The following is a 70,972-nucleotide window of genomic DNA, read 5'->3' as shown; positions in this document are numbered from 1 at the left end:
CTGCGTGGACTTCTGGGGATCCACTTTATCTGGCTTTGCCCCCAGGCCGAGGAGGAGCCAAAGCAGGGGTACTCTAGATCGAGGAGCAAGTGGACCCGGTCAGGCCGGCGGGTGGTGTGGCCAGAGCCCTGGGGAGGGCCCTGGGGCAGCAGGGGATTGCAGAGGATAAAATGTTAAGAGTCAGGGAGTAGCCTGTTGGCTCAAATAAGAGATTCAGCTCTGTCCTGAGGGCAATGGGGTCCTGTTAAAAGGTTCTGAGCAGGAGAGTGGCTGGGCCATCCCTGACTTAGTTTTTGACAGAACAGAGAGCTCTCCCAGAGCAAACCCGAGACCCAAGCAGAGGGACTCCCGCTGTGCTTCCCATGCTTTGGCAGACCCTGGCCTGGCCCTCCAGCCATGCTGCTCTGCATAGCCCAGGAGTCCCTGGGCCAGGAGGATGTGCCCCCCTGGAGACCACCACCAGACCCTCTCCCAGGACACACCTTATGGGGCTGGGGCCTGACTCTAGGATTGTGCAGGACCTGCTCCAGCTCCAGCCCCCGCTTTGGGCAGGGGGCCATGCTGACGGTGTGTGCGTGGCTAGGCCCAAAGAGAGCCGTTTTGGGGGTGTGGAGAGGGAGCTGGCAGGAGCCTGATGGAGGGCAGCAGGCAGCTGGAGCTGCTGCAGGGTAGGGGAGGACATGCCTCTGTGGTCTCTCTTCATTGCCTTCGTTCCCTCTACAGAGGCCGAGGAGCACCTGTGTTGTGCTGTGTGCTAGGCTTGCCAGGACCGGCCCGGTAATTTCCTGAGCCAGATGTGCTCTGCAGGCCTGCATGCAGCCAGCAGGAGGTGCCAGGAATGGGTCCGTGTGGGAATCCAGAGGCCGGTGGCCACACACAGGCATGAGTGTGTCCTTCGAAGAGCCAGGCTGAGGACAAATGCCAGGGCCCCAAGCAGGGCCAATGTGTGTCTGATGTAGTGATATGCGGGGGAGGGAAGGGCAAGAGAGAGGCCCGAGGCCCAATGCTAATGTGAGGGACCCTTGGTTCCTATTTCCTGGCTCTTGTTGTGTAGCTCTAGAGTAGGTCATGTGGCTAAGAGTCCAGGACTGGGCAGAAACACAAGGGGAGAGGCCACTGGTGGGGCTACGGAGCCTTATCTGGGAGTTGGGAGCAAATGGGGGCCTATCTCTGGCAGTCTGGTCTTTGGAACACAGGTCAGACTTCCTGTTCCCTCCAGAACAGAATTCCCACCATGTCTGCAGCCCCCAGGAGGCAGCAGGAGGCTCCCCAAAGGCAGGGAGGAGGCGCTAGTCTGGCCCAGCCTGGTAATTAGACCTTTCAATTGCAATTACTTTTGCAATTAGCTCAGCTGGTATTTGGAACGGGAGGTGGTAATTTCTGTCCTTCATGGCAGCTCCCTCTGAATTGAGCTTTGCTCGTCTGTCCAGGGTGCAGGGTAGAGCTCTGGGGGAGCACTGGGCTCTTGGATGGGAGCAGTGTGCGCACAGCCTGGGGTTGGCTCAAAGTGAAGCATTTGGGTTCTACCTGACTGCTGGGGTGGAACATTCAGGGGACAGCAAGCGGGGGCTTGGTGCTTTGCCCTTGGGCTGGCCTAGTGACTTGCTTCTAACTAGTAGAATATGACAAAGGTGATGGGTGTGGCTTTTACGATAGGTTACAAAAGACTGTGATTTCTGGTTTGCTGGCAGACTTTCTTTACTCCCTCTGGCTGGCTTGCTTCGAGGAAGTCAGCTGCTGTGTGGGGGAGGCCAATGCAAGAAGGAACTGGATGTTGTCAGCAACCAGTGAGTGAACCTAGCAGTCAGTCCTTCCCTAGCTGAGCCTCCGGGCGAGACCATAGACCCTGGCCTGCCACAAGACCCTGGGCTGGATCACAAGCTCTTGAGAGACCGTGAAACGGAAAACCTAGCGAAGCAGATCCTGCGTTCCTGACCCTAGAAACTGTGAGGCAATCAGTGTGTGCTGTCTTAAGCTGCTAATTTTGGTCTAAATTGTTATTTGGCACGTGTATATGGTACATGGACAAACTATTAAATCAAATATGTTCTATCCTTTGAACTTGACAAAGCGTACTTTAAAAACTACCTGAGAGGTCAGGTTCAAATCTAGAATCTTTGGACTCCTTGGCTTTCTGCACCAGAACATGGTGGAAGCGGGGGAGGTGGACCGTGGTATGAGGCCACCCCCCGTTTTGCTCCATCCCATACACCCCAGGGTTTGTACACGTGTGAGGGTTAAAACTCCATACACCAGCCCCTCCTAACAATTAGCCAATTCTGGCCCCGCCGTGCTCACATTATTGGCATAGTCTGCCTCAAGAGGTTGGTTCTAGGGGCGCCTGGGTGGCTCAGTTGTTAAGCATCTGACTTCGGCTCAGGTCCTGATCCCAGGGTCTTGGGATCCAGTCCCACATCAGGCTCCTTGCTCGGCAGGAAGCCTGCCTCTCCTTCTCCCACTCCTCCTGTCTGTGTTCCATCTCTCACTCTGTCTCTCTCTGTCAAATAAATAAATAAATAAATAAATCTTTAAAAAAAGAGGTTGGCTCTAGGGAAGAGGCCCATGCAGGTGCTAGAGTTAGGCTTTAGTGGTATTTAGCCGAGGAAATCCAGGCTCTCAAGTGTGGTTTCAAAGGGAGGGTTGAGGTCCTGGAGGACACATCCTCTTGGCCCCACAGACTCCTGACTCTGTGAGATACAACTGGAGGTCCTGAGAGGTCCTGGGCAGGACTCTCTGAAGCTCCTGGACCACAGTGGGGGCCCTTCTGGCTGGAGTCTGAGGGTCACCTTGGGAGGGCCCCTTGTTTCAACCTTCTCAGGCAGGAGTGAGGCACTCCCAGGGACATGGCAGAACAAAAATGACTCTGGAGAGACAGAAACGGGTGGGGGGATTAAATAATACCAGTTCCGTGCTCACCGGGGGCCCACTCTGTGCCAAGCACTTTCCAGGCTCTAGCAACCGAGGATCTGACGGACCCAGCCTCTGCCTTTGCAGTTAGTAGGGGAGCGCGCACCTCAAACCAGACCCAGTCCTTCTCCCCCAAGCATACCGGTTCTTGAAAACCAATACCTAGGAGAGGTTTTTTTTGTCTAACAGGCCTTCATTCAATTAGAATGGATCGAGTAACTACTACATGCCAGGAGCTGGGTATTAAGCAGGACGGCTTTATTAGTTAGGGCTTATTGGGAGGCGTAGAGATCCTTGGCAGAACTGGCAGCCCTCTGAAGCCGGTCCTGCCCACCGGCCTGATGCGCCGGTGCCTGAGCCCATCGCTCTCTGCAGTGAGCTTATTTTTCCATCGAAGGTGCTTGTTGCCTTTGATCGGGAAATTCCAAGTCACATGTCTGTACCGGAAGGCCGATGGAGGCTGGAAATGCAGATGTTTGCGTTCTATATCCGGCGGGAGGAATTCACAGGAGAGGAAACCCTGGACGAGTGGGCTGGCGCTCACACGCGTGGGCAGCTGTGATTGACAGCTGCCTGCCTGGCAACGAGCCGAGTGCCCTGGTTGGAGGAAGAAGAAGGGATCTGATCTTGCCAAATACAGGATTTTCAATCCCTTGCAATTTTTTTTTTTTTTTTTTTTTTTTTGCAAGTCACATTCTATTTCGATTTGGGGTCAATATTTAAACAACCCTGCGAATGAACACTCGCTATGGCAGTGGTTGCAGTTTTTAACCTCCAGCTTGGGACTCCCTCCCTCTTCTCGCGAGGTTGTCACCATCTGCCCCCCCCCGCCCCGCCCTGACCTTTAGCTGTTGCGTGCATAGTGCCAAAAAGAAAAAAAAAAAGTTGATTTCCGGATATAAAAATAAAAAAATAAGACTGCAAAATCAAAACCAATCAATGTTTATATTTAAACATATTCAGCAAGCGGTAATATTATGCCAGCTGGTGAATTGCAGCTGAATTCAACACTAATAGAGCCCTTTAAAGTGGGGTCTGAAAACATTTTAATGTGTTAAGATATGGGGTAAATCCTCCCAGATTAGTATATCTATACAGGAAGGACCTTCATCAAATTTCAAACTACATGGATTTTTTTTTTTTTAAACTTGGAACCTTAACTATCTTCATCTGGTGACATGTGAAACATTTATTTTAAAATTGTGGGGCGTTTAAAGCAAATATTTACTAAGTATCGAGTGGGTGCTGGGCACTTGTATACATTATCTCATTCAATCCTGATTTGATCCTTCTACTCATGGTCACTTCCATTTTACAGATGGGGAAACCAAGGTACAAATGAATGAGCACCAGGCTTCTTTAGAACTTGGACTGCAGCCAGAATTCAGATCTCAGGGTTCTGGGATCAAGAGAGGAATGATGGTCCTTAGGAAAGGTCTCAAAACCTTGAGACCCACAGTGTGCCTATTTGCTTTCTCCTCTTATCTTAGGTCAAAATAGAACCTGTTGTGGTGGGTCTGACCACAGTTTCAGAGAAGTGACAACAGTAGCTCAATCCCCACCCCATGGCTGTTAAGAGTGAGTTTCTTGAGCTCGAAACAGCTAGTAATGCCATTTTGTAGCCTCCCTTGCTGTCCCTGGTGGACCAAAATCAATACTGTTAGATCATCAAAATCAAAATTAGGATAGTTAAAAAGATCATTTGTATCTTGTGGACATGGTGACATGAAATCCCTGTTGAGACCTCTTCTTTGCCTGGAGGGGTTACCATGGATACAAACCGGTGAACTGATTACCGGAAAGACAGCTCAAACCAGAACATTCTTAGCATTTCTTAGTGCCAGGTCCTTGTAGCCTGCAGCAAGGAGTCCATGAAACCATAGTGTGTTACCAGGTGGGAGAAGGACATCCCTATTAGTGTGTCTTCCCATGAAGTTTGGTGGATTGTGCAGAAGGAGTGATTGGTCTCTGGTTGGCCAGATCAATAGCTGACTTGCATCAAGGCCCAAGCCCAGTCTACTGTCCTAAAGCATGACAAGGGATCACAGAGGCATAGAGTCTTGGGACTACAGGGCCAGAATTTTGCCCACACTTTACACCAGATCCTAGGGAGCCCACACGGGCTTGGCAGGTGGATCTGGGTTTCTGTAACAGAGAATTGATCCCATCTCAGAAATAGGGCAGGCAGGAAAGGCTGCCCCTCCAAGAGAATGTCCCCAGGTACATAACTGTTTTTATTTTCATTTTACACTTGGTGAAACCGACACATAGAATATACCTTCCTGGGGCCCCTGGGTGGCTCAGTGGGTTAAGCCTCTGCCTTTGGCTCAGTTTGTGATCTCAGGATCCTGGGATCGATCCCCGCCTCCGGCTCTCTGCTCAGCAGGGAACCTGCTCCCCGCCCCCCCCCCCCCCGGCCGCCCCCCCCCCCCCCCCCCCCCGCCTCTCTGCCTACTTGTGATCTCTCTCTCTGTCAAATGAATTAAAAAAAAAAAAGAATATACCTTTTTCTTTTCTTGAGGGATTCTAAAATGCTGTATTTTATAGTTATGTAACCAAGCATTTACTAAATTTTTTAAAGCTTGCTTTTTCTTATATTTTGGAAGCTCGGGAGGTCTATGAAAAAGCGTGTAGTTTAGTGTCTAATAGATAGAGTAACCCTGCCAGCAGGGGGCACCCCTGCCCACTGCCGTGGTTAGAAAAACAAGATTTTTATCAAAGTGTGATTTTCAAAAGATTAAAAACATAACTTGTACAAAGGTACAGTCAACAGGTGGTGAAGTTTAAGTGAACCTGTTCATAGGGGAACAAGAAAGATGGTAGAGCTGGCTCAAGGAAGGATCTGGAGGCAGCTATATATCTGGAAAGGAAGAATCTTGAAATGAGACTGCCAAGAAATAAAACTGGTCAGTGTCCTACAGGACAATAAACTGTAACCTTTGATGATATCTTTTCTGCTGAACAGAAAACATTAGCATTTCTACTGAACCATAAGAAAATCATCTGCAACTTATCAATCTTGTACAAATTAACATGTCATTGCAGCGTCTGGTCCCCGATCTGTTTATTATTATAGATAGTCAACTAAAGAGAGTACTTTCCTCTAGAGAACCTTAACACTGGTCGGGCCTGCTGGCTATACTCCCATGTGACGCTCAGAGAACATGCCATCACCTTAGCCCTATTTCCAAGTCTTGGATAAATTTACTTAAGAACAGACAAGGGTTTTCTGGGGGCAAGTCCTTGCTGGGGTCAAGGCTGGATGTAGATGTGTGGGTCCCTGAGCAGATAAACAGTTTGGCAGCCCTCCAGGTCTCTGTCTCTCAATTTCTGTTCAACGCTTACTCAGTAGAACCAAGGGAAAACTGATTTTTCTGTAACAAAAACTAGATACAGAAAGAAAGTCACGCATTCACGTCTCTGGCCCCAGCGATTCAGTTCTGAAAATACTCACAAAACATTTTCTGTGGTTTTTTGGGTGGTTATTTTTCCTTTCTTAGGCTGCCTTTGGGAGGATCCAAATCAAATAACTAGTGGGAGGCATAGTAAAAAGTTTTAATTTTAGATAATACTTTTTTTTTTTTTAAATTGGTAAGCAGCAGGAACGACTGGGTTTTGGAATTTCAGCAGCTGTCGCCGTGGACGACAAGCTTGTCTGAAGGCATGTGTATAGACCAAAATGTCCAGAATAGGCAAATCCATAGAGACAGAAAGTAGATTGGTTGTTATCGGGGGCCGGGGGAGTGATTGCCGATGGGTATGAAGTTTCTTTCTGGGATGATGGAAATGTTCTGGAATCAGACAGTGGTGATGGTTGCGTGACCAGGTGGATATACTAAAAATTGTGTACTTTAAAGGATGACTTGATGGTCTGTGAATTATACCTTAATAAAAAAAAAAAACATCCAGAGAAGGATCAGCGCAGCAATGTATTTTTCAAAATTCCACAACGGAGAGTCATTTACTTTGTTGGAAGTTTGGGGTCAATGCACAATTTGCCAGCTATGATCGAAGAATGGCTGTGGAAACTTGAGTTAACATATTTGTGGTTACCTTCATGCTGTTTCAGGGCTCCTGCTCTGGCTGGCTGGCTCAAACCACAGTTCATCTTGGGCTGGGTCTATCTGTAGTGTCATGTTTCAAGGGAGACGTAAGCTCCGAGAATGGAGAAGATATACCTCCTCCTCTTCTCATTTGTGATATGAGTCGAAACTGTTTCAGACTGTTGGAAACACCTGCTTAGACCCACCCAGTGTTTAGCATTTTATGCCGTGTGAGATGTGATCTTCACATTGGAAAAACCTATCAGGTTGTGTGACGCATTTGTGAGAGGGCCATTTTCTGAGGATGTAACCATGAGGAAAATTCACTCAAATAATTGTTGTCTCTATGTATTCATCAGATGCCTTTTTTGATCATGTCCCTTAATCCTTAAACCTTAATCCTTAATCTTAAACCTCAACCTGTAAGGTAGATTTTGTTACTGCTGTATAACCAAAATGACACCTGGGGTGTCCTGATCCCTTGAGATCTGGACAAGTTTGGTTTGATCTCCAATTCATTGGAGGAATAGATTTACTCGCTCTACCCATGACTTGGCTGTGGGACTTGCTTTGGCTAATGTGCTTGTGGGCAAGATGCTTAGGAACTTGAAATGCACTTGTACTGCTGGGCTTACAGTCTTGTGTGTCCTTGCCATTTCCATGACAAGAACGTGCCTAGGTAGGCCTACTGGTCCCAAGAGATGACAGAAAATGGGAGGCATGTGGAACAAAGCTACGCCACCTTGCAGAGCCCATCCTGGGTTAGCCAGCCTGCAGATTCATGAGCTAAATAAATGTTTACTATCATTTTCTGAGAGAGTTTGGCCATGCTTGTTATGCACCATTACTGTGGCCATCATGATCAAATCCAGTCTCTCACCAGCTGTGTGACTTGGACAGGTTGGCTTCTTCCATGGAGACCCACAGGAGGAAGGCAAGGCTTCGTAGAGCTCATGGAAAGCCTGGGGTGAACCCAAGGAACGTTCTGAGAATTTCTTCTAGTTAAAAATCCTGTCCTGTACTCACTGGAAGTAAGACATCTCTAGGGGAGAATATTCTAACTTCTAGGGGAAGAAAGAAGCCACAGCACATGATAGAAAAGACACAGGAGGGATGGTGGGGCTGTAGGGAGCCAGGCCCTCCACCTCCAGGGTTGTTGCTGAGAGCCTGGAGGATCTGTGCCTCTCTGCAAGGCTACTGGGCAACATGTACACTCCATTTCCAGAATTACACTTGTTGGTATGCTAAACACATTCACACGCCACCGCGACCAAAACCCACTTGCATATGTGCACAAGGAAGTATTGTCAGACGATCAACGTAGTCTTGTTTAAACAGCAAAAATTAGAAATGGCTCAAATGTTCCTGGCTCGGGGGACACCATGGCACATCCTCTCATGGTTAGCAATAATGAAGGAGCCCTTTATGGGCTACTGGGCTTGAACCTTGAAGACACATTGCTGAGTTCAGTACATAGAGTATAACATTTGTGTTGAGAAGCAAACAAAACTGACTTGAACACCACACAGCCAACTGGGTAGCAGTGGTGGCCTCAGGGGGAATTGCTAGGGGAAAGGCTGGGAAGGGGTGGTCAGAAGGACTCCAGCTTTCTCTGTAATGTCACAATTTTGAAGAGAAGCGGGTCTGGATCGGAACCTCAGCTGTGTCACATACTTAGGCTTTTAACTCTGGGCACTTTGTGACCCTCTTCAGGCCCCAGTTGGTGGGGATGTGAACCCTCTACCTGCCAGGGCTGACTGGTGGAAGAAATGAGCTCATGTCTATGGAGGGGCTGACATCATGTCTGGGCACAGGAAGGGGCTCATATAAATGTCAGCTGAAAGCAAAGGATAGGGTCAACTGGGAGGCACGTAGCCTAGGCTGCAGGTCCCTCTGGGGCTGTATTTCCTTGGGCATCCTGCCAGGACTACTGAGCACCTAGATAGAGTCCTGGCAAGGCCCCAACAAGTGAGGGCTGTGGTCCAGCTGGGCCAGTGCTTGGCCTAGCCCAGTGACATCTCAGGACATGAGAGAAGCCATGTTGTGTTCTGTGACCCCGAGTGGGGTGATCGGGAACATGGCACCAACATCTGCAAAGATCTCCAAAAAACAACAAATTATGAATGCCTTGTTGCTGCTGGCTGGGTGTGGGAGACTTTCTCCCAGTCACCCTCTAGGCTGTTAGTGACCATTTAAGTCTCCTGAATTGTCACTGGAATGCTTGGAATCCTGAGAGGTCTGTGTCCTTGGCTGTCAGTTCCTGCTTGGGTGGCCTGGAAAGAGATCCCTCAACTGGACAGTGAAGATGATAAATTGGCCCTCAAAGCTCCAGATGGAGTTGGGTCAGCGAAGTGAATTGCTGGCTGCTAGGCTAGATGGGATTCCAAATAGATTCCCTCGGTCCGGGCAACTGAGTGCTCCCGCCCACCCTCCAAACTTCTGAGTTTCAGCACGGCCCCAGCATGCCCCAGAGACGTATCCCTTCAGAAGGTCATGGCTGCCATGGCCACATCCTCCCACACTCGGCACCCTGCACCTTCTGTCAGGCCTCGGCCACCCCAGTGCTGGCCCCCATGTCCCATTCTTTCCATGATTCCCTGGTAGTTTCAGGTACAGGCCAGAATCTCTTGAGGGTGGGTGGGTGGGGGTCCGCTCCTCTGGGTTCCCAGCATGGAGCCCAGGGTCTGCTGTAGAGCCTGAGATAGATCCTAATAAAATCCTACAGCCCACCCTCCCCAGAAGTGGGGCTGCTCCCTCACCTGGAGAATGAATGACCATTCTGTAACAGACCTTCTCATTCCTGAATTTTCCAAACTAGAATCTGAATGAACTTTCCATAACACAGACCTCATCACGTTAGGCCCTCCTCATGAAGACTCTTCCATGCTCCCAAGGCAGCTGCCTTGGGGGCCTGCTCTCACTCTCTGAGGTAAACCCTTCTGGACTCCCTGGTCTCCTTTCCCTCCTCCCCCATTTGTCTAGTTAGCAATAATGGCTTTGCTCCTCTTCAGCTTCCTACTGGTGGAATCTACACCTGTTGGAATAGGATTTTAGAAATTGTGATTCCCAGGCTCCAGCCCTGGCTGGTTGCCTATATAGCACCCCACTATTCATCACCCCCCATTGCTATAGTTCAGGGGACACTGAATAAAGACTATCATTTTCTCCCATCCACACAGAACTGCTTAATACCATCTATAGACTCCATCAGCTACTCTCAACTTTCCCCCTTAACACAGCTTTGTTCTTTCTTCCCAGAAAAAAAACATATCACTTTGAGGGGCCCCTGGGTGGCTCAGTCGGTTAAGCATCTGCCTTCGGCTCAGGTCATGATGTCAGGGTCTTAGGGTCGAGTCCCGCATTGGGTTCCGTGATCCACGGGAACCTGCTTCTCCCTCTGCCCTTCACCCTGCTCATCTTCTCTCTCTCTCTAAATAAATAAATAAAGTCTTTAAAAAAAAATCCACTTTGAGCCAGTCAGTTCCTATAAGCTTTGACTGAGATGACTCATAATCACTTCTCTGTCATCGGGGTATGCCTTTTTATATTTGCTGCAAGGCCCAAAGTTCAGGACTCTGCAGCCTCCTCTGGTCTCCTCCCTTCCCTCCGAGGGAAGATCTGGAATCTGGCCAGCTCCCTCTCTTCATCTTTCCAACGGTTTCATTGGTGACTTTGGGATTCCTTCCTGGCCCCAAATCCATGAACCTCTTCTTGTCTGGTGGCCTCTTACTTGCTCCTCATCCACCTACCCTCAACCAGCAGATTCCCTCAACCAGCAAGTTTTCCATTTGAAAGCTAACTTTTTCTCTTCCCTAACACAGGCATCTGTGCAGCTGATGACTGCGGAAGCATGGCCTTCCGAAACCCTCACCGAGAGTCCACTGTGTACCTGGCCCGCGGGGCCAGCGGGACACGGGTCTGATCCTTCTGACAACCCGTCCTTCATTGCCAGTGTGGGGTTTCTCCAGTCCCTTTGAGAGCTCCTTGACTTTTTAAGGCAACTGCCGAGTTGGCCTTTACTCCAGTCTTTCACCATAACTCCATTTCTAAATCAAGACACACCGTGTGATGAAGTTTGGGGAGTGTTCCTCACCAGGAAGTGAAAAAATAAAACTGCAAGGCAGCATCTGTTTTGATCGCTTTATTGGAACATGATGGTAACGCAGAACATGGGTTTGGGGGCCCACAGCAGAAGCTGCCCTCCTCTAGACAGCATGTACCCCACTTCTGCAGCCAGCAGAGGCTCCACAGAACCTCCAGAAGGGTGGGGGCAGCTCAGCCCAGACCCAAAGGAGGCCCCTGCCATGCCGGGGGCAGGGTGCGTGGGCACACGCTGGGCCGGAACCCCCACCAGCTGAGGCTGCCACCAGCCAGACCACATCTTATGCCTCCAATTCCTTGGCCGTGACTTAGAGACCCACCTGCCTCAGGGAAGGGATTCTGGGGCTTCTAGAAGGAACCCAGCCAAGAGATTGAGCACCTCTGAGGGTCATCGGGGCAAATCATGCCTTCAGGTGTTTTGGAAGATAAACCGCTTAAAGCCCTTGCTACATGCCAAACACCCTTCTAGGGGCTGGATATACAAAGATCAGCAGATGTAGGCAGGGCCCATGGCCTCCTGAGTGGGGGAGACAGACAAAGGGGAGGGAACCACACAGATAACTGTAAATCACAAACACGCAGTGGCTTCTGAGGCCCGTTGTGGTGTGTGTGTGGGAGGCCTGACCTAATGGGGTGGGTCAAGGAAGACTTTCTCAAGAAGTGGTATTTCAGTCAAGCTCTCATGGCCAGATGGGTGGGAACAGCATTCCACGTCATGGAAACAGCTCTGTGCATGGCCCTACATTGGGTAGGAGCAGGAGGATAAATAAACAGAAAGGAGAAGCTAGGAGGATCAGGGCAGAGAGACAGAGGGCAGTGTGGCTGGAGGCCGGAGGGCCATGTCAGGCCTGAGCACGCAGAGCCGGTGGCCCAGGAGAAAGGTGGTCACCTGCATGCCACATGTGCCCACAGCAGCATTTTGCTTAGCCTGCTGTGGCTGTTGGGTGGGGGTGGGGGGTGGGCTGGGCAGAGGCCAGTGGGGAACGCAGAGAGCTGTCAGGAAGCTATCTCAGTTGTTCTGCCCAAGGGATGGCAGTGGGGCTGAGTGTGGACAGGGCAGGAAGAGAGAATCAAGCAGACAGTTGGGACCTGTGCAGCTGGGACGCGAGAAAATGGACCATGAGGAGCTGACCCTCGGGCTGCAAAGCCGGCGGAAGACTTCTGTGTGAGACAGGGAAGCTGGCAGAGGAACAAGTGCAGGGAGAAGGTCACAAGTGTGGTTGCGGACAGGCTAGAAGAGAGGCACCTTTGAAACACCAGGCGGAGGGGTCGGGCATGCGGCTGGGAGTGGAAAGCTCCCAGGGGAGGCCTGGGCTCCGGACACAAACCTGTGAGTAATTTCGTCACAGGTAAATCTCCTGGTGACTTCGGTTACAAGGGTACACACGAGGCCACAGTGGGACAGAAGTGAGTGAGAAGAGTGAGAAGAGAAGGCTTGTGGGACAGGCACACCGGACAGCGGGAGAGAGGAGAGCCGCCAGCTGGCCCAGAAGGCCTGGGTGCGCACTAAGGGGGACACCACCGGGGGTTCGTGGAACCAAGGGAGGAGTGGGCTCGGGGAGGGGCCGTGGTTAGCGGGGAGAGTCCAAGCACACCCCGTTCTCTGAGTGGCACCATACCCACCGCCTTGGGTCTCTTCAACAACCCTGTGAATAGCAAAGGGGATCTTACCCTCTTGGGTGGGAGTCAAGAGGTGCTCAGAGAGATCACTACTGCTCCACCCAAGGTCACACATCCAGCAGAGGACGCTGTGGGGTCAACTCCCCACCCCCTAATGCCAGCTCTCCCTCACTCTGGCTCACTACCCACCCTGCTCCCCCACCTGCCTCCGCTGTTGGCTCTGCTCCACACCCCTTCTTGTTGATGGAAAGCACCAAAGAGGGCCAGTGCTGCAGCATGAAGGGACCCCTCAGGCCCCAGGTCGGAGCCCCACTAAGAGAAGGGTGGGCTGAGTCAAGCCAACACCTTGCTCTCTCCTCAGCAGCAGTGCAATGTCAGGTCAAGGAAGTGGGCTCGAGGCCTGGCTTTTTGCCCACGCTCCCGTTCCTTCGTTCCTTCAACTATCTTTTGAGGGCCTCCGAGGAGCCAGGCATGCGTGCTAGCTGAGCTCGACCTGGGGCGGACCCCAGTCTTCCTGGACACTCAGTTTCTACCTCTGTAAAGTAGGTTGGTGAGTCTTGCCGCAGGTTCAAAGGATTACGTGAGCTCCTCCAGTTGAAGTGCTTAGCACAAGGCAGGTGCTCAGTGAAGGTGAATTTCCTTTCTTTTTTCCCCTTCCCTTCCCTTGCCTTTCCTTTATCCCATAGAACCTGTGAGGGAGTGACAGGCTAACTCTTTATGGTGACACCCCTGCTGCGCTCAGAGGACCTGCGTGTTCCTGCGTGGCCAAATCCACGCACACACCCGTGCACACATCCCCCCCATTCCAGCCATCTCGGCTCGAGACTTGGGGCCAGCCCCAACGTGAGCTTTGAACCCATGGGATTCAGCGGACCCATGCCCAGGAGAGTTCTGAACATCTGCTGGGAATGCTGAGCACCAGCCGGGCTGCTCTGCATAGACCCGAGGACCCCAGCACCCCACTGTGTGCTTCAGGAGTCCCTAGACTCAGGCTAGGGTGCCTCCTTGGTGGCTCTGGGGGCTTCTGGGTCCTTAATGGCTCCAGGAGTCCAATCTTGGTGACCAGAAGCAGTATCTTGTGTGTCCTGGGCTGGGTCTACACAGCCTCGGAGGGCAGAGTCCTCCCCGCTTCCTGGGGTGGTGTCCTCAGTGGCTCTTTGGACAGCGTCTCTCCTGGCTGCTCCTCTGAGGGGCCTCTCATGTGTCTCTGGAGGAACCTACGCCCCCACAGACTCTTGCAGCAGCTTAGAAGGTTGCCGGAGCACAGCGTACTGGAGAGCGCGGGCTTCCTGAGGAGACACAAGCATAGGTCAGGGCTGACAGGACCATGGAGCAAGGCCAGCGGGCCCAGGGCCCACCCTCTGTCCTTTGCTTCCTCTAAGCCAGCCCGGGGAAGGGTGGGGTGGGGTGGGGGAACCCCTCCTTGGCCACCATGGCAGCCCACGTGCCGCAAGGATGTCGAGGGATGCATTCAGGAGACCTGCTCTCAGATCTCACACCTGCTTCCAACATGCCGTGCGCCCCTTAACTCCTCCGAATCCTAGGTGGGGGAAAAAACAGCCACCTTTCCAATTCTTGGAAGGACTAAGTGTTATAAGATATGTACAAAAGTATGCCACACCTTGCCTGGCTCACACCAGGAGCCCAATTAGTGTTTGCTGTTTCTCACTCTTAGTGAAATGATTCCCGACATCTGCAGCCGGCCTTGCACGGCTTGAAGGGAGGCTGAGAAAAGACGCCCAGATTTACTCAGCCTTGCCTTACAATCAGTAGTGAGCACATCCGTCTCCATTAGAATGTGTGCTCCCCAAAGGCAAGGCACTAGCCCCCCGGGGCAATTACATCTGGCGGATAATAGTTACTTAGTTAATGTCCGTGGAGTCAATCTGATCAAAGAATAGATCTCGAAGACTGAGCTAGCCAAAAGCTCGGTAGGAAAGTTTTTAAACAGGTTATTTGGCAGACATTTTGAGGAAGAAGAGATTTCCTTCCCTTTGGGGCATACAAAGTTCCTTGGAGCTATTGCCCGCTAAGGTACAGATGGCAGACCTGCTTTTCTCTTTAGCTGCTTTCAGCGAGTAAGAATTCCTTTATCATCTTTATTTCAAGTCAGAAGGAAAGGCTCAGTGTGGCGCTCCTGTGTCTTCCGCACCCAACACCTGCAGATCTCCCTTTAGAACAGAGAACAGGAGGCAGGTTCAGAGGTGTAAGCAGGCAACTGGGCCTGGTCCAACTTTGATGACATTGTTTTGTGTGATTGTATCCATGCTCATGAGTTCTTTCTGTTTTCCACCAGTGATACTGTTTGCATTTATAGTGACAGTATAAAGTTTCCTCATATATTTTAGTGAAAACAGCAAGTTGGTGTAGAGATTTAAGAGCATATAATATAGGTGGAACAAGACTATGGGCTGGACTGGATGAGGAAAGGAATGCGCAAGCGACCGTGGTTTGGGGAGTGTCATTCTGAGTCCCCGACACATCCCAGCTTCCACTTAGCTCAAACACAGGAGAAGCTGAGTACTGCGTGGTGTCCCTAGAGACTGTTTCTGGGGTCTCTGCCGTCCCAAGACAAAAATCTGGCTTCAGCTCTGTCTAAAGGACCGAGCTACCTCCTTTCTGGCTTCCCTGCCTAGGTTGGAGTGGTAGCTTTCCTTGTCAGTTTCAAGCTGGGAGCCTGCCACTGCTTGGTCCTGAGACATTGTGCTTCCTAGGATGTCCATGAAGATCACACCTGGCCTCAGCTCCCACGATCATTTGTGAAGGTCATCTGGCTGCCAGAGGAATCTATCTCCTTGCTCCTCCTTCCTTCTACATAGAGAGAGGGAAGAGGATCGAGCTTCCCTTTGGCATCTGTTAGATGGATGGATAGTGGTTGTGGATTGGGACGCCTGACTTTGTAAGACACAGATGACAGCTGCCCCCAACACCCCAGATCCCCTCAGTGCATAGGTACGCTCCAGCCTGGCCACTGCTGAAGGCCGCCAGTGGCCCAAGCACTCCCTGGAGGTATGGTCAGCCCTTCCCTCCCCGGAACACAGGCCCTCACCTGGACCTCAAGGTTATACCCCTGGCACGTCAGAGGCCCCATCCTTTGTGCTAGCAGGCAGGTTATCTACCCTTGGATTAACATTCCAGACGCAGCTCTGCTCAAGCGACTTTCCCTGAAATTACCAAAGAAAAACTAGCTTTGGCTATGAAATAACGGACCCCTTTCTAAAGAGCTCAAGATCCCTTAAAATAATGGACTTCACCAAGATCAAAAGCTTCTGCACAGCAAAGGAAACAGTCAACAAAACAAAGAGGCAACCCACGGAATGGGAGAAGATATTTGCAAATGACAGTACAGACAAAAGATTGCTATCCAGGATCTATAAAGAACTCCTCAAACTCAACACACACAAAACTGATAATCATGTCAAAAAATGGGCAGAAGATATGAACAGACACTTTTCCAATGAAGACATGCAAATGGCTATCAGACACATGAAAAAATGTTTATCATCACTAGCCATCAGGGAGATTCAAATTAAAGCCACATTGAGATACCACCTTACACCAGTTAGAATGGCCAAAATTAGGAAGATAGGAAACAACATGTGTTGGAGAGGATGTGGAGAAAGGGGAACCCTCTTGCACTGTTGGTGGGAATGCAAGTTGGTGCAGCCACTTTGGAAAACAGTGTGGAGATTCCTCAAGAAATTAAAAATAGAGCTTCCCTATGACCCTGCAATTGCACTACTGGATATTTACCCCAAAGATACAGATATAGTGAAAAGAAGGGCCATCTGTACCCCAATGTTTATAGCAGCAATGGCCATGGTCACCAAACTGTGGAAAGAACCAAGATGCCCTTCAACGGACGAATGGATAAGGAAGATGTGGTCCATATACACTATGGAGTATTATGCCTCCATGAGAAAGGATGAATACCCAACTTTTGTAGCAACATGGATGGGACTGGAAGAGATTATGCTGAGTGAAATAAGTCAAGCAGAGAGAGTCAAGTATCATATGGTTTCACTTATTTGTGGAGCATAACAAATAGCATGGAGGACAAGGAGAGTTAGAAAGGAGAAGGGAGTTGGGGGAAATTGGAAGGGGAGGTGAACCATGAGAGACTATGGACTCTGAAAAACAATTTGAGGGGTTTGAAGGGGCGGGGGGTGGGAGGTTGGGGGATCCAGGTGGTTGGTATTAGAGAGGGCACGGATTGCATGGAGCACTGGGTATGGTACAAAAACAATGAATACTGTTAAGCTGAAAAGAAATAAAAAATTTAAAAAAATAATATTACTATGGAAATATCACATGCTCCTTGTAAAAACTTTGGGACAGACAGATGAACAAAACAAAGAAGATAAACGTCTCAAATATCTCCTCTTCTCAGGTATACCTTTGTTACATGTTGGATCTGTCATTAAGTATTTTCAAATGAAGTACATCATACATCCAAAAAGACTATATAAAAAAACAAATGTGCATGGTTTAAAGACTCTTAAAGAATACTAAAATGGATACCACCTTTTAGGTTAAGAGACAGAATTTACTAGTACCTGATTTGTCCCAGCAAGTACTTAGGTATCGAAACAGCCTACTGGGTTGTTCTGCCTGCACTTTATTTATTTATTTATTTATTTATTTATTTATTGGCAGAGAGGGGGGTGGCAAATTATAGCTTCATTCTTTTTACAAAATAACGATTGATTCAGCAGCATTGGCATTTTCTAAATTGGGGCTAAATCTGGATGGTCTGTCTGAAATAAGGCTGTTCATGGATGACAATTGTCTCGAGATGAATCTTTTCTCTGCCTCACATGCCTTCCTTAGGCAAACATCGACTCCCCACAGCATGTGGTCCGGGTGGGAGGGCGATCATCAGGCCCCATCTCCCAGATGCCTCTCCATGTGGCACCTGCGACTGCTTGAGGGGTGAGTTCAGAACTCAGCCAGGGAGAAAGAGGGTCCCTTCCGTGACTGCTGTACCTTTCTTATGAGACAGAGAAGCTGGGAGCCCATGAAATAAGGCAGTCAGTGGCTCTCCTACTGAATTACTATCACTTGCGACCAAAAGACTTTTGCGCAGGGGTGCCTGGGTGGTGCGGTGGGTTAAGCATCCGACTCTTGGTTTCTGCTCAGGTCATGATCTCAGGGTCGTGATTTCAGGTCTTGGGATTCTCTCTCTCTCCTTCTCCCTCTGCCCCTCCCCCACTGCTCATGCTCACGCTCTTTCTCTCTCTCTCTCTCTTTAAAAAGAAAAAAAAAAACACTTTTGTCTAATACACCAACACAGAGTATTATTTGCGGTAGACTATTTCTGGTAATAATATAGTCCGCAAAACAACCTTCTATGACAGTTTGTAAACACAACCAACTGGCTATACTTTATGATGGTAACAACCCTCTTCAACACTTTATACCTGTAAACAAAACAACTTTTACAATATTTTATAACTGCAAACACAAGTTTAACATGACTGGAAGGACTCACCACTTATTTGACATTTTGAGTGCATATAAAGGCTTAAAAAATACTGGCTTAGTGGGGAAACTTGGGATGCTTACTCAGTTAAGCGTCTGACTCTTGGTTTGGGCTCAGGTCCTGATCTCAGGGTCCTGGGATCCAGCCCGGACCCCAGACAGGCTCTGCACTCAGAGGGAAGTCCGCCTGAGGATTCTCTCTGCCTCTGCCCCTCCTCCCACTCAAGCATGGTCCCGTGTGCTCTCTCCAAAATAAATAAATAAATCTTAAAGAAAAAAGAGAAAAATATTGGCTTATTTATCAGTTAATACACAGTTTCAGATACTAAAATTTTGATTACTTAATGCAGTTAGTGGGTTTTGGTATATATAATCTCTCAACATACATCTCAATCATTTTCACCTAGGTAATAAGCATTAATTTATATAATTTACTCTGGAATTAAAAAAAATTTCACCACTTGTAAAAAACAAACAAACAAACAACCCAGAAAAATCCAAAGAAGGATTAAAACTATAAATCGAAAGTATTTAAAATTCAGATTTCCTTTTATATAAATGAAATCATGTTTTATGATTTTTTTCTCTGCCTACCTTTTATTGTTGTTGAACACTATTTTTGAGATTAAATTGTTCATGTTCCTATAGTTCATTTTCACTGCTGTAAAGTATTCCATTATGTGAAAATACTCCAATTTATTTATCCATTCACCTGTTGATAGACATCTGAGTTGTTTTCCATTTTTTTAATCATTTCCCTTCTCATACTTGTTTTTGAATTTACATGATAATGGCTTCATCAAAACCCTGATAGAGTTTGAGCAGAATTGGAATGATCTATTCCTAGAGTATTTGGTAGAACTCCTTTGCAAAACCATGTAATACTGGTGTCTCATTCACTTTATTTTTAATGGTTACAGGATAATTCCAGTTTTCTATCTCATTGCAAGTCAGTTTTGGCAAGTTCTGTTCTGCTAGAAAATTTCCCCCTTATCTGAGTTCTCCCTTTGTTTGAGGCATAGAATTGATTACAGCATTCATATTACCTTTCCTAATCTCTGTGACATCTAAAATAATATCCTCTCTAAACCCTTAATATTGCTTATTTATGATGCTTGTGATTGATTTCTCTTTGTAGTTCTGTCAATTTTATGTATTTTTGAGGCTAGTTTATTAGGTACCTATGTATTTAGAATTATTATTATCCCAGTAGAGTCTTTTTTCAAAATATTGTGACCATTTCTATCTTTAGTAAAATATTTTGCTTAACATTCACTTTGTCTGATATTAATATAGCTACCCACATTGCCTTTGGTTAATATTTGACTAGCATATTGTACTTTACTTTCCTTATATTTCAGTATTTTTGTTTCCTTAAAGTCTATTTCTTCTAAAAACATTTGTTTCGGTTTAAAAAAAATATGACAAGCTTTGTTTTTCTTACTTGGATAGTTTATTCCATTTACACCGTGTATTGTGATTACTGATAATTTTCACTAATTTCCAGTGTAGTTTTGTGTTTTATATTTGCCCCACCTTTTCTAACTTTTCCTATCTTTTCTTGCTTTGCTTTAAATTGCCCCTTCTCCCCTCATTCTCTTTCCTTCTCACTTTGTGGAATTTCTGGCCTCTTATAAAATAATTTTAACATGCATATTTAACATAATAAAGTCTAGTGGCATGGAGCCCTCCCCCTTTACTTAGTTTGCCATTCTTGTCAAATGTAAGTTGGGATGAGACACTAATAAGCTAAATTCCAATACTGTGTAGACTCTATTACATTATAGAGTCTAGAGATACCAATATTTTTATAGGTTTAATATTCTTTGACCCCCTTCATAGCCCCATGGCACATCCTGCCCTAAGCCCTAAATCTGGAAGCTGGGGGATGTTAATGGGGGTTCTCAAGAGCACATAATATGGGTTTTGCCACACATTAAGTGCTTATGGTAAACAACGGTCATTTTCAACTTCCCATCATCTATTCCCCTTCTCTTGGTAATAGCACTTTGTCACTTTGATTCTTTGGAATCCAGCCTTTCTCACTCTTTGTCCACATGAGCAAGGTAGGGTTGACCTCTTATTCTTTGCCCTGGCTCAAGGTGTGGGCACAGTCAGACATAGGACCCACCCAGCCAATGAAAGTCTGAAACTTTTTTGTTGGAACAGTAGGAAAGAGATACATTTTCCACTGGAGTTGCTAAGACGGTAAGATATAATAAGCTTGGAGCTGCTGGCGGCACCACTGGGAGACTCTGAGAATGAGGTGAAGAAAATGTAAAACTGAGTTGAAAGCTGGAGAAAGGCACATTTCTGATGACATTTGCACATGTGGATCCAGCCATGCTTGAAGCTCCCCTTGTTTTCTTCAGTTTTTTTTTTTTTTAAGATTTTATTTATTTGAGAGAGAGAGAGATCACAAGTAGGCAGAGAGACAGGCGGTGGCGGGGGCAGAAAGCAAGCTCCCTGCTGAGCAGAGAGCCCGATGTGGGACTCAATCCCAGGACCCTGAGATCAGGACCTGGGCTGAAGGCAGAGGCGTAACCCACTGAGCCACCCAGGCACTCTTGTTTTCTTCAGTTTTATGAGCCAGTTCCCCACCTCCACCAATCCCAGCCTCTTTTGTTTATTTTATTTATTTATTTTTTGAGAGCAAGAGCAAGTTCACATGTGCATGAATGTGGGGGAAGGGGTAGAGGTAGAGAGAGAGAATCTTTTTTTTTTTTTAAGATTTTATTTATTTGACAGAGATCAAAAGTAGGCAGAGAGGCAGGCAGAGAGAAGGGGAAGCAGGTTCCCTGCTGAGCAGAGAGCCCGATGCGGGGCTCAATCCCAGGACCCCAGGATCATGACCTGAGCCAAAGGCAGAGGCTTAACCACTGAGCCACTCAGGTGCCCCAAGAGAGAGAATCTTAAGCAGGCTCTACGTCCAGTGCAGAGCCTGATGTGGGGCTCGATCTCATGACCCTGAGATCGTGATCTGAGCCAAAATAAAGAGTTGAACGCTTAACCAACTGAGTCACCCAGGCACTGCCCCCCTCCCCTGCCCCCAGCCTCTTTCCACTGGGTTTCTGCTCTTGGCAGTCAACAGTATCCTGATTATAATACGCCTAGAATCTGAATTTGAATCTGAATCTCATCTTTTCACATTGAGGGTGTTAAAATATATTCAGCCACCCGTGGTCCAGATCCAGTTTCAGCACTACTCTCTCTATAGGAAGCCTTGCTCAGGCCCTCTCTGAACCTCGGTTTTCTCCTCTGAGAAACAAGTCTGTAACAGCAACCTCACAGGACTGCTGTGAGGACTACGGGTAACCAGTGTCAGTGCTCTTCACCACTTCTGTCTCCTGCATAGCGTACCAACGACCACACACACACAGAACCTGCTGTCACTTCCATGAGTGCTTTTGCCCATGTCCCATTGCTAGAGATGTCTTTATGTTCTTTGCTGACGATCAACTTCTACTTCTGTTTCAAGGTTCTGCTCAAGCATTACCTCCCGTGGGAAGCTGTCTCTGAGGCTTGCCAGGATCGTTGAGCCCCTCCCAGCTCCTACAGCATCGAGGCCCTGACCTCCTGGGGTTAACTCTCAGTTTACTTGTCTGTCTCCCAGACAAAAGGCAAGCGCTGGACCTTTCATCTTCAGCCACTGTCCAAGTTTCTAGTAGATGTTCAGTCATGTGTGTGAACATGAAAAGCCCAACCAATCCCAGCTTCAATAGCGATTCTCCCATGTTCTGACTTCCCCAATTCACAGATCATCAGAAACTGTGTGTGGTGACTCATGCTGCCTTTATTTCTATATCCACCTCCCTGCTGCTGGCTGGGAAAAGCCTTGTGGACAAGAACCCCAGGATGGACAGTGAGGGATGCTGACCATTTTAGCCAGCCCCTCTGAGACTCACCATGTGCTGGGGGCATAGAGAAAGCACAAGATTTGGGACGAGGAGTCCTGAGTGTGGTTTGAGCCTTCCTCATTCCCCTGCTGTTAGGTCTCAGGACAATTCCATCTCTTTCTCAAGTCCCTGTCTTCATCTGTAAAATGGGGATGATCCCAGTGAAAGGGCTGGAAGAGGAAGGTTCCTCCTCCTCCTCCCTTGTTTCCTGCAATAGGCGTGGTCACTGGCTGTTTTGTTCCTCAGGGTCCCTAAGAGCTGGAGGTTGAGGGACTGTGTGTTGAGGGTGTGGGCTGATCTCTGAACCCATTTCTGTGCCCAACCACACCGCAGAACCGCTACTGCCACGTGTCAGCTTTGCCTACATCCTGGGAACTGGGTCACCCAAACTCCTTTATGGGGAAAAGGAAGTAGAGGAGAAGAGAAAGGAGAAGAGGCTCTCTCGTACCCTGGGAGCCAGCTGTAACCCACCAGGGCTCTTTCCCCTGCCTTAAGCTTTTGTCAAAGTCAGGGGTGACCTTCTTCTCCAGGCCAGGCCTATTTTCTGGTTGTTCTGGAATAAGCTACGAGGTGGACATTTCAGGACACTGGACTACCCAGATGCCAATCAGAGCGTCATTTCCACATATCCTTGTTTTCTAGCACAAACTGATACCACCCGATATGCAGGGATGACCCAACTTCAGGCCTCCGCTCATGAAAGAAATTAATTTTTCACGCCCTACTCAGAATCTTCTGGAAGCAGACACAGAGGGTTTGCCTACAGCAGCATCTGCTTCCAAGGGCTAGTGGTGAGGTCTTTTGTCCTTCAGCAGCAGGTATCACGGCGAACTGGGCGGAGGCTTCCTCCTGGAGTTTTGTACACACACTGTGTTCATTTCCAGAGAAGGTGAAATTCATCCAAGAAAGGCACCCCAGAACTCCCTGGGATGTAGTTGAGATCTAGAGGTGACAGTCATAAGCCATTGGCCCCTTTTAATTGTTCCCTCACGACGAAGGAACCAGATGGTGAGGGTCGGAAAGCTTTGGGCTCATCAAAGGGATCTTAATGATTAGGGACATCTCGGGACACCCATCCCTGAATGCTGGTGAGTCACAGCCTGGGACTGCTCTGGGAGCTCAGTGAGGGAGGGGTCGCTATGACTCTGGCAGTCATGAGGGGCCTGGCACAGAGCAGGCATCCTGCACTGTACTGGTGAATGAATACATGATCGATAAGAACTGGTGTTTACTGAGTGCTCATGTACTAGGCCTTGAGTGGGCTGTGTGGCATCCTTTTTCTAGTTAACCCTCCCGGTGGTGCTATAAGATGAGCACGGGTGTCCAATTTCACAGACCAGGAAACTGAGGCTCTGGGGGTTAAGTGATGTGCCTAGGTCACTCAATAACAAAACTCAAATAGGAAACAACAGCTCTTGGCTCCCACGTACACACCTTGCCACTGTGGCCTGCTTCTTCCTGAGGACCAGGCAAAATGAATTGGGCAGAACAGGACCGAGGTTAAAATGAGAGACGTGGCGATGGTCAGGGAAAGGTCTCTGGTCTCTGGTAACTCACAGGTGTGAGTAGCTATGAACGTGAACACACGTATCTGGATGGGCAAGTGAGTGTGTGCTAGGGCCCGAGTGTGTGTGGGTGTGCCTTGGCAAGATGGTGGGCACAGAACCATTTCTGGCCCCGGGGATCAGGGGAAGTTCCGCAGAGCAGGTGGCCTTTAAGTTGGCCTTTAAGTTGGGCCTTTAAGCAATGAGTGGAAATTGAATGGGGATGTCAGTAAGGGGTGGGTGTCTCTTTGGGCAGAGAGGGCAGCCTGGGCTGTCTAGTTCATCTGGAGCAAAAGGAGCCTGAGGATGCAGTGGGAGAGGAGACGGAATGGGGTTCTGTAGCTAGAACAGGAGGAGCCTGCTGGACGGGTTTGCCAGCAACCTGGCAGGCCCTGGAGTGATGCTGGAGGCTATGGAGCCCGGGAGTGTCAGTAATCAGCCGAGGAACAGTCTCAGCTTGTGGCCTGGACTGGCCTTTCTCCGTGATCTCACACCTACGTGGGTCAGTGAACTTGTACCTGACTGACTGCCAGGGATAGGGTGGCTGGTGGGGAGGGAGCGTGACCCTTTGTCACAGGTGCTCCCGCAGATGGGGACGGCCAAGGCTGCAGGGCACGGGTCCGGGCCATTTTCATGGGTGTTCTCTTGAAGACCCTCGGTCTCCAGTCATGTTGAGCATTTCAGGTGTCAGGTCTTGGCCTGCCACGTGGGCACTGCTCACATCTTGACGGATGAGGGGAGGAGACCTTCGTGGAATTAAGTGACCTGACCAAGGTCGCAGAGTTGGTGGGTTCTTGCCACGTCTCTTTGGTCCAAAGCCTGTGCCCTGAGCCCAGAGGGCAACCAAATGATAGAGCCTTCTGCGTTCTGGTTCTCAGCATTTTGTGTCTGAGCTCAGTTAAGCCACATGTAAACCCCATGGGGTAAGTGCTAGGATTCTCCCCATTTGATGGAGGAGAACACTGAGGCACGGAAAGGGGAGAAATCTGCCTGAGGTCACACAGCCAATAAGGGGAGCTGGGTATGTTACAGCGCACTGGGCTTGTTGCTTGAGGGAGTGAGGGCGTGGGGAGCCCTACTTCCACTTAACCCTCCCCTGCCTCCACATCATCCGGTTCCTGGGGCTGCACTGGAATCGCCAAATAAAAAAGTGAGGACAGTACTCATGCGTTGGGCACTCGATACTGAACAGCACCGTAGGACACACACGATTGAGTTCTTAGTGTTAAAAGACGATGTCTGGGCCCAGAGAACTTGGGTCACTTGCCCAGAGACCCACAGTGGGTAAGTGGTAGAGCCTTGAAGGAGCCCCATGTGGCCCCAGCTGTGAAGCTGGAGATGTCCTACCCAGCTGATCCCTTCCTGTACGCAAAGCAGCTCGGGGAGGCCAGGTGTCACCCACGCAATTTGGGTCACACTCAGTTCGCCCCAGTCCCAGGCTTGTGCTCCCCTGCCCTGCAGCTCGAACCCTCCAGTGATCCCCATGCGACTGGATGGCTTGCCCAATCCTCTCCTTGAAAGTATAGATGTTTGGTAAACCTGAAGAAAACCCCAAAGCCCCTGCTCACGTAGCCCAGGGGGTGCTTACCAAAAAGGAACCATGGCACCCGAGTCAGTCCTCAAAGTCATTTCCAATCACCCATTCTGTCCCACTTCTGTGAGGCAGATGAAATGTCATGCCCACTTTACAGATGGGGAAACTGAGGCTCAGGCAGGCCTGCCACATGCCCATGTTTAGGTGCTGTCAGGTGCAGCGTCCTGGGCTCAGCTCCCCGTATCAACACGCTGGTCTCTTCAGGCTGACCTATTTGATCTGAACGGCTGAGGACGTGGATGTGTGTCAGGCTGTCCCCTCTCTGATGGCTCCTTCTCAGTCCTTTCAAAGATTCTCATCTCTTCCCTGTCTCCTCCGCCCATCTGAAAAAGCCGTGCATCAATGCTCTGCCCTAGCCAGCAGTGTCCCTTACAACCTTTCCAGGACGCTCCCCCGACTTGGTTTCGAGGAAGTGATACCTTCTAGTGTGGTCGGTAGCAGGGAAGCCTGGCAGCCTGTCTAGAAAACAACTAGGCAAAAGGTGACAAAAAAAAAGCTTCAAGTGACCCTCCCCTTCTACCAGTAATTCTGTTCTCAGAAATTCAGTTTCTAGGGAAATAATCTGAAAGGAACAAAGTGTTCTCTGCATGGAGATGTTCATTACAGGGTTGCTTATAATAGCAAAAAAATCTGGAGACCACAGCAAAGTGCAATCGGGAAACATTTCAGTCAATCATGTGGCTCCTCATGCATTCCCCCACCCCAAGCAAACTGCGATGGCCTGGTGTTCACTGCCTCCCCCACCCCATGTGCCAGGCATGGTTCTCAGGACTTTACATTTATTGTGTCCTTTAATCTTTACAACCTTCTGAAGTGGGTCCTGGCAACACCTGCATTTTACGGACCAAGAAACTGAGGAGAGGTTAGGTAATGTGCCCAAGGTCTGTCTGACTCCAGCAAGCTCAACCGCTCCCAGAGCAGTGGTGGTGACTAGTCACTGTCACCAGGTAATTGGTTGTTAAAGGCAGGCCAGCGTGCCAGGTGTGTGACGTCTCACCTGAGATACTATTTTGAGATGTCGAGGGCTTGCTTGGCAAGGTGGTAGAGTGGGCCCCCCTGTCACTCTCCTTTGGGGTCATAACTCAGATTGGAATTGAAGTGGGGGGGGGGTCACTGGAGGATGAGTGTCGGGGGGCTGAAAGCACAGGGGCTTGTGCCCTATCCTTAGTGGAAGCCAGGACAAGAAGGGGCCCCTGCAGACAAGGCAGAGAGGAGGCTTCAGCCTAATCCTGTACCCCAATTCCTCTGCTTCACAGGGGGTGCAGGAAGTCCCCCAAATCTCATGGATCTACAGGGAGCCCCAGCATGTGGCTGGGCTTTGAGGCTGGGGGAATCTAATGAGCCTGGGGGCCTGCAGCAGAGGCCAAAGCCCCTGAGAGGATGTGGTTGGTCCTCAGCAGTGCCAGGGAGAGCCCAGGAGTAGGTCATGTGTCCCTGGGCCCAACCATGCCACAAACACCAGGGATGGAGAAACTGGCGTGACAGGTCTATTGTGGTCCAGAGGACGCCATGGGAGTCAGACAGCCTCTGGGACCTTAGCTTACCCGAGAGGGAAGGAGATGGGCAGGGAGTGGAGAGAATCTTGTTTTGAGTTGGTTCAACTTCCAAAGTCACTATGTTTCCAGCTGGATGTGACCAAGCTCCCTGACCCGGAAAGTATATGCTTCTCTCCACTATCATGAAATGGTGGTCCATGGGCACCCTGAGCAGAACAAAACAAAGAATCTTCCACCTGTGCAGGCTCAGGGCTGCACCATAGGCTGCTGTCCCAGACACATGCATTAACAGCCTTGCTTCTTCTCCAGCCTGCAGTGGAGGTGCTGTAAGGACCAGCCCCACTTTTCAGATGGGAACAGAGTTTTAGAGAGGGAAGGACTTGCTCAAGGTCAACCAGCCAACAAAAATGGGGAGCTTGGCTCAGTGTTCTCTCAACAGACCACAGCACTAAATAGCATCTCATTGCCTATGAGTGCACCCCTCTCCCCATGTTCCTTTGTCCAGAATGGCCCCTCTGCTCCTCAGCTTAGAAACTACCTACTGGCCTTCGGGGGTCAGCTGAGATGTCGCCCCTTCCAGGAGGCTTTCTCTGCCCTCCCAGCCCAGCCCCCACAGCAACGGGGTCTGAGCACCCATCACATGTGTCTGTACCCCTCCTTGCTCTTCTAGAGTCTCCAGGAGTATCCCTCTCTCTCCCATCCAAACCCCTGCAGGGGAGTGTGCCCTTGGTAAAGGACGAGTGACTCAGTGACTCAGTAAGACTTTGCAGCCCCTAAAACAGGAGACATGTGGCCCTGCTGAAGAACTCCAAGTGTGGAACCTCTTTTTGGCCATGATATTGAGGCCACATCTGCTCATGAAGAACACGAAGGGGGAACAGAGCCATGATCTCAGGGATTGCATAAGATGGCAACAGGAATGGTGTTTCTCCTCCACTTTCAATCTTCTTGTTCCCCTTCCACAATAATTTCAGTATTTATAAATACTGTGTTTCCAAAGTCAGTGTGGAAAGGGGAAGTTCCCTGAATCCTCCGGGCATTGGGACTGCCTCGCCACCCACCCCGAATGCCGGTCCCTGGGTGACAATGGCATGTCGTTCAGTCCTGGAAGGAGGAAGGCTGGAGTCCCATCCCTGGGCATGTGCTGCCCAAGCCTGCAGCCCTCCCTGCACGCTGCAACCTTCTGCATGATCGGTCTGTAGCCGCAGACCCACCAATGCGCCCCAGAGCCACCCGCCCCTTACACCAGCTGGGACAAACTCCCCAGGCCCCCTCCTTCCTATCTCTGAGTGGAGAGTAAGTCATCCATGAATCTCAGGAGAGCCTCAGGGGCTATGGACACCCTTCAGTGCACAGTGGGTCTCAGGTGTACCCCATCCCTGTCCCCTGACCCCACCACAAACAGCCCCTATGGGTTTCACGAACTGCCCCCAGAGCAGAGATCTCTGCGACTCACTGCTGTTTCTTCAGCAGCCGTGGCAGCCTCCAGAAGTCTTAGCTCTCTGACAGAGGAGGAAACTGGGACTCGGAGAGGGACGTGATCCTCTCACTGCTACACAGGCAGTGAGGAATCCAGGTCCCTCATCCGCCAGGGCAGGGGGTCCCTCAGCAGCCCTGTGGCGCACCTACTTGGCTTGGACCCCCCATGTGCACTCACAGCTTGGGGCGTGACAAGGACACATTTTACTGAATTTGCCTCCGCACTCAGAACGATTTATTAGTATGAAAAACATGTTCTTTGCTACCCTTGCCAGAAGATTCTTGACACAAACACATTGGGGGTTTGGCATAAATTCTCTCCCTTGTTAAGCATTTATATATAATTTGGGTTGAAACTGTTCCTTGGGCCTGATCCAAGTCCCTCATTTTCAGAGGACAGATGTGAGACTCAGGGGTCAGGGCCTGACTTGAACAATTTGGGGGCACAGCTGTGACATGAGTCCCCAATGCCTGCCTTTAACTTCCCAGTTGCTCCTGTACAGACCGGGGGAAGGCAGGCAGGCAGGCAGGCAGGCTACCACTTTCTAAGCATCTACTCTGTGCTCGGTGCTCTGTATAAACTGATGCTAAGCCTTACTGCTTGTCCACACGGGGAGGCATTTCTATCCCCATTTTGCAGATGAGCAAGCTGAGGCTCAGAGAGCGCAAGCCACCTTTCCAAAGTCACAGAGCCAGAGAGTGCTGGGGCTGAAATTGACACCCATTTCTTTCCCCTACATCAAGGGCTGGCAAACTAATAGCCTGCAGGCCAAAACCAACCTACCACCCATTTCTGTTGAAATGGTGGGGGGAAAATAAATAGAAGAATAACATTTCACAACAGATGAAAATGATATGGAATTCCCATTTCAGCATCTGTAATAAAGTCTTATTAGAACACAGCCACCCCCATTCATTTACGTACTGTCTGAGGCTGCTTTCGCACTCTAAGGGCAGAACTGAGTAGCTGCAAGAGAGAACAGATGGGTGGCAAAGCCCAGACTATTTACTATCTGGTTTTTTGCAGATAAGATTGGCTGATTCCTGCCTGAGGCCATGCAATTTCCCAGAGGGCCTGGAAAGTCTGCAGGGCGTCCATTGTCCCTGCACAAGGACACAAGGGCTTAAACCTAGGCCTCCTTCTGCTTGGCAAGTCATGTGCCCTGGGGCCTGGATCCCCTAGAGAAGGGCCCTCCTCTAATTTATTCACCTGGAGTGTTCACCCCCCCCCTTTTTATGGGTACAAAACTAATTGCAGTGGCCCCAAACGCACAGTTCCCCTTCCATTCCCATCACAGCCTCTGAGAAGGCAAAGTATGTCCCATCAGATCTGCAGCAGAAGAAGTGGATAGTGAAGGTGGGGAACAAGCAGAGGCAGGGGTCTGCATGAAGCCAGAGGGAGGGAGGAGGGATGGCAGAAGCTGGATCCTCTAGCTGAGTTCAAAGGCAAAAATCACCAAGGAGTTAAATGAAGAGTTCTTGACCTTTCAAGTGACTCCGGGTGGCCACTATTTATTCTCTGTGACTTTTAAGGCTGTAAAAGGTTTCCCACCTCCTCTCTCTCTCTGCTTTCCTTACCCTGACTTCCCCTCTAGGGGTGGGAAGGGAATCTCATTCCCGAAACTCTCCGCAGAGACAGAAGATGAAAAGGATTAACTCTTTGCTGTAGCCTGTCTGCTCTGCCTGGCAGTTGTACACACGTGTGAGCCGTGCAGGCGTGAGCACAGTGTTCTGGACCTCCCCTGGGCAGGAGGCAGGCACGGGGCACCTGAGGAGTCCATGACATAGTCATGCCTAGGGCTTCCCACCAGGGCCAAAAGCTTCCATAAAGCCCAAGGGCTCGGTGAAGGAGAAATCCGACCATGGATGGAGGAGGGGAGGAAAGAAGAAACAGGGAAGTAAAGAAAACAAAGTGAATGGAAGAAAGAAAGGAAAAAAAAGCAGAAATAAAGAACTTAGACAACATTACTCTAAGTGAAAAAGCAGGTCACCAAAGACCACATATTATATGGAATGTCCAGAATAGGCAAATGTGTAGAGAGAGAAGACAGATTAGTGTTTGCTTGGTGGAGGTCAGGCAGGAATCAGGGTTTGGGAGGTGATCACAGAAGGCTACAGGGTTTCTTTTGGGGGTGATGAAAATGATCTAAAATTGGTTGTGGTGATGGCGGCACAACTTTGTGAATATGCCAAAAACCAGTGAATTGTACACTGAAATGGCTGAATTGCATGGTATGTGGAGCATATCTCAATAAAACTGTTCCATGGAAGGAAGAAAGATTGAAGACAGTCCAAGATGGCAGCATAGGAAGCCCCTGAAATCACCGCCCCTGGACACACCCAGTCTATAGTTACACATGGAACAATTCCTGCCAAAAAAGAATGGAAAAGTAGTGGAACATTTCTCTCCACAGCAAGGGATGAAAGGGCCACATCAAGACAGGTAGGAAAGATGGAGACACAATCTCGCCAAAAACCATAACCCTGGTGGGATAAATCACAATAAAGAGAGATCTTGTGGGTCTGGAATCTCTCTCTGAGGAGAGACGGGTTTGTGTCCCACACTGCGCTCCCCAACCCTTGGTATCCGCACTGAAGAGAGGGGAGGGTCTGTGGGGATCTGAGGTATTCCTTCCGAGGGGCTCATGCACAGACTTGCCCATCCTGGGACCAGCGGGAAGTCAGCAGTTTGAGAGGTGACTGGGTTATATGTGGAGAAGGTGCATTTACCAGAAGGGCAGAGGTCAGTTGGGACTTTCTCTGGGGACGGAGGTGCTGGTGGGCAGCACTTTTGCACTTTCTCTCTACCTTGCTAGTATGGGTCGGTATGCACAGACACAGCTTTGCTGAAGCCTTGGGTGTACCTGTCCCCCAGCCCTCTTTCTCGGCCTCCCTAGAGCCGTGGGCATGCCCGGGCCTCAGCACTCTCCAACAGCCTCACTGAAGCTGGTTGGCGAGGGCAGTCCACACAGGGGACAGCGCTGATCCTGGCCCTTGTGGCTGGAGGTGCTTGTGTTTATGGGCCCCCTGTGATCATAGCAATTAGAAAGACAGTTCTGGGCAGGCTGTCACACCCAGCACACTGCACAGACAGCAGACTGAAACACAACCCGAGTCTGCCTCTGAAAAAGACCCCTCTACTTGTCTTGAAACTTCAAACTGAGGGACAGGTTTCAGGTTTGCCGGATATCCAGAGGCTACAGAGGCACTCGGAGGGAATACAGCCAGGGAAATAGTGTCTTTGAGACTTCCCTTGGACTTCACAAAGCTCACTGGTATCTCTTAGGAAAGCACTTATACATTTGCCTGAAGCCCTGATTTTTCCAACAGTTGCCCACAGAACACCTCCAGATTTCCTGGTCTGGACGCCAGCAAGGTCAACAACTGCAGTCCTACAAGACTATATACATTTGCATACTTAGAAAGTTGCTACCTGAGGCTCTGGCTTCCAGTTGGACCGAAAGTAGGCGCTGCCTGTGATTTCTCTCTTTGGAACACTGGCAGGTCTTGGCACACACAACCACAGTGGTCTCTCAAGAATAAATCAGACTACTCAGTCACAAAGGCTTGAGGGACAATAAGAGTTAGGGCAAGGTTGAATGATAAGGTTCATCTCCTATACAAGGCCACTTTTTCAGGACTAAGGAGGTAGTTCTTTTGACTAATACATAGAAACCAACACAGAGAGGCAAGCAAAATGAGGAAACAGAGGAATATGTTCCAAATAAAAGAACAAGACAAAATCTCAGAAAAAGATCTTAATGAAACAGAAATAGTAACCTATTCAAGAGTTCAAGGTAATGGTCATGAAGATGCTCACTCATCTTAGGAGAAGCATGGATGAACACTGTGAGAAGTTCAACAAGGAAACAGAAAATGTAAGAAAGTACCAAACAGAAGTCACAGAGCTGAAGAATAGAATAATGGAACTGAAAAATACATGAGAGGGGCCCAACAGCAGATCAGATAAAACAGTCGAATGGACCAATGACCTGGAAGATAGGGCAGTGCAACTCACCCAGAGCAGCAAAAAGAAAAAAGAATTTTAAAAAGTGAAGATAGCTTAAGGGACTTAGGGCAGAAGATCAAGCAGTAAAACATTTGCTTTATAGGAATCCCAGAAGGAAAAGAAAGAAAGGGGCAAAAAACTTATTTGAAGAAATAATGGCTGAAAACTTCTCTATCTTGGGGACAGAAGAAAACATCCAGTCCAGGAAGCCCAGAGAGTTCTTCTTCTTCTTCTTCTTCTTTTTTTTTAAATAAAAATTTTATTTTAAAATAAACTATTTTATATTTATCAGAGAGAGAGAGAGAGAGTACAAGTAGGTGGAGTGGCCGGCAGAGGGAGAGTGAGAAGTAGGCTCCTGATGAGCAGGGACCCAATGTGGGTCTCAATCCCAGAACCCTGGGATCATGACCTGAGCCAAAAAGGTAGATGCTTCACTGACTGAGCCACCCAGGCACCCCTGTCCAAAGAGTTCTAAATAAGATGAAGCCAAAGAGAATCACATTAAGACACATTATAATTAAAACATCAAAAGTTAAACAGAGAATTTTAAAGGCAGTAAGAGAAAAAAAAAACCAAAAAACTTCTTGCATACAGGGAACCCCCCTCTAAGACCATAAGCTGACTTTTCAGCAGAAACTTTGCAGGCCAAAAGAGAGTGGCATCATATATTCAAAATGTTGAAAGGAAAAATACTTCTGACCAAGAATACTCTACTTGGCAAGGTTATCATTTGGAATTGCAAGAGAGATAAAGAGTTTTCCAGACAAGCAAAATCTAAAGGAATTCATGACCACTAAAGTGGCCTTACATGAAATGTTAAAGGGATTTCCTCAAGCTGAAAAGAAAAGGCACTAACTAATAACAAGAAAACATATGACAGTAAAAATTTCACCGGTAAAGATAGTAGATTAACCACTTATAAAGCTAGTATAAAGGTTAAAAGATAAAAGCAATAAAATTAACTAAAACACTTAATGATTAGCTAAGGGATACCAAAATAAAAGAATGTAAATATAACATGAAAATCATAAAACATGGGGGGAATATAGAATTTTTACACTGCATTCAAATTTAACTTGTTATCAACTTAAATAAGATATTTATATCTATACACACACACACACACACACACACACACACACATACACACACACTGCTCTACATGAACCTCATGGTAACCACAAAGCAAAAACCTTATAATAGATACACAAAATGTAATGAGAAAGGAATCTAAAATTAACCCTAAATAAAGCCATCAAACCATGAGGAAGAGAGCAAGGAGAAAAAAAAACAAAACAAAACATAGAGGAACTATGTTCCAGAAAACATCTGACAAAATGGCAGTAAGTACATACTTAACAATAATTAAGAGTAAGTGGACTAAATTTTCCAATCAAAAAACACAGAGTGGCTGAAAGGATAAAAATAAGACAAATATACACACTGTCTACAAGAGACTCACTTCAGATATAAGGATACGCACAGATGGAAAGTGAAGGAATGAACAAAGACATTCCATGGGAATGGAAAGAAATCTGGTTTAGCTATATCAAACAAAATAGATTTTATTTTATTTTATTTTTATTTTAGAGAGAGAGAACATGTATGCACAAGTGGGGAGTGTGAAGGGGCAAATGGAGAGAGAGAAAATCTTAAGCAGGTCACAGAGCCAGCATGGAGCCTGATATGGGGCTCCATCTCAAGACTCTGGGATCATGACCTGAGCCAACAACAAGAGTTGGACACTTAACCGACTGAGCCAGTCAGGTGCCCCAGACAAAAGAGACTTTAAAGCAAAGATGCTAAGAGAAGACAAAGAAGAGTATTACATCATGATAAAGGGGTCAACCCAAAAAGATGATAATATTTGTAAATATTTGTGTGCCAACACAGGAACGCCTAAATATATAAAGCAAATACTAACAGACCCACAGGGAGAAATGGACAGTAATACAGTAATAGCAGGGGACATTAATACCCCCCTTTCTTCAATGGATAGAATGTCCGGACACAAAACCATTAAGGAAACATTGGCCTTAAATGACACATTAGACCAGATGGATTTAAAAGATATATATGGAATATTCTATCCTCAAACAGCAGAACACACATACTCTTCAAGTACATATGGAACATTCTCCAGGTTAGATTACATGTTAAGCCACAAAATAAGTCTCAATAAATGTAAGGAGATTGAAATCACTCTTAATGATAGAGAATAAACTGAAGATTGGACGGGAGGTGCGCAGGGGTATGGACTAAATGTGAGATGGGTATTAAGGAGGGTGCTTGTGGTGATGAGCAATGGGTGCTGCATTTAAGTGACAAATCACTAAATTCTACTCCTGACGAATATTACACTATATGTTAACTAACTAGAATTTAAACAAAAATTTGAAGTGGGGGGGATAAAAGAGAAAGATCAAAATCACATCAAGCATCTTTTCTGACCACAGTAGTGTGAAATTAGAAATTAGTTACAGGGGCGCCTGGGTGGCTCAGTGGGTTAAAGCCTCTGCCTTCGGCTCAGGTCATGATCCCGGGGTCCTGGGATCAAGCCCCGCATCGGGCTCCCTGCTCAGCAAGGAGCCTGCCTCCTCCTCTCTCTCTGCCTGCCTCTCTGTCTACTTGTGATCTCTCTTCGTCAAATAAATAAATACAATCTTTAAAAAAAAAAAAAGAAATTAATTACAAAGAAGAAAACTGGAAAAATTGCAAATATGTGAAGATTAAACAAAACAGCCAGTGGGTCAATGAAATCAAAGGGGAAATTAAAAAAAAAAAAAAAAACAAGACCTTGAGACAAATGAAAATGGAAACACAACAATCCAAAATCTAGGGGATGCAGCAAAAACAGTTCTACGAGGGAAATTAATAGGGATACAGGCCTACCCCCAAAAAACAAAAAAATCCCAAATAAATAATCTAAACTTACACTTAAGAAATTAGAAAAAGAACAAATGAAGCCCAAAGTTAGTAGAAGGAAGGAAATATAAAGATCAGAACAGAAATAAATGAAATAGACTTGAAAAAAAAGTAGAAAAGATAGATGAAAATAAGAGCTGGTTCTTTGAAAAGATAAACAAAATGGACAAACCTTTGCTAGACTAAGAGAAAAAGGGAAAAGTCTCAAATAAGTGAAATCAAAAATGGAAGAAGAGATGTTACAACTGATAGGGCAGAAATACAAAGGATTATAAGAGATTGCCAAGAATAATTATGTACCAACAAATTTGGACAAACTGGAAGAAATGGATAAATTCCTAGGAACATATAATCTTCCAAAACTGAATCATGGGGGCACCTGGGTGGCTCAGGTAGTTAAGCATCTGCCTTTAGCTCAGGTCATGATCCTGGGGTCTCAGGATTGAGCCCTGCATTGGGCTCTCCTCCTCAGCGAGAAGCCTGCTTCCCCCTTTCCCTCTGCCTACTGCTCCCCCATTGTGTGCTCCCTCTTTCTGTCAAATAAGTAAATAAAATAAAATACAAACCCTGAAGAAACAGAAAATCTGAATAGACCAATTACTTTACCAATTATTAAAGAGATTGAATCAGTAATCAAAAACTACCCCCTACCCCCCAAAAACCTCCCAACAAACAAAAGTCCAAAACCACACAGCTTCACTGGTGAATTCTACCAAACATTCAGAGATTTAATACTTATCCCTCTCAAATGCTTCCAAAAAAGTGAAAAGGTAGGAATGCTTCCAGACTCATGTTAAGCCCAACGTTACCCTGATCCAAAACCAGACCAGGACACTGAAAGTGCACGCGCGCACGCACACACACACACACACACACACACACACACACACACAATTACAGGCCAATATCTTTGATAAACACAGATGCAAAAATTGTCAACAAAATATTAGCAAATCCAATTCAATAATACATTAAAAGAACCATACACTATGATCAAGGGGGATTTATTCATTCCAGGGAAGAAGCATGATTAATCATCATCAATGAGGATACATCACTTTAACAAGAAAAGGTAGAAAAATCATACGATTGTCTCAATAGGTGCAGAAAAAGCATGTGACAGAATTCAATATCCATTTATGATTTAAAAAAAAAAAACTTCTCAACAAAGTGGGAATATGAGGAACGTACCTCAACATATTAAAGTCCATATATGACAAACCCACAGCTTACATCCTACCCAACAGTAAAAAGCTGAAAGCTGTTCCTTTAAGATCAGGAACAAGACAAAGATGCCCACTCTTGCTATTTTTATTCAACATCATATTGGAAGTCCTAGCTGAGGAGTTGGCAAGAATATAAGAAATTAAAGGCGTACAAATTGGAAGGGAAGAGTAAAACTGTCACTTCTTGCAGAGGACATGATACGCTACACAGAAAACTTTTAAGACTACACCAAAAACCTGATATAAATGAATTCAGTAAAGTCACAGGATAGAAAATAAATATACAAAAATCTGTCGCATTTCTATACAGTAATAATGAAGTAGCAGAAAGAAAAATTAAGAAATCAGTCTCTTTAGGGGCACCTGGGTGGCTCCGTCAGTTAAGCATCCGACTCTTGGTTTCAGCTCAGGTCATGATCTCATGGGTGGTGAGATGGATCCCCGAGCTGGGCTCCGTGCTCACTGTGGTGTCTGCTTGGGATTCTCTGCCTCTCCCTCTTCCCCTCCCCGCACTTGCATGGACTCTCTCTCCTCTCTCTCTTAAATAAATAAATAAAATCTTCTAAAAAAGTAAACAAAGCAATCTAACAACTGCCTCAAAAAGAACAAAATACCTAGGAATAAATTTAAGCAAGATGATGAAAGATCTGCACCCTGAAAACTATAAAACACTGACAAAAGAAAGTAAAGAAGACACAAATAAATGGAAAGATAGTCCATGCTCATGGATAGATAGAATTAATATTGTTAAAATGTCCATACTACCTTAGGCAAGGTACAGATGCAATGCAATCTGTAACAGAATTCCAGTGGCTTTTTTCACAGAACTAGAAGAAAGAATCCTCAAATTTGTATGGAACCACAAGACTTTCTCTAACCAAAGCCATCTTGAGGAAGAAAACAAGGCTGGAGGTATGACACTCCCTGATTTCAAACTACACTGCTAAGCTATAGCAATCAAAATAGTATGGCATTGGCATAAAAATAGACACATAGATCAATGGATCCAGAATAGAGAGCCCAGAAATAAACCCACACCAACCCCTAAGCAGTGGTGGGGCGGGACTCATACTGGGGCTCCCTAGTTCCACTCTGGAAACAGGAGAACACCCCAAGAGCCTTGTGCTGTAATGGCCAGGCACAGAGGGAAGAGGTGACAAAGCAGCCAGTGGGATTCCAGAGTGCAGTGGGGCTGCCAAGACCCTTTGTTGGGTGTGAGCTCCAGCCACCTTTGCAAAGAGCACCATGAAGGCCATTAAGAGAGGTTGGAACCAGTGTGGCAAAAGGTTAGACTACTTTAGAACCCGGATGATACAGGAGAACAAATCTGGGCTCTTAGCGGGGTAGGCTATGGGGAACTTCCTGCCTGAGCAGCACTCCTTCTTAGGAAATGTGTGTGCTGGGCTCCAGGGCTCATCTGCAGAGCCTGGGCTTGGAGCAGCCAATGACGTCAGGCCCATACTCCCCTGTGCCCCCAACCTCTGGCCAGACCAACTGTGGAGCCCTAAAGGCCAGCATCAGGTTGTCAGAACTGTGGACCCCCACCCTACTCGGAAGCTCAGTTTCTGTGTCCTTGCCCAAGTCACCTCCCCTGTCTGGGCTGGTGAGTAATATAGCCAGGGGAAGGGGCTGCACTCCTGTTCGGGAAGCGGCCTCTTCCCTCTCCAAGTCCTATTCAGAGCCTGCGGTTGGAGCCCTGACCCAACACCACTATCTGGAGGGAAACCCACTGTGACATCTGAATTAGAAAAGGGAACCAGGGATTTCTGAGCTCCTGCCAGTTGCTGGAACTTCCCTCATTGGGTTTTGGTTTCCTGATCTCTGAAGTAGAGGCAGTATTACGTACTTCTTAGGGCTTTTGGGGAACTAAAACTAGATATTCACTTATGCATTCACTCAACAGGGTTAGCGTGCCTATCCTGTTAACAGCACAGGCACGGGCTTGCCTTTGGGGAGAGTACCCCGCTGGGGGAGGATGCAGGCCTGAAACACAGAGAATGCATCAAGGGGAATTAGACAGTCTGGGCTGAGGCAAGGGGACCTCCTTCCTGGGAGGTCAGGATTAGAACTTGGGTGTTTTATTCCGAGAGCATCAGGAGGGACAGCGCATGGTCCCACTTCCATGTGGAAACCCGCTCTCTAGCTGCAGAAGGCAGGAGAGCAGATAGAAGGGGTCGGGTGGACCCCTGCCATGGGACCTCTTGGTGGGGAACGCTGGCTGGAGGGGTGGGGCCACCTTGCCTGTTCTCCCAGGGTCTTTCCAGAACTCTGGCTCCAGCCTCCACTCGCTCTGCAGGAATGAGGAAGTGCCACGCCCACGAGAGGCTGCTGATACTTCAGGCGCTTGTGAATATTATCTCCCTGCCCTGGGAGATTACCCAGAGCAAGCCAGCGGGTGGGAAAAGGACCCAAGGGCCCTGGCATGGGTCCAAGTACTGGGTCTATCTCCAGCCCCTCCTGAGCTTATGTTGGGCCTCGGATAGATCACCTGCTTCCCAGTGATCGTAGTTCCCTCACCTGGTGTCGATGGGACTACCACCGAGTCTGGACTCCATTTAAGTCCAGACAGTGGAGTCCAGACTGTGTTTTACTATAGAAAGACCCCAAGCTTTAGGGTCAGACAGGCTTGGGCTGGAATCCTTGCTTTGCCACGTTTGAGGCTATGTGGTCCGAGGCTGGCCAAACTTTGCTTCTGGAAGCCTGCAGCTGACTTGGGGCCCACACTTTGGGAACCACTGCCCTAGACTATCATCCCTCAGGGAGGAGAGCCTCTGATCTGCTCACCGCTACGCCCCCAGCAGGGCTGGGCATACAGCAAATCCTTACTGGGTGCTTGGGGATCCTGGGCTCTGGGTGGTCTGTTTTGGCTGTGACAGAAGTGGGTGGAGGGTGGGTGTGGGACGGGGGATGTTGGCAAGAAACAGATCAGGAGGAGGGTAGGGCTTCTAACGACAAGAGGCGCTGGGACTTGGGGTCGCTGAACACGGTCCCCAGAGATGTCCACATTCTCATTGCTAGAATCTGAGCACATTTTCTTCTTTGGCATAAAAAGGAGTCAGTAGATCTGGTTATGTTCAGGAAAGTGCGATGGGGAGGTGATCCTGGATCCTGGATTATCCTGGTGGTCCCTAAATATAGTGACAAGAGCCCTTCTAAGAGAGTGGATGGAGATTTGACTATGGATGGGACACAGTCAAAGGAAATAAGAGGGGCAAGATGTGAGAGAGGGCTCACGAGCCAAGGGGAGCAGGCGGCCCCGGGAGCTGGGAAAGGCACGGAAATGGAGTCTCCCCTGAGGCCCCAGAGCGACGAGCGCTGCCAGCAGCTTGATCTGACTACTGACCTCCCAGACTGTGAGAGAATCTGTCTGCCTTGTTTTCGGCCACCAAAGACTACAGCAGCCCTAGGAAATGAACACAGACCCATATCCAGCAGGAGCAGTGGAGGTCACTGAGCCGAGCCCAGGCGGGTGCACTGCTGGACACGTGCCAAGGGCCACACTCCCTCCTGGAGTCTCCCCTTGGCTGGCGCCACCTCGCCCCTGACTGGGCCCCACCCTGCCCCAAGGGCAGGTCCAGTTAGGCCCTCAGACTTCTGTACTCCGAGCACACCTCCACCATCCCCCGCCCCTGTCCTCCCCTGACCCCAGCAGTGATAAGGGCCTGCGGTCAGGTCAAGGCTGAGTTTTGTCCCCAGCCGGAAAGCAGAAAGGACACGGCTATCGGTCATCAGGGAAGCTGGGAGACAACCTTACAGAGGGCCACTTGATGACCTGGCAGTCTCAGTGTGAAAATCAATCTCTGGCTTTCGTGGCCTCCTTCAGCCCTCCCAGGCCCCCATCTGTCCAACTGATTCACCTCCCTGTTCTGCCCAACCCCTCTGCTCACTGTCTCCAGGGCCTGGAGGGCAGAGCACAGCCACGGCCACCCAGAGCATGTGTGTCCTGGTTCTGTGGCTGCTGTGTGTGACCCAGGCGGGCACAGCCTCTCGGCTGACCTCAGCCTTACAGCCCCCTCCCAGGGTGGCTGTGAAGACCGGAAGAAGAGGTGTTCATTCCTGGTCCACAGTGTGCCCAGCACCCAGGGGACAGCCAGTCGGGGGGAGGGGCTGCTCTTTCTCTTGTTGCTCAGAACATGGCTTCAGCTGACTCCCTAGCTTGCGTCACTTGGGCAATTTACTTATCTTTTCTGAGCCTCAGTTTCCCCATCTGTGAAGTGGAGATTAAACAAGCATAGGGTTGTGGGGAAAGTGAAATGAGGTCACAAGTCCAAAGGGTCCAGAGCCACCCTGGATGACAAAGGTCTTTCCCGTCTGCCTTTAAGGCTCAGCTGGGAGGTCTGCTCCCAGGGCTGGGCTCCCTGGGTCCCACACAGCCTCCTCTGGGCCCCCAGCACACGGGGCTTCAATCCTTGGGATGTGCTGCATGGAGCTGCAGCTAGGTGGCGAGACGGATGCGTGGGGTGGGGGGGAGCTTGCTTTGTTTCCCTTTGCACTCTTAGCACCCAGCACAAGGGTGGGGATGGGAGGCCCACAGAGGGACTGTACATGGAAACAATGGCAAACATGTACAGTGAGCCCCTAGTGGGTGTCCGAGGAGCGCTGGCTGGTATTGCTAAGTGCTTATTGAACGTAGTTCCCTACAGATTAGGGGTGAAGGTAGCCTCTCCACCAGGGGGTTGCACAGGTGAGAGCAGTGGGGAAGCGCCAGACATGACTAGGCTGAATCGTGTCAACGGCCTTCAACGGGGTCTACTCCCTGTGCTTTGTTCTTTGTTTGCTTCATGATCTAACTTAGCTTCGTGCTCGAAGCTGCTTCCTGAATGAGGGAGGTAATGGGAAACGACATGGTCAGAGGGGGCCTTACCCATCAGGGCCGGATGTGGAAGGCTCCAGATCTCCATTTTGGAGAGACATTGCTGGGTGGTTTGGAGGATGGATTTGAGAGGGAGAGTCTCAAGGTTAGGAGGCTGGAGGCAGGAGCAATGAGGCTTGTTCCAGAAGGCTGGCAGTGGAGGGGTGGAGGGCCCGGGACCCAAGTCTATGGCAGGACACTCCACACCTGGCTGCTGCAAGGACCAGAGGGGACATGAGGCCCAGGGGTCTGGCTGGACAGTTTTGCTCCCACAATGCTCCACAGGAACCAGAACTCAGAGGGTGTGGGGCTGTGGCATCCGTCCAGGCTTTTCTCACAGCTGATGCTCAGTTACTGAGAGGAGACAAGTGTCCCACTGGGGCTGTAGAGCCTGGGCAACAGGCAACCCAGGGAGACGAGCAGGGCAGGCTGATGAGGACAGACCCCACACTCTATGAGATGAGGAAACAGAAGCCCCATGGACAGGCGGGGACTGGCTCACACCACGGAGGGTGGGAGAACTAAGAGCTGAGAGTGGGGTTATGCAGCTGACTTTCCACGCCTGTGCATCAGAACAAATCACCCAAAATGTCATTTCTGCATCCCCGGAGCTCAGCACAGTTCCCAGCACATGGTGGGAAGTTGAGAAATGTTTGTAAATGAATGGATGGACAAATGGACGGGACAGACGGATGGATGGATGGATGGGTGGGTGGGTGGATGGGGGCACACTACCTGCATTTGGGGAGGCAAAGTCACTGTCTGTGGGAAGAGTAAGGAAAGCAACATTTGCTGAGCACTGCTGCATGCCAGGCGTTCCACCAGCACCCTTATGCCCAGCCATCTCTGCAGCTAGAGTGCCCGCAGACTGGGCAGTGTCCTCTCCAGGCTGTGGGCGACCTTCCTCGGAGCCACTCAGGTCTCTGGTGGGCTTTCCCTTAATGCCCGGTGTTGGCTTTGCCACCAATGCATGCATCTACATCTCATTCCCATCCTGTTTCTCTTTTCAGCCTGGATACCTCTTGGGGGTAGAATCCTCGGGCTTCCTCTCTCTTGCATCTCCTGTACTGCAAACATCCAATGATCACCAAGCCTATTTTTCTTAACAGTCTCCTAGATTTTTCTCTAGTCCTTTCTCTCTCTCATGGGTCAGGGCACATTCCCCTTCACTGATGGCTCCGTCTCCTCCTTCTGGTCCACGTCTTTACAGGGGAACCAGAGCTCTCTTTCCAAAGCACAGAGCTGCCTGGCTTACCCCCCACCCTTGCTTCTAATCCTTCCATCTTCCCTAAGACCAATGGTACAAGGTCCAAGGCCCTAGCCTCACTTGCAAGGCTCTGCTTTCCCGGTCAGGCCAGCCCCCTTTCTCCTCTGACCCGAGCAGCTCTGGCGGAAGAGCGGGTACCTCATAGGTGCTCAGCTAACGTGGACCAGGCTGGGTTTGTGGTCACTCCCCAGGCGGCGACGTTAGTGCCTCGCCATTTCAGGGCTGTCCCGGAGAGCTTGGGTGAACACCTCAGCCGACTAACCAAGTGGCAGAGCTGGGCCTCGAACTCAGGACTCCCGACTGTAAAGACAACGTCACTAGGAATAAAGGGCCCATAAGTTCTGGAGTCAGGGTTCTCTGTCCAGGTCCCTGCTGTGTGGCCCTGGCCACATGCTCTGAGATTTAATGTGGTCCCTTAAAAAACAGAAGTCAAAGCTTCTACCTTGAGATGGGGAGGCCATTGGGAGGATGGAACAACATGAGGTTTGCAGAGAGCTCACAAAGACTTCCCAGCACAGAATGTTCAACCAGCATCTGCGAAACAACCACCACCTTCACGGTTGTCATCGCTGGGGACCCCCGCCCCGGGCACTTGTCCCGCACCCACACACCCTCAGGGCAGTTACCTGTCTGTGGCTCCCCGTGGGGCTGTGACCTCTGTCCCACTCCACACCTGGAGCCTCAGGGGCTTCTCTTCCTGCCGCACAACTTCTTGGCTTTGACTCCTGGCCAGCTGAGAGCTGCCAAACCTCCGGCTGGTCTCCGGGACCCCGTGGCCCGCAGACCTGCAGCGGAACAGCTGCTGGTATGCCGTGCGGAAGTCTCTGTTCAGCGTGGCATACAGGATAGGGTTCAGCGCTGAGTTGGCATAGCCCAGCCACAGAACAACGGCTTCAATGGCCTCGTTGATGGCATCATCCCCTATCAGCCCCCGGTAAACAAACACGGTAAAGTAGGGAAACCAGCAGATGATGAAGGCTCCCATCACGGCAGCCAGTGTCACTGTGGCTTTGTGCTCCCCGACGGTGGCCACCTTCCAGGAGCCCATGTGATGGATCCGCTTGGCCTGATCCCGGGCGATCTTGAAGATGCGGTAGTAGGTGACACACATGACCAGCAGCGGCAGGTAGAAGGTGACCAGCCCATCCACTAAGCCGTACACCAAGTTGACCTGCACTTTGCACTTGGGGATGGTGTGATTGAAACTGTTGTTCTTATTCTCGCTGTTCCACCCCAGATGGATGGACAGGAAGGACAGGGTGATGGAGATGACCCAAATTAAGACAAGAGAGACAGCAACCCGGACGGGGGTGACCAGCACGGGGTAGCGCAGGGGGTCCGTGACTGCACAGTACCGGTCGAGGCTGATCATGAAGAGGTTGAGGATGGAGGCCGTGCAGAGCATCACGTCCAAGCTGGTGTAGATATTGCAGAAGACCTTGCCAAAGCTCCACTGGCAGGAGAGCTGGTAGAAGGCCGAGAAGGGCAGCACCAGGAGGCCGAGGAGCAGATCGGTGATAGCCAAAGACACAATGAAGCAGTTGGTCAGACTGCGGAGCCGGCGGGTCAGGCCCACAGCCAGGCAGACCACCACGTTGCCGGCAATGGTGATGAGGATGAGGACGGTGAGGACCACGCTGACAGTGATCCTGCATGGGGGAGAGTCCAGACAAAAGGAGGAGGCTGTGCCGTTAGGTACCATCCTGGGACCCTCCAGCTCCGTCCTCCGCCCACGGCCCCTGGACACTTCTCGCCCACCTTCCCAGTGCGTCAGTTACGTCAACCGCTGGGCTCTAGGCTCCCAATGGAGCCCAAAGAAAATGTCCGGACGTGGGGAGGTGACAATGACTGCCCCAATACTGTTCTTCTAGAAATAAATAAAGCAGTCTCCTTGGAGGTATTGGGCACGAGTACGGACGAAGAAGAGCAAAAGGAGAAAGTTTCTGGTTCAAATTCCAGTCCTCAAATCACTGCCTGCAGACCCAGCTTCTTCCAGGGACTGGAGCAGGTCTCTACTCTCCAGGATCTGCATAGAGACGGAGGCACTGGAGCCTGTATCTGGAGGTGGCTTTGGTTTTATGCGGGAGGGATCAGGTTGAGGTGTGGCCGCATCCTTTTCCATAGCTGGTGGACGTTCCCGCCCACGCGCCAGAGGTTAAGGGGAGCCGCATCTGCCTCTTAGGACCACTGGTGAACAGGAGCTGAAAATGCAAGCATCAAGCGTTGAACACTTTGAAACCAGACCAACAGCATGACCAGTTCGAGAGGAATCCTGCTAGACCCTGACCTCGCTATGAAACACCAGGAGGCACAGGGCCAATCTGGATACCTCTCCTTAGGAGGGACTGAGGCAACCAGGATACACGAGGGAGGAGAGAGGGAGCCAGGATGCAAGGGGCTGGACCACTGTGCTACTCTGCGAGATACGGTTGGAGGGGTGGGACTATATACAGGAGAAAGAAAGAACCAGACACAGATTCTAAACACAGGAATAGGGGCTGCGTCTGCTTGTTCACTGCTGGTTCCCAGTGCCTGACCCTACAGGCAGGCATTAAGCGTCTGATGGATAAATGATCAAAGGAGTGAATAAATAAGCAAATGCAATGAATTTGCTCTGTTAAGGCACTGAGAACAGTGTCTGATGCTGTTGGTTTTCACAAAACGTCATCATACCGTAAAGCAGGAGCCGGCCAACTTTCCCAGGAGAGAGCCAGGTAGCAAATGTTTTCAGCTTTGCATCCCCCAAGGTCTCGGCTGGAATTACTCAGCTCTGTCATCATCGCCCGAAAGCACCTACCATGGAGAGACAACGTGCCAATGAATGAGTGTGTCTGTGCTCCCATGAGACTTTACTATGGACCCTGAAATTTGAATTTCACATAGTTTTCACGTGTCGCAAAATAGGATGCGTCTTTTGATTTTTTCCAACTCTTTAAAACCATTTGCAAACTCTTTAAAAATGTAAAAGCCATTCTTAGCTCATGAGCTGCCCAAAACCAGGCAGAGGGCCAGATTTAGTCTGCTGTCATAGTTTGCCAACGGCACCCCCTGCCCACACCTGCTCCAAACATCGCTCTCAATCTTCCTTTTCTTATTTAGCAGCGCGTGTGGCCGGTCAGCCTGTGCAGAACTGACTTGATCTCTCCAGTGGCTGCCTGGCAGCCCATGGGGTGGCTGGCCACCGTTGATCCCATTTTGCCTCTATCACAAGTATTTTGGTATTTTCTGGCTCCTTCCTCTCTTCTTCCCTCCCTCCCATCCTCTCAGCCCTCCCTGCTTTCCTTCCAGCTATCCCAGTGCAAACCTCACTTCAACAGAAAGGCTGCACACACAATACTTCTTGTCAAGTCCCAGAAGATCCCCTTCTCCTGGTGAAATTCTATGATTCCAATGGACGAAACACAGAGGTCCTGCTGATTCCCTCTCATGCAAGCTGATCCTGGTTTTCCAGAGAGCAGCTCGCAGGCCATCTACTGGGATCTGGGAACCTGCAGAAATCAGGATGACGGTGGAATCCCTCTCAGAGGCAAGCTAATCGCCATGTGACACGAATTAAACCTCTCTGAGGCTCTGGCCTGGAGCGGTTTTGCAACCTGAATACGAGAAGCATCATTTAATCATAACCACTGCGTTGGGACAAGGATCACGGCTCCTGGTCACCTTCTGCCGCTCCAGCTGGTTCAGCCACCAGGCTTTGCAAGCCGGGCCTCTGGGTATTATTTTTAGAAGATCTTTTCATTACATAAATAACGCAAGCAGCATGGCTCTCCCTGGCACATTTAATTAACTGTGGAGGAGATAGCAGCGAGGCTATTTTTTTGAGAATCCCTATTTCTGATAACAAATTTATTCCCAAGTTTCTTAACAGCCAGGTGTAGGTATTTTGGCCCTGGACCAATATTTTAGTTAATGTTTGGGATTTTCAAATCTGAAGGAAGCAGCCTCTCGCATAATTCAAAATCTATCCTCCCCTGCCTTCTTTCTTTCTCTTCCTTCCCTCTGTTCTTTTTGGCCAGTGTTTCTTTCAGAACTTAACACATGACAAATGTTGTTCTAGGTGCTGGGGGCACAAGGATGAACAGAGCAGTGGCGGTCCCTTTTTCATGGAATCTCAAAGAATCACTTCTGTCGTGTTTCTATTTTATAGCCCAGGTCCTGGAGTTTTCCGGTGACCTATCGTGAAGGCAGGAATTTTCGAATGGAGCTTCATTCCACCCTGTACCTTGTGGGTAGAGTGACTGCCCCAGAGGTCACAGCCCTACAAGAAGATCACGGTCACTGTTTTCATCATCACAGATAACACAAAAACACTTTCTCGAACTTCCCTTCCAAAATTCCAGAGCCATGACATGCTTATTGCGGTAAACCCAGTATCCTGAGGGATATGGGAAAGGATGACTGTTTGGGCTGTCACACATGCCCAGGAGGTGACTGGTGCTGATGGTTTTGTGTGACGGAGGCCTTCCCTTCTTGCTCTGGGCTTCTCTGTGTACACAGGCACACACACTCTCCACATTACCGAGCAACTCTATTTCCCTAATTCCTTTATTGTATAAAGACACCCCTCTAGGTCACTTAGACCTCACTCCTTCTTTTGAGAACCTGTGCTGTGGCCACACAGCCTCTACCGGGCTAAATGTATGAAGGACATCTGTGACAGCAGGTGTGCAAGCAGCAAAAAAGCAAAAACCCATCAGAGTGTCCAACAGTAGGGGATGGCTTGAGAGATCATGGTGAATCCTTACTGTGGGATCGCCCTGGGCATGGTGAGATCACATATTAAAAGAAATATCATTTTATCCTCACAATAACCCATGAGTGAGGGAAATCATTGCCCCATTTAAGTCTGAAAGAGTGAAGCTCAGAGGGGCCAAGTGATGTCACAGGACTAGTAAGTGGCCAGAAAGCCTGGATTCAAATTCAGCTCACATCCCGTCAGCCTGCCTTAATGCCTGTGCTCAATCAGACGTCACCCCATCCTTCCAGCTGGATCTCATCAAACATCCCTGTACTTGTCCCCTAACTTCGCCATTCAGTTAACCCAGCCTTTCCCCAAACCTATTACACCTTCTTAATCCTGCCTTTGCTGTCTCCCTCACCTGCAGCCTCGCTCTTCCCTGTGTTCACTTCAACTACTCTCCTTTCAAGGTCCTGCTCAAGCACCTCGATCTCCCTAGAGCCTTCCCAAATGCCTGGAAGCAGAAGCATTCTCCCCTGTGCTTTGTACCGAGTTATGCTTTGGTACCTGCTGCCTTGCAGTGTTAATATGGCTCCCAGGGTTAATTTGCCTACCTGCAAGGCCTGGATCTTGCCCACCTCTCTCCACCACCCCCCCATCCACCCATCTACACATCCACCACCCATCTATCTGTCTGTCCATCCACCCATCCATCCATCCATCCATCCACCCACCCATCCAATGATCCATCCATCCATCTACCCATCCATCCACCCATCTACCCACTCACCCATCTGTCCAACCACCCAGCCATCCATCCCTCCATCCATCCACCCACTCATCCACCCATCCCCACCCATCCATCCATCCACACACCCATCCATCAATCCACCCAGCCAACATTTTCTGTTGTCTATATAACACAGAGAAATACAGAGTACATGAAGTGCGAGCGTGTGTGTGTGTGTGTGTGTGTGTGTGTTTGTGCATGTGTGGTTTCCCCACCTTGGAAATATGTGGGTATTCACCTTGGGATTCAAAGGGTCTGGTTAGTATCTGAACGAATACGTGAAAATGGGCCTATATCCCCCAGCATCTTATGGTGAACATTTTCACACACAAAAAGTTGAAAAAACAACACAATATACAATAGATCTTATCCAACTGTCCATGAAGATTAGATAATTGACTGTTCACCTCTCATTCTGTGTGAAAAATCACATGAAACTCATTAAGACAGTCTTCAGCCCCTTCCTCCCCCATCTTGTAGGCTGATGGTGTGTCTCACAGCTGCCCGTGTCCCACTGCTTCGTCTTCTCATCTCTGTCTTAAGAGCCTTTCAAAATGCACCTTCTGGAGAATTGGCTCAGGGCCGCAGTACTCCCCGCTGCCCCCTGGGGAGGCTTCTGACCTTTACCTGCCATCAGCCCCTCGCAGATGCAGCCAGAACAAAGAGTGGGGCCCAGTTCAGAGTCTGCTTCATGGGGAGGCCATGCTGGCCAATTAGCCCTCAGGAGCAGCCCCAGCCCAGCGTGATAAGTGCACTCACTGCACTCTCTGATGTGCTTGAAACCCGCCATGCTGGGCTCTGTGCGGGGGAGGGCTGATCCGCTTTCCGTTACCAGCTTCAGTTGGCCTCTAAGTTTAGATCCTTGATGTGGCATTCAAGGTTCTTCATGACCCGGTTCTGTCTCCTCTCTTTCGTCTCAGCTCCTGCCTACCATGTGCACTTCCATGTCCTGGGACAACACTTTGGGAAACATAGCACTGGGGACATTTCATTCCTTTGGTTTTGAAAGTGCCAGGCCCATTCTGACTCTGTGCCTTTGCCTATGCTGTTCCACCTGCCTAGAATGCCCCTCTTCCCTTCTCCTCTGCTATCTCAGCCAGGAAAGCTCCTAGAGGTACTCGCTCCATCCTCTCACTTCTGCCCCCAAGTTGCACCCACTTCTAGTCCAGGCTTGGGCTTTCTAGGGTGCGCTAGGTAGAACCCTGGGTGTTTAGTGCCCCCAAGAAAACTCTCCTCCTGAGCGGGTGGGAGGTCCTTGGTGATTTGTCATCAGAATATGTCTCCCTAGGAACTGAGTTGTAGTAGCTGGGGTCCAGAATATCATTTCCCTCCTCACTCCTCCCATGCAGCATAAAGAACATGGGGGCTTGGAGGGTTGAGCGTAGCCTCACTGGCACTGGTGCAGCCCAGAGGCAAACCCAGGCCTGTCTCGTGCCTCTACTTCCCTCTCACTGTTCCTCGCAGACAAAATCCCAGAAGAAATGCTACCGGTGGTAGATTCTGTTTGCTAACTACAAGGGTGAGGCCTTCTAGAAAAGCCACTGATCTAGGGGACTGGGGACCTTCCCTTTCAAATTTTATCAAACTCAGTCCAGCACTTTGTTTTCCCTTTTCCCTGGGAAGTGAAATGAAGTTCCCCTTTCCATGTTTAAGTATCTAAGCTCCAGACACAGGGGGCTGGCATTGTGCAAGCCGGGATCAGTTAAACCTTATCTGATGGGGTTCCTCTCAGGGCCTGACGGATGAGTCTGGTCTTACAAGCAATAATTTACACTAGGAAAAGAAAACAGGATTCATCAGACAACTCCTGTCTGCCAGATCCCTCCTGGGTGATCCAGGCAGGCAACCCTGTGAAGGGGGAGAGTGGATCCTTATTCTGCAAATGTAGGCATGATAAGCGAAGGAAAGCCCCAGGGGCTGAAAGCAAGGACTCTGGGCTGATCTGGGTTCTAAGTCCAGTGCTGCCATTTCATAGCTGAAGTTGGGCACTTTCCTGAGCCTCAGTGTCCTCATTTGTAAAATCTCTAAGATAATACGCCCTCCCTCACTTGGTGGATGGGAAAATGCAGAACCTATCACCTGGCACGTGGCAGGTTCTCCCCAGATGTTATCTGTATTATTGTCTAAAGCTGTACAGCCAGGAATTAAGTATTCCATGAGCACTCTGTGTATTTACTGAGTGCCTTCCAGGTGCAGACAATATGCTGGGATCTTGGAACACAGCAGTGAGCATGACAGACACATCTAGAAGCTTCTAGTACAGTGGGGGAGCCGAACATTAGTAACTCACTGTAGAACTGTTCATTTAATTACAGTTGCATTAAGAGTTCTATGTATAAATGGGAAGTATAGAGAGATAAAAGATTATATAATGGGGGTGGGGGCTGGCCTGGTCCAGGGGTTACTGAAGGCTTCTCAAGGAAGGATATGTGAGTTGAGACGCCAGAACAGATGGAAACTCGAAGAAAATGGGGGACAAACAGGCAGAGGGAAGAGCTCACACAAAAGCTCCAGGAGGGAGATGGTGGATTTTAACCCCAGAGCCATGGGAAGCCTCAGAGGTAGAGGGGGAGTGTGCGAGAAAGGCAATGTGATGGGAGGCAGGAAGGGGTGCCCTTCCCTGCTGTCCTGTTGTCTATACCAGGAGGTGAGCTGTGGCAGTGGGGGTGGGTCTGAGCTGGGCCCTGCTGTCCACCCCCCTGTGATCCTCACAGGTTATGAGACAGAAGTCACTGGGTCCTGGAAAGGCAGTTTCTTGACTTTATGAGCCCTAATTTCTTCAAAGTTCCCCCCTATAATTGGCCATTCCAAACGTCCTAGGAGCCTGGTGTTGAGGGCTTTAGAAAGTAGTCCCAGCAGCAGACCCTCCAGAACTCTGTCCCTGTCAGGAGTCCCAAAGGTTTCTGTCAGCGGGGCAACTTCCACTCCTTAAGGAGGGAAGACAAGCCTTTAAATCTCCAGAGTGGCCATATGCACATACACCACATGGGGTGCAGAGCAAACGGGACTGAGGCCCAGCTGGTCCATCAGCACTGAAATGACCTCGGTCTTCCCTGGGGATCCTTTCTTCCCACTTACAGATGCCGGCCAAGGTGCAGCTCCATTTAAGAATGGCTGACGCCTATTACACTCCAGGAGCTCTGGGTCTCCCTGTTACCATCCCTCAGGGGCCTGGTGCAAGCTGTGAGGCTGGGGTAGGAGATCACCCCCCTTGGGGACACGGCAGGTCCCAGGCCCACACTTCAGACACAGCCCAGGCATGGCTAACAGAGGCTGTGGTGGAGACAAGAAGGGACTGTGGGAACTCGGAGGAACGAAGTTGGACTCTGTGGCTGGTGGCAGGTGACAGCTGTGTGTGTGCGCACATGACACTTTACGGAGCCTGGAAACCCCCGTTCATGTTAAGAACACTCAGACTCCTGACCCAGCCATTGTGTTTCTAGGAACTCGTCCGGTGGCTCCCCACAGCACTGACTGGGTTAGCCAAAGCTGGAAAGGGCGTGAAAGTGCAGAGGACACAAAGCAGTGAAGCCATCAAAAGACTGAGTAGGCTGTCTGGGCCCACATCGGATAGTCTCCAAACACGTGCCGAGTAGGATGGGAAAGGGGGAATGTGTGTGCGTACCCACGCATTCCGCGTGACTGCTCAGGAAGGGTACTGGGACTTGCCAAAAGGGAGCTGTTTCCTCTGGGGACCTGGGGGTTGAGCCATGGGTGGGAGAAAGTTTTTTTTTTTTTAAGATTTATTTATTTATTCAGAGAGAAAAAGAGAGAGTGAGCACGAGCCCAAGGGGGAGAGAGACTGAGAGAGAGAGAGGCAGAAAGAATCTCATGCAGATTCCACGCTGGGCGCAGAACCCAACGTGGGGCTTGATCTCGGGACCCCGAGATCATGACCCAAGCTGAAACCAAGAGCAGGACACTCAAGCAACGGAGCCACCCAGGTGCCCCATGAAACTTCTTTCACTATATGCCCTTTGGGACCTTTTGAATCTTTTTACCTCGTGTATGTATGACCGATTTGAAACCTAGCAGCTGCGAGGCTTGACAGGTGGAGAAGGGAAGGGAAGGGGCAGGGGATGCCCGGCAGAGGGAACAGCACACAGAGGGATAGAAGCTGGGTGGTCAAACCACGCTGAGGAGCAGGACTAGCTATGTGGCTGGTCAAGGGTTCCAGGCCAGGGCTGGCACTCGGTCCGCTCACTCCAGGAGCCCTCTTGCAAGAAATCCTCCACGTGAAGCTCATTGCGTTCAGGGACCATCCTCTCCCCACAATCATGGCCAGGTCTGGGAGTCAGACTGGTCATGCCGCGCCCCTCCAATGCTTCCCTGTTCTTTGCATAAAGAGGATGATGCCCGTCACACCCTGTAGGATCTGGCCTCCGCCAGCCTCTCTGGCTGATTCTTCAGGGGAAGTTGGAGCCGGGGATGGAGCTCTAGAGAGTTTGGATGTAGCAGTCAGAGAAAGACAAATACCGTATGATTTTGTTATGCGTGGAACTTAAGATACAAAACACGGGAACATAGGGGAAAGGAGGGAAAGATACAATAAGATGAAAACAGAGGAGGCAAACCATAAGAGACTCTTAACTCTAGGGAACAAAGTGAGGGCTGCTGGGGGGGAGGTGGAGTGGGGAGAGAGTCACTGGGTGATGGGCATTAAGGAGGGCACCTGATGTAATGAGCACTGGGTGTTTCACGCAAAAGATAAATCACTGAGTTCCACCTCCAAAACCAATAATGCAGTATATGTTAGTTAAATTGAATTTACATAAAAAAAATGAAAAAAAAAAAAAGTTTGGACTTAGTTCTGAAAGCAATGGATAGCCCCTGAAGCTTTAATCATCAGGCCCAAGATTACCCAGGAAACTGGTAGCCCATCTGGAAACAGGCTCTCCTGACCCGAGTCAGTGAACCGTCAGTGAGGACACGCTCCTTCCTTGTTAGCATGGACACAGCTCCTACTTCGCAACAGGCCTGGGGCTCTCTCTCTATAAGCATCAGGTCCTTTACACACTTCACCACAACATCTTGAGGCAAAAAATCTCTTCTGCATTTTACAAATGCAGGAACCAAGGCTCAGACAAGTTCAGGAACTGCCCGAAGTCTCAACACCGTTCAGTGGAAAAGTCAGGATTTGAATCCGGGTCTGTGGGACTCCGGGGTCCCTGTACTGGGCCACTGCCTGTTTATCTTCCCCAGTGGAGAAAGAGATGACCATTTGGGCTTTTCAAAGAGATGGTGTGATAGCCTTAGCATCTACAACATGAGATGCTCACTTCCTTCTTTGCAATAACATTAATATTAGTCTTTCGTCTGTGTGGTTGCAGACTTCTAGCCCCTTCCCGGCAGTGGGCAGGACATGCAGTCAAAGCCCTATAGGCAGGAAAAGGCTTCTGGGCTTCTGGTTGAGACTGTCCTTTGGAGAGAAAAGTCCTGGATACCAGTCATCTGGGCTTTGGTTCTACCTTCCATTCCTCCAGGGGCCCAAAGCCAGGGAGTGTGTTCCTTCTTCCTCAGGTGTGTCTTACTTCAAGCTTCGCACCCCCCTTGCACCCCCTTTGGCACCCCCTCTGTACAGGCTGAGAGATGAACAGATCTGAAGGTTGTCTGGAATCTGGGGCTGGTCAGGTTGGGGAGAGCCCCACCCGCTCCCAGCCAGAGAGTAAGGCGGTGGGATCAAAGTGGACAGTGATTGCTATCACTCTGGCATGGCACTGAGGGGGACACGAGCTCCACACATGGGACCACAAGCTGGGACATTGATCACTTCCATTTTCTGAGCACCTACAGACAGTTTATTCTCTCTGTGAGGCCAATATGATTATTATTCATGTTTGACAGATGGTGAAACTCAAGTGCAGGAGGCTAAGGTCACTTGTCAAGTTCACACAGCTAATAAAGAGGCAGGCAGGGCTTGGAAGCAGGCCTGGTCCCATAGTCTCCGAGCGTCCAAGACATGCACTTGGTCCAGCTCATTCTCTGACTATTTGTGCGAACAGTTCCTGTTGAGGTGTTTTCTGATCGGTGAGAGAGCCCACGCTGTTTGCCTGGCCTCTGCTAATGGTTGATGTTAGAACCCGAAGCCACACCTGGTGACAACAAAGTCCCTTAGTTATGGTTTGTCTGGGAAAGTCTTTTTTTTTTTAAATTTTTCTTTTTATAAACATGTAATGTATTATTAGCCCCAGGGGTACAGGTCTGTGAATCGCCAGGTTTACACATTTCACAGAACTCACCATAGCACATACCCTCCCCAATGTCCGTAACCCCGTGTCTGGGAAAGTCTTTATTTCGCCTTCATTTTTTGCTTCAATCAAGGTGAAGTTCACATAACAGAGAATTGACCGTTTCCAAGTGTATAATTCAGCAGCATTCAGTACATTCACAGTGTTGTGTTTCCAAAAGTTGTTCATCGCTCCAAAAAGAAACTCCATGCTCATTAAGCAGTCACTCACCTTCCCCTCTTGTCCTGGTCCCTTCGAACTACCCACCTGCTTTCTGGCTCTTTGGATTTGCCTATTCTGGATGTCGTGGCCTCAGAGTATGTGTAAAATTGGGAAGTGCAAGGCTGGGAGAGACCTCTGATTCTCTTTTCCTGCCCCTGCCTCCCTTTCATTCATGTAGATGCTCAGCTAAATCCTTAGGCATCACCCCTGGCATATTTCTTGCCTCCTCTACTTGCTCACCACGTCTCTCTCCCCACTGGAACTTGGGTGCCGTGAGGGCCAGGATCCTCTCTGTCTTGCTCCCTGACAGGCAGCTAATGAGGGCTCCATTAATACTGGCTGGACTGACTAAATGCATGTTGAAAACGAGCATCCTAACTATATAACATCCCATTTACTGGGCACTTCGAAGGTGTCAAGTGATGTTCCGAGCACCTCATATACTTTATCCCATTTAATCTCGGCAATAACTCTGTTATGTGGATTCCATTATTCACTTCCATCTTCTAGATATGAAAATTGAGGTTTATGGTGTTTTTTGTGACTTGGCCAAAGTCCACGGCCAGCAGAGGCTTGACAAGTGTGGGAAAGGCCTGGGGAAGGGCTTTTCAGGGCAGGCGTTGGACTTTGTCAAATGAAAATTCTGCCTTGGTTCTTCTGGGGGAGGTGAGACTGAGATTGCCAGTGTTTGCAGGGGGTCCCAAATCTCTGCCATCCAGGGGGCAGGGGTAAGGCGGAGAGGGCACTGGGTTGGGAATTTGGACCTTGAGTTTGAGTCCCTGGTATGACTCTGACTGTCTGTGTCACCTCAAATAAGTTCCATATCCTCAGATTCCTCAGCAGACAAGTGTGGAGATGGGCTTAGAATATCTCAAAGATTTCTTCCAATGACATTATGTATGTGTGTTATGTGTAGAGGGGGTGGAAAAGATGGGATCATGAGCTCCTTAAAGAACAACATAGGAGTGTTCTGGGTAGAAACACATTCAGCGGTCACCCTGGGGTCAAGAACCTTTCTATGGCATCCCTGAAAGGTAGTCATCCCCAATTGCCTTGCATACTTCCAATGACGGGGGACTCACTATCTCAGAAATTATTTGCCAGCGACTTACAGCCATTTAAAGATATTATAGAGCCCTACACACTCTTTGTTTTGGAGGCATAGCCCACTGCATAATAAACACATTGTAATAAATGCGTATTCCAAAGGAAAGAGAATGTGTACTTAGCTATTTAGTATAATGAGCTGCCACTGACCAGCTGTCATAGTGGCACAATTGTAGATAGCCAATTAAACATTTATTACTTGCAATTTTGTGGTTTTCTTTTTGTATTTTAGATCTGGTGTGTGTGTGTGTGTGTACGCGCGTGAGCGTGTGCACGTGCCTGTATGAGTTTGCAGACATTTTTGTAGGTTGCTTAAAGCTCTGAAGCCCTATAGAACAAAGTCCCCACTTCCAGGCAGCTCGACAGAGCTCCTCATTCTCCTGAGTTTTTGCTTCTTTATGATCAAACAGCCCTCAGGCCCTCCAACTGGACTCCTCACCATCATCACTGCCATCGCTGCCACCACTGCCCTGCCCATCACTGCTGCCGTCAGTGTCCTTGCATCCTCATCTCCAACGCCAAATCGCCTTCCCTCTACCTTCAGCCCCCACCGTCACAGGAGCTGGGCCGCAGAAGCTGCCCACGCCAACATGGGATCCCCATCCCTCTCTGTTCTTCTCTCCCCCAGCCTCACTCCAGGTTTTGCCCTTCTGACAAGGTACAACTTGCTCCTACAGGTGACAGTCCTGCAGCTGGCAGGGTCACCTTAACGATGGCGGCAGCAAACAGCCAGCATTGGCCACGAATGTTCACATACATGGGCTGTCTTACATAATGCTCTCTGTCCTCTCCCACTTTTCATGGCCCCTCCATGTGCCCATGGCCTCCTTTTGGGTCCTGTAGGATTACACTGTGGAGCAGGTGGGGCAGTCGCTATTACCCCATTTTGCAAATGTGGCACAGAGAGGCCAGCTGCCTAGGTGAGGTCACACAGCTGGTCAGAGGCGGGTAGAGCTGTCTGTTGCTCATTCCCCACAGCTTACCCTGTCCCATACCTCCTGTGTTTCTCTTTTTTTCTTTCTTTCTTTCCTTCTTTCTTTCTTTCTTTCTTTCTTTCTTTTGTAACATATTTATTTGACAGAGAGAGAGAGAGAGAGAGAGAGTGAGAGAACACACAAGCAGGAAGGAGAGAGAGAAGCAGGTTCCCCACTAAGCAGGGAGCCTGATGCGGGGTTCGATCCCAGGACCCTGGGATCAGGACCTGAGCCGAAGGCAGATGCTTAACTGACTGACCTACCCAGGCACCCTACCTCCTGTTTCTCAAACCTCATTCGCTCACGCACCACCTCCAGGATCCTTTCCAAACCCACAAAATACCAGTCCTGTTTTTTTATGCAATATTTTTCTCGGAAGTGATTGAATTGATTGCAAATGGGATTGTTTCATCATTGCAATCACCAACAGGATCACCTTCCTTCAAATAGGTCACCCTGAAACTTAACGTGGCAATTAACAAACGTTACACTCCACGTGGCCACTGCTGCGCCAAGAGCCAGCCTCTAGGCAGACTGGCCTGGCTGGAGAGGTGTTTAAGTGGGACGGCCACCAAACTGATACTTTCCCTTGGATGCAGACAGGAAGGCTTGGAGGACTGAAAAGGGAACCCTCTCTCCGCTGGTTGGGCAGCATGTTGACATCTGTGTGGCTGACCACTCCTGTCCATGCCCGGACCCCAGGGCTGCCTGCCCCACCCTCGAGGAAACATCTGGCTCATGCAGGAAGCCCCCATTGTGCCATGGAAAGGAGCCAGGGACCTCTGCGAGGCTCGGTTTTCCATCTGGGCATGGGCATGGTACTATAGTGTGCAGTGCTGGGAAGAGGAGCTGTGACATAAAGACAAGCCTGGAAGTGAGGTGGCGGCCTTAGCAAGTGTCCCTCCCTTCCCCACGGCCATTCTCTGCTCTTCTCTCAGAAACCCTGGTCTTGGAGTCCTGCCTTTTCTGGGAGAGAAGGCACCCCAGCTGGCCAGATGGGGAGAAGGAATGAGCACTGTGGGTCTCCGCGGGGACAGTCTGGGTGCCGGGCAGCTCCTGGTGATCCCAGGACAACCTGCCAGGCCAGGGGGGACGCTGTGTCAGTTAGCAGGCTTCTCCCCCTGGCCCGGCCCTTAGCACTTCTTCCTCTTGGCCTCCCCGCCCCAGTGAAACAAAGGGTGCTTCCCAGCAGGTGTAGTGCGTTCTAATTCCAGCTCCAATACTTACCAGTGAGGCAATTCTGGCCAGGAGACCTGGCTCGGAGCCCCAGTTTCCCTTCCCATGAAATGGGGACAATAACCTCAACCGCACAAGCCTTGCCAAGAGGCTTGCAGGCTTCAGAGCAAGGCACTTCTAGAACTTTCCCCACTGCTTCTCTCCATGGCCAAGGCAAGCAGTGGTGTGGTGTCGTCTCCCTGCCTCAGATGCCTCAAGGGGCAGAATGGAAATGACAAGAGTTTCTATGTTGTCTGACTGTTGTCAGGAAGAAACGGGCAAAAGTGGGCAAAGTCCCGGTAGTTGGGGCTCAGTGGGTGTGAGCCCTCTACTTGCTTACACACAGCACAGGGCTTGACCCAGAGCCCATCTCCCTCTAGCTCCCCACTGGGCTCTGGCCTGCCCTGTCCCTTCTCCTTCCATGACCTCAGCATGTCTCCTTTCTTAGCTACGTCCCCTGGTAGCACCCCGAGCTCCTAGCCTCTGCCCTAGGGGGCCAAGCCATGACTCTTCAATATCTGACCTAAGTCCCAGGCATCCCGGAGACGCCCAATCCAGTTACAGAACAAACTGCAGCTTTCACTGTGTTCTTTATGACAGCTGAATACTGGAAATGACCGTGATGTATTTAAAACTAGAAGACTGGTGGAGAAATTTTGTCGTAATGGAATCCTGATAGCTATTACTGTAACACTTTGGAAACTATGAAATAGTAAAAAAAATGTTTATCTTTAAGTAATAAAAAGCAAGATTGAAATTGTATCTAAGAGACGATTATAACTAAGAACTCCTACCCTGTCAACCTACAGGGGAAAAAAACAGCCAACATTTATGTCTAGAAGGGCAGACTGGCTGGGAATAGTGGTTTTCTTTGGATGGTGGTATGACTTATTACGTCTTCTTTCAAATTTCCTTATTCCAACTTTTCTACATTGAGAATTAATTCTACGGTGACTAAAAAGAACACAAAGATGCAGAATTGTGTATGCTGTACTTCACTTAAGTCAAAAACACTCAGATATATATATATACACACACACATATATTATAGTGCGTATATTTTTGCACAAAGAAAATTTGGAAGGATACATCATAACAAACAAAAGTGACCGACCTCTTCTTTTGAGAGGGGACTGGGCAGATGCGGACCAGGGTGGAGTGAGGATCTCCCTGAAGACCTTTGTATATTGTACTTCTGACCGCATGGATGTTTTTTCTAACCAGAAAGTGAAAAGAAAAAGAAAACATAACTACCTAATAAACATTTAGCAAAAGCAGTATTTTCCCAAATGGGCTCTGCGGACATTTGTTGAAGTTCCTACTTAAAAAACAAAAAACAAAAAAACGAATTTGTGCCTGAAGTACAGGATCTTAATGGTGCACTTAACGGAGCCTGTCAGCAAGCGCTGGGACTGAGAGAGACTGGGGATTGGAGGGCTCTCAACAAGCCACATAAGATCCCAGAGGCCAATCCCCCTCTGCCCTCTTTTTCCCACGGAGCCTACCCAAAGAGTCATGCTCCCAGGACCAGTTTAGGGAGCGCAGGGAAAGGGAAAGCTAGGAGGATGGTCGTGTCTCCCTGAGCCAGGCAGGGTGTGTGTGAACAGTCTATACCCACTGTGGGACTGTGGGGTATGGGCATGGTGACCCAGAAAGAGGACGCCTGCACTGGCCAGAGGGGTGGTCACTGTGGTCACTCTGGGCCTAGCACCACCAGATGGCCACATTCTTCAAAAGAACCTGGAAATCTGGATTTTAAATGAAATCTTCTGCCTATAAAATAAAATATCCAAGCTTTTCAATGCAATCTCTCTCTCTCTCTCTTTTTCTAATATCTTATGGTTCCCTGCAAAAGTCCTCCACCACCTGTGGGCTAGGAGCTCAGTGTGTCGTTGATGTTCTCAGAAAGCCAGGTCAGCCCTGAGGATTTATTTCCTTTTCTAGCCACCCACCCTCTTTCATGATTGCTTTGAGAATTTTGCCCCAGATCAGCATCAAACTCATTGGCCCATTGCTCAGGGGAGTTTGCTTTCCTCCTGCTTGAAAACTGGGCTGACATCCATCTGTCTCTGCCCCGTGAGTGTGGGAAGGAGCCTGGGAGAGGGTGACTAACCCTAGCAACCAGCCTTCTCAGGGGGAGTGAATGCTCTTCATCAGGCAGTGACAGTCTTTGGCACTGTTGCTGGACTCCTGCTCTGGGCTCTAACAGCCCTCTGATGTCTCCATCCCTCCTGCCCTCTTCAGCCTTAGTTTTCCTTCCTCTCCTGCCATCACGCCCTCTGTGCACCAGCCTGCCAGAAAGTCTCATCCTTCAACTCTCCATATTCTCGCACCTCAGTGCCTTTGCACATCCCGATCCCTGGGTTGGGATCACCCTCTCCTGCTGCTGCTTCTACCATCCAACCCTCAGGCAGCTGGACAGTGACATACCCAAATGGCAGCTCCTTGTGCCCTCTCTGTTGTAGCCAGCACCCCAGGAGGCTGGCATCCACTGTTCCTGCGTTGGTCATTATTTAGTCTCCCATTTCTCCTGTGACCCACACCCTTCTCACATGCTTTCACCTTCCAAACAGCTTTTAAATCTGTCCCCTTCTCTCCCACTGCAGTGTTCCAGCTTCTGTCCCAGCCGGGCTGTCCTGACTGTTCCAGATCTTGGCTCTCCTGTCAGCCCCACCTGCCTCCACATTATCTGGGGAAAGGACATTTTAGAAAACACGACCTGGTCACCTCTACCCTCTGCTTGAAATCCTTGTGTCGCTCCCCAGCCTACAGGACAGAGTTCAGACTCCTCGGTTTGGCATTGCGGGGTCCAGCCCTGTCGACTCCTCTGTTACCTCTTTCCGATGCCCCTTGCGCCTCCGGCAAAACCTAGCTATCCTGTGTGCTCTGAGCACATCTGGAGGTTTTGCAGCTCTGTGTCTTTGTACACCTCTTTCTCCACCTGGAACACTCTTTGTCTACCTGCAGCCCTCCCCATTCACCTCTGCCTCCAGCTCTGTGAATCCTGTCCTGATTCCCCCAGGGTAGCAGGTTTGGAAGTTAGATTATTCTCGAAGCAAAGGTGGATGATTCCCAAGCTGAAAGTGGCTGGGGTGTCCAGTCCCAGCTGGAGCTGTTGACAATGCTACCTGCTGCTCCTGTAGGTTGGGCGCCAGGTCAAGGCCGCCACATGTTCCTGGAGACTGTTCCCACAGGGCTGGCGATAATCAGCCATGCCGCCTGCTCCAATCTGTGACCAACTTGGCTCCAGCCACCTTTCCCTCACTGCCCCGGCGCCAGGCCCACGCCCTCCTGGCAGCGCTGCCACACGGAAGCTGGCATCAAAGACGGACAGAGTCAGAAAGGCTCTACAAGATCAGCCAGTGTGCCCCTGACTGGATTGCAGTTGGAGAAGCTGGGGCCCAGAGAGTGACAGTGGCTTGCCCAGGGTCACACAGTGATGAAAGGTGTAGTCATGCCTGGAGCCCAGTTCTTCCAGATCATATCAGATAGTTTAAAAAAAAAAAAAATCGAAGGAAACCTTGAGATGTGCTAGCAAGGGCCTGGGGAGGAGTGCCTTGAAATTGACCAGACAGGGCAGGCCTCCCTGAGGCTGACCCCAGGGGCCGAGGCAGAGGAAAACAACCCCTGGCGAGGACTTTAGTGGGGACCAGCTTGCCGTTTTGGTCTGAGCAAGGTGAGTGAGCAGAGATGCAGTCAAAAGCAGAGCCTGCTCATGGTCACGTGGGGCCTCATAGACCCTGGGAGGGTTTGCATTTTAGTCCATGTAATGGAACAACACAATGGAGTTTTGGCTCTGATCTGAGCAGACAGTTCTGCAAACATATACAGATGGCCAACACACACCTGAAAATGTTCAAATGAATGTTCAAATTCATCAGCCATCGGGGGAATGCAAATCAAAATCATAGCGATATCATGTCGTACTCAAAGAATCCAAAAGTTGGGTACTTAGGGTTGGTGAGGATGAGAAAAAACTTGAATCCTCATACACTGCCAGTGGGGATGTCAAAGGTTCAGCTGCTGGGGCACCTGGGAGGTGCCCTCGGTTAAGCGTCCCACTCTTGATCGGCTCAGATTGTGATCTCAGGGTCATGAGATCGAGCCCTGCACAGGGCTCCAAGCTCAGCACACAGTCTGGGTAAGACTCTCCTTCTCCCTCTGCCCCTCTACCCCTCTACCCACTCATGCGTGCGCGCGCTCTCTCTCTCTCTCTCTCTCTCAAATAAATAAGTCTTTTTTTTTTTTTTTTTTTAAGTTTCAGCTGCTTTTGGACTGCCTGGGTGGCTCGGTCATTAAGCGTCTGCCTTCAGCTCAGTCATGATCCCAGGGTCTTGGGATCGAGCCCCACATTGGGCTCCCTGCTTCAGGTGAGCCTGCTTTTCCCTCCCTCTGCCTGCTGCTTTCCCTGTTGTGCTCTCTCTCTCTCTCTCTCTGTGTCAAATAAATAAATAAATAAAATCTTAAAAAAAAAAAGTGTTAGCTGCTTTGGAAAACACTCTAGTAGTTCCTCAAAAGGTTAAACATTGTATTCTTACATGGTTTAGTAATTCTACTCCTAGGTTCATCCCCAGGAGAAATGAAAAGATAAAATGTCCTCAAAATCAGTACATAAATGTTCATAGCAGAATTATTTATAATAGCCAAAAAAGTGGAAACAAGCCAAATGCCCATCAACAGAATGTGGTGTATCCATAAATGGAATATTATTTTGGCCACAACAAGGAATGACGTATTGATACATGTTACATGCAACATGGATGAAATTTGAAAACATGCTCAGTGAAATAAGCCAGACACAAAAGGACATCTATTATTCCATATAATCATACATTACATGATTCCATTGATAGGAAATGTCCAGAAGAGGTATATCTCTAGACACAGAAAATAGATTAGCGGCTCCCAACCTTGGGTAGGAGTGGGGATGGATTGGGGAATGACAGTTAATGGGTACAAAGTTTCTTTTGGGGGCGATAAAAATGAGATCTGGACTTAGATCGTGGTGATGGTTGCACAGCATACTGAAAAACAGTGACCCATACACTTTAAACGGGCGAGTTTTAGGTCATATGAATTATGACTCTATGAAGCCTTAATTCTGTTTTGAAAGGCCACTCTGGTTGCTGTTGGGGGCAGAGTAGCAGCAAGGAGGTCAGGCACCAACAATGCGATCATAGGCTTAGAGTGTCCAGTGCAGAGGAGGGACACAGTGACTGTGTGCATGGCTCGCACAGGCTGATCCCTGTTCAGGAATGTCCTTCTCTTCTTATCCAGGCTTTTAAAACCCTGCACTGTTGACATTTTGCGCAGGATCATTCTTCTGTACAGAGGTACAGTGGGATGGGAATCACGGGATGAACAGCCGCACCCCTGCGCCACTCGCCAGCAGTCAGCACATCCCCCCACCACAGCTGCAACAATCAAAAGTACCTCCTAGAGGACTAACTGACCCCAACGGAGAACTGCTGCTCTAACCTCTTTTGCTTAGCTGCTGAATTCTTGAGTACCCTTCCAGGATCATTTCCCTTATTGTCTCTTCTGGGGAGCCTTCATCCTTCATTCTCCAAAGTTGCCCAGTTTCTTTCTTTCTTTCTTTTTTTTAAGATTTTATTTATTTATTTGACAAACAGAGATCACAAGTAGGCAGAGAGGCAGGCAGAGAGAGAGGAGGAAGCAGGCTCCCTGCTGAGCAGAGAGCCCATGCGATGCGATGCGAGGCTCCATCCTAGGACTCTGGGATCATGACCTGAGCCAAAGGCAGAGGCTTTAACCCACTGAGCCACCCAGGCGCCCCTAAAAGTCGCCCAGTTTCTTAAACAAAGCCCCATCACAGCCCTGATCGCACCATGCACGCTCCACTCTCCCCCACAGCTGTGTAGACATGGCACCTTACGCACTTTGGGTCCCCAGCATCAAGTACAAAACCTTTGGCCCTTTGGAGGTTGCTATGGACACATTGCCTCACCTGCCAAGTGCAGAGGTGCACTGCCTGCCTCCCCCAGGGTTTCCGTGATTAGTGCTCAAATGTGGGTTAACTGATCTGTCCACCCCTCTTGACTCTGGGTAGGAGGGTAGGTTCCAGATCCAGATGGCCTGGGTGGCCTGGGTTTGCTGTGGGACACTGGGCAAGTGACTGAGTTTTCTGACTTTTGGTTTCTTCTCTGTAAAATGGGGGTACTGATAATGCCCACCCTGTAGGGTTATCATAAACACATAGCAAGAACACAACAAATGTCAGATACTCTTGGTGATAATAATTTACTATTCTTTCTTTTTTCTGAGGGGCCTTCCAGGATTCAACACAGAGGTGGCCTTGTCACTGGTAGGTGTCGCTTTGTGAGCCCTGTCCTGGATGCTGGCCAAAAGGAGGTAGGGGTGGGTCCACTAGGAGAATATTACAAAAAATATGGAAAGTTCAGAAATTATAAAGAGTCAGGGAACAAACTTCCCATAATCCTGCCACCCTCAGGCATATACAATCAACACTCTTTGGTCTGTTTCCTTGTAGTCTTTTTTCTAAGTGCTTGCCACGAATCTGTGACCATACCCTATATATGCATATGCATATGCATATCCTTATTCATTAAAAACTCTCCATTTTCTGTAGTCACATGGCTGTCCCATAATTTACTTAATTGATTCCCTACTGGACATTTAGGCACTCTCTGATTGTTGATGAATACCTTGCATTTGAAAGAACTTTGCTCATACTCCCATCATTTCATTTGGATGTCCTCCTTGCTTTTAAAACATTTTTGGCAAAGAGACCTCTCTAGCCTGCTGGGACACCCATTTTCCCATAGCTAGGCATCCATTTTCTCATCATCATGGATTTCCTCCCCCAGGCTGAGCTAAATCCTTGGGATTGTGCCTTAATCCTGTTTCCCCTTCTGGGGACATTGGTGGAGATGGACCACAGCTGGCCTTGTCTTCTCCTTGGATGCATCAGCTGGGAGGGTCAGTTTATTTAGTCAACAGTGGATGGAGAATGAAAAGGAGAAGCAGCCTAGGCCAAGGTTAATGGGGACGAGGTTAACTGGGACAAGGTGGTAGAAGAGAAGCTGGCTGGCTGGGGTTAGCCGGCCTCATATCAGCTTCCTATATGCTGTTGACTAGTGACCTTCCTTCCTTCCAGATCCCTAAAGAAATCACCAGGCAAAGGTACCCCAACCCCGTTGCCAGACTCAGACCCACTTTCTCCTGTGTACATAAACAGCAGCTCTTCCTAGTACACGTAGAACAAGAAACCAGTGCTGCCTGGGCCCCAGCCAGGTGCCAGGTCGCATGCTAGACACCTTCCAGACTCCTACTTTGGAGCCGGTGTGGTACCATCCGAGGTGCTTGGAAGGAGACAGATCTGGAACCAATCCCAGCATAGGCACGTCCTACCAGTGGGACTGTGTGGAAGCAATTTGCCCCTGTGAGACTCGGTTTCCTTGTCTGTAATTTTGGGGTTTAACGGCACCACCTTCCCAGGATCCTTGTGGAGACTAGATCCCATACTGTACACACAGCACCCCAAGTACCAGGCCTGCACAGAGCAAGAGCAGGAGAAATGTTATTTTCTCATTCCATTCAACTCTCATCATATCTCTTGGTCAAAGATGTCAATAAATGTTATCTGTCTCATTGCCTTTTATAACCGCCAGCGACGGGGCACTCATTAGTATTAATTTGTAACTTCCCATTACCAATAAGATACCGAAGCTCAGAGAGATTTCACCAGGAGGTTTTCAGGGCAGAAACTGTTATCTCACAGATTTCATGTCTCAGAGAACCATCAGGATGGTGTCTGGAGTGGAAGGGGGGTGCCCCCCACCCCAATTCCCGGGCCCTGTTTTATGCCCAGCTGGGCCACTGGCTACCTCGGGCAAAGGAGACCAGAGAGGACCTGCCCCCCACAAATGAGTTCCCAGGAGGCAACGAGAACCAGGACTCTGGCCATTGAAGTTAGGGTATGACAGCTGCCATTGGGGGACACCACAATCTGTACTTTACTGACCCACCTTCCAATCCTTAGAGCCTTCTCAAAGGGCCATTAGCGTCCCCACCCCAATTCACGGGATGGGAAACTGAGGTTCATATAGTCAAGGTCAACTGCAGTTACTTAAGTGAGCAGGCCGGGATTCCCAGCGGATGCCACTTGCCCAGCTCATCCCATAGGCAAATCCTGCCTGTCCTTGGTACGGGGACATAGGGCGGCAGCCCAGGAGGGCGAAGGCCAGATACCTGGGCTCCCCGAGGAACTCCGCGTCCCCTTCCCGCCCACCCCCAACCTTCTACTGGCTTTCCTAAAGCAGAATGTCGCTCCATGCTCCCGCAGACACAACGCCTCTAGAAATGCCACCGCTCAGAGCCGGGGTCAAAACAGCGACTGTTTCGGTGCAAGTGGACTTTCCAAATCCACCCCCACGCGGGCAGAGGGAACAACACGCCGGACCCCACGCCCGGAGCACAGCTTCGGAACCGGGGCTGCATCCCGTCCTTGCAACGCCCCCTTGGCGCGCGCACGACCCCCGCGGGTCACAAAGGAGGAAACTGAGGCTCGCAGGCGGAGAGAATCGTTCAAGGTCAGGCGCAGTCTGCAAGCCGCGGGGGGGCCGGAGCTCGCACTCGGGGTCAGGGTCACCACGGCGGTGGCGACCCCACCCGAGCCGAGGCCCCGCGGGGAGGCGGCGGCCGCGTTACCTTGAGCTGCTGCAACGTGGGGCTCCGGCTTCGGCTCTGGGCTCGCCGGCGTCCTGCAGTCGCGCCCGCTCGGCTCCGGGCAGGGATGGAGCGGGTGCCCCGCCTGCGCCCCGCGCCCCGAGCCTCGCGCCCACTTCCTCGTCCCCGCCCCCAACTCGCTCCTCCTCGCTCTCCGCCCCTCCCGCCCTCCCTCCCTTCCCTCTCCCGGGCTCTCCTGCTCCCTTCTTTCTCTCCCTCTCTCCTCCCCTCCTCCGTGCACAGCACACTCTCTCTTCCTTCGCTCTGCTCCCTCCCCACAGTCCCTCTCCCCCGCGCTCCCCCACTTTCCCCTAGACCTTTCCTTCTCTCCCTGGCTCTGACGCGGCCCCTTCCTCTTTCTTTCTGTCACACTACTGTCTTTCTCTTCTTTCCCCGCCTTACTTCCACCCACCCCTCTCCACCCCCAGCCCTGTCTGGGACCCAGCCTCCAGTAGTGAGGTAAGAGTAGAAGGAGACTCCCAGCTGTGGCCCCTCGGGATCTGGTGGCACCTCTGCCCAGCACCCTGCTACCTGGAATCAGCCTACAGGAGAAAAAGGACTCGTTGCCTGGGAAAAGTCTGGATAATCCTGCGATCTGCGGAACTTCAGAAAACCCCAGGGAGGGTTTGTTCTAGTTGGAGGAAGGGGTGGAGAAAGAGAAGATGTAGAGAGGAGGGTCTTGAGAAAGGGGCTTTTGGGGATGGAAAATGGAGGCTTAGATGGGGAAACCTATCTCTTAAATATCAAGATGGCAAGGCTGCTGTACTAAGGGTGCAGACGTGGGTGGAGGGACCTGGGTGGGCAGGATGGCCAAGGGCATTGTGCCAGGCCTGGGGTAGTCAGCCCAGGGTAGGAGAGACAAGTGGTCAGATGGGCTGCCCCTTGTTGCCTGGGGAGCCTGACACGAGGAAGGGAGTGTGCACAGGAGCTTGGCAAAGGAGAGCAGAAGGACGCCAGCTCAGGGGAGCAGACATTTCAGAGGCGTGTTCATGGTGATTGACACGCCACCCTAAGCCATTCTGGCACTATGGGCCTGGCCCTGTGCCTATGGGCTGAGATGCAGACTAGGGCCCTGGAGCTAGTCCCCTGGAGCTCCGAGGTCACAGTTTCTGGAGGAGGATGTGGAAGGCCGTGCATCCAGGTCACCAGTATCTTGGAATGATCACAGGAGCCTCCAGGAGGATCTGGGGCACTCCTGCTTGCTTGCCTACAATCTACAAAGCCTCATAGGTCATCTCTTAAAAAGTGTAAATCAGATCACGCCTCTCTGTACTCCCTGCTTGAAACCCTCCCATGACTTCCTGTTGTAGTTAGGATAAAATCCAAGTACTCTATCACTGCCAACGTGATCTGATCTTATGTCTCACCATGTTCTGCCTCATTCCGTGTGCCTCAGCCACAGCCACTTCCTACTTGTGCCGGAATGGGCCACGCTGGACCATACCACAGACCATTTGCACTGGCAGTTCCTTCTTCTGAGATTGCTCTTCCCCCACATCTTCCTGGGTGCTCAGATGAGGCTGCATGGCCTAGTCGTCTTACCCAAAGCAGTCACCTCCTTGCCACTGTGCTTTTCACATCATGAAAACACTTACCAGTGTCTAGAACTTTTCATTTTAATGCTTATTGTCTGCTTTACCGCTCCACAATGTAACCAGTGTTCATATCCTCCCCTGAGCCTCCAGGGAGCCTGGAGCCCATTACTGTAGCTGGATATACCACTAAATGTCCAACAGATGTTGGTTGAATAAGTGAATGAATAAACACTATAATGAATGTGTTTAGAAAAAAGAAAAGGTGTGACTGACCCTGCCAGGGGAAAAAAGATTGTCTTGAGATAGGAGTGGAGAAGTGGGGAGGGCCGCAGGCCTGGAGGAAACAGCATGAAGACAGGTGCAGGGTATTAGCTAACCTGGAGCATTTGGGGAGTTCTGCCTGGTCGGTCACCCAGCAGAAACCCAGCAGAAAGCCCTGGTGGGGCTTTGAGGACACCTCAGGGATGCCAGTTAGGACTTGATCTTGTGAGCAATGGAAGCTGTGGCAGGTTTTGGGGGGCTGCAAAGTCTGGGGTGTGTATTCTGGAGAAGAGAAGGCTCCAGCAACCTCTGTCTCTAGAAAGGGCTCTCTGGGGGAGCAGATGAGACTCTAGCACTTGGACCAATGGTAGAAATAGAATGAGACAGATTTGGACTCTGTAAAGAATTTTTTTAAGGATCTGTAAAGGGAAATGTGCTCTGTGTGGGTGAGATTATGGTCCTCTCCTATTCGGTGCTCCTCCCAGAGAAAGGATGCCATGTCTGTGACCTCTTTAGCCACTGAACTGGGAGAAATGATGCATCTTTGTTGTTGTAAGTCAGTAAATGTTGGGATGGTTTGTAACAAAGCAATGAATTGGATAAGGGGCCTTGAGGAGTATCAGTTCCTATCTCTGAGCCCATTTCTTTGACCATTAAGTAAGAATAACAACAATATCTGTTCAAAGAGTTTTGATGAGGCTCAGATGAAAAAAGAAATGGAGAGTGCATTCATTCATTCATTCATTGATTCAACACAGGGCGACCAGACCTACTATGTTTCAAGCCCTGGGTTAACCCTGGGATACTGCAATGAACCAGATAGGTGAGGGTCGGAAATGTAAGGAGGAAAAAGACAATGAACAAGGCAGATAATTTCAGCTAAAGATAATTGTTGCCTGGAAAGCAAAGCAGGGTAATGTAATTGAGAGTGACGGGGGGCAGTGCTTTGTTCACGACGATTAGGGAAGGACTTTCTTAGCCTGTGACGTTTGAGCCCAGGCGTACATGATGATATCGGGGAGCAGTGTTCTATGTAGGGGAAGCAGTAAGTACAAATGCCCCAAGGTAGGGAGAAGTTCATGGTGGCTGAGTGCATGAGGGAGAAGGAAGATGTTTGGAGATGGTGTTGGTGCAAGGCCATGGTGAGGTGAATGGATTTAATCCTAAATGAAATGGAGCCAAGGAGGGATTTCAACAGGGAAGCGATACCCTTATACTCTATCAAGCAAATTAGTACTGGAGTTATTGCTGGAGTCCATTCCTGGTTGGTCCCCCCACAGGCTGGGATAACATTTGCAACCCTTTCCAGCTCTCAGAGTTTCCAGTTCTGTATTCGTTCAGAAAAACCTTTGGAAACTACTAAACATGATCATAGAAGGAGTCATTATAACTAAGAGGCTCCCCACCTTGCAAAAGCGTTTGGGATCTGATAGCCTAAATGTTCTCCTTGCTCTGAATACTTAATAAAAACTATCTTTCAAAGGGAATGGAAGAAGCTTCTTATTCTGAGAAAACCCAAACCACTATTTGACCAAAATAGAAAAAAAAAAAAAAAGTGCCTTCTTTGGATGAGTAATCTCTGCCGAGTCTGACAGCTTAAAATTGAAAAAAAAAAAAATTGCAACAATTAAGATAACAAGTGACAAGGCATAGTGATGATAACATTTACTCGAGTGGTCTGCGGAAAATTCCGGTGAAACCCACTGGGTTTTGTCATAAGTTATTTCTCATCTCTGTCCTGGGCTCTGGGGTGGCTCTGGGTTTGCGGTAGGGCACCCGAGACCGCCACTGGGATGTGTGGGGTGTAGAGTTTCTTGGCTGGTGTGCGCTCTGAGTCTTGAGAGAGGCTTTGGAAAGGTTGCGGGGCTGGGAGTCCCCGGATGGATGAGGTTGGTTCCTGCCTTACCACGACTACTCCAAAGAGCCCAGACTAGGCTATTTCCCCAGTGTCTTCAACATTACAGATGCCCCAGTTCTGGCGTATGAGCTGGGGAGGAACATAATTTGTTGAATGCCACCATCTTCTGTATTCTGTGCTAGGGTTTTCGCCTACGTCATCTCAAGTAATTCTCATCACAGCCCTGTGAGGTAGATACTAGGATTACCTGCCACCATCACCCCTTTATAGATGAGGATGCCGAAGCTCAGGCAGTCAGAGTTTTCTCCAAGATCCCACAGCTAGCTGGGGAATTCACTCGACTGGTTCCAAAGCCCCAACTTTGAATCAGTCTGCTCTATTGGTGCACTGCACTAGCAAGAAGGAGAATGTTTTGTAGGAACCCAGAGTTGGAAAGGATGCATTCAGCCTGGGTCTCCAGCCAGCCAGTCCATCCTGAGGATTCTGGACTTACCAGCCTCCATAATGGTTATGAGCCAGTTCCTTAAAATATATCTTTCTATATCCACAGAACCCTGACTAGTGCATAGAATAGGAGCTATTAGCCATTTCCTAAAGGAAGGATTTCCTAAAAGCAGCTGGAGGATGTGTTGGCTGATACAGGCAGCCCAGAATTGGGGCTCAAGTAAGAGCACAAAGGCCCAGAATGACGGAAAAGCTAGATTTTGGACTTATGTGTGGCTGACCCTCTGGGAGCCTGGCCACATCATTAATCAGAGTTCTGGGAAGCAAGGAGTTTGGATGTGAAGGTCAGAAGGTGAGCTGCAAGTCCAGCCAAAGATGACTTGGGAAGCTCATTTCTGATTCATGGGGGTGGGGGGTGGAGGGTGGAGGGCAGCAGGCACTGCTGTTGTCTACAACAGCGATTTCCACCCTGCTGTCCCAGCCTCCATTACAGATGGAGATTGTCATGTGAC

The 70,972-nt window shown here is 49.4% G+C and overlaps 1 protein-coding gene across 4 annotated transcripts; it reads right to left on the bottom strand.

The window, feature by feature from the left end:
- Positions 1-11,076: 11,076 nt before the first annotated feature.
- HRH2 (histamine receptor H2) lies at positions 11,077-66,517 on the bottom strand. Of its 4 annotated transcripts, XM_047730269.1 has the most exons (5): positions 66,345-66,517; positions 45,114-45,233; positions 43,067-44,641; positions 42,883-42,974; positions 41,189-41,387 (listed from the first exon to the last, which is right to left on the bottom strand). In XM_047730269.1, exons 3-5 carry the CDS (start codon positions 44,140-44,142, stop codon positions 41,281-41,283), a joined length of 1,275 nt encoding a protein of 424 aa, XP_047586225.1. In that variant the 5' UTR covers positions 44,143-44,641; positions 45,114-45,233; positions 66,345-66,517; the 3' UTR covers positions 41,189-41,280. The 4 variants fall into 4 exon arrangements, with proteins under 4 accessions (XP_047586226.1, XP_047586227.1, XP_047586225.1 ...); XM_047730270.1 differs by lacking the exons at positions 41,189-41,387; positions 42,883-42,974 and adding an exon at positions 11,077-13,960 and having other exon boundaries at positions 66,345-66,512; XM_047730271.1 differs by lacking the exons at positions 41,189-41,387; positions 42,883-42,974 and adding an exon at positions 13,868-14,842 and having other exon boundaries at positions 66,345-66,514.
- Between the last annotated feature and the right edge of the window lie 4,455 nt (positions 66,518-70,972).

Source organism: Lutra lutra, chromosome 5 (genome assembly GCF_902655055.1).
Source record: "Lutra lutra chromosome 5, mLutLut1.2, whole genome shotgun sequence".
Lineage (NCBI taxonomy): Eukaryota > Metazoa > Chordata > Mammalia > Carnivora > Mustelidae > Lutra > Lutra lutra.
Note: the sequence above shows the minus strand (reverse complement) of the source record. Positions and strands in the feature narration are given on the sequence as shown.

Coding starts and splice junctions, on each gene's coding strand:
- HRH2 (XM_047730269.1), bottom strand. CDS start 44,142: ATGGTACCTAACGGCACAGCCTCCTCCTTTTGTCTGGACTCTCCCCCA. Junction 42,975..43,066: donor CCACGGGGAGCCACAGACAG/GTAACTGCCCTG, acceptor GTTGTTTCGCAG/ATGCTGGTTGAACATTCTGT. Junction 41,388..42,882: donor AATGGCCTCCCCATCTCAAG/GTAGAAGCTTTG, acceptor TGGTCCTTGCAG/CAGCCAGGTGTGGAGTGTCC.